Genomic DNA, 72,089 nt, shown 5'->3' with positions numbered 1-72,089 from the left:
AATCCAACTTTTAATTTTTCTCTCAAAAATTTTTTTTTCTCAGCTTGAAGACACATTTTGTCCACTTTTTCTCATATTTTATTTGTATTTAGTCACCAAATCCTAATGTGTCTATCTATAAAATATTTTTCAAACCTGTTCAGACATTTACATTTTAATCAAATCATCTTAAAATTTACTAAAGATCCTTTTTCGAAATTTGTGTATCTCTAATTGTCTTTGCGCTCTTTGAAATTGGGAACTTTCTTTTATTTTGATTTTATTTATTAATTTTTATTGGAGTATAGTTGATTTATAATGTGTTTGTTGCTGCTGTACAACAAAGTGAATCAGTTATACATATACATATATCCACTCTTTTTTAGATTCTGTTCCCATATAGGTCATTACAGAATATTGAGTAGAGTTCCCTGTGCTATACAGTAGGTTCTTATTTGTTACTTATTTTATATATAGTAGTGTGTATATGTCAATACCAATCTCCCAATTTATTCCTTTCCCCCTTTCCCCCTTGGTAACCATAAGTTTGTTTTCTACATCTGTGACTCTATTTTTGTTTTGTAAATAGGTTCCTTTGTACCATTTTTTTAGATTCCACATATAAGTGATATCATATGATATTTGTCTTTCTCTTTATGACCTACTTCACTCAGTATGATAATCTCTAGGTCCATCCATGTCAGTGCAAGTGACATTATTTCCTTCTTCTTTATGGCTGAGTAATATTCCATTGTATATATATATATATATATATATATATATATATATATATATATATATATATATATACCACATCTTCTTTATCCATTCTTCTGTTGATGGACATTTAGGTTGCTTTCATGTCCCAACTATTGTAAGTAGTGATGCAATAAACACCGAAGTACATGTATCTTTTTGAATTATGGCTTTCTCCAGATATATGCCCAAGAGTGGGATTGCTGGATCATATGGTAGTTTTTTTAAGGAATCTCCATACTGTTCTCCAAAGGGACTGTACCAATTTACATTCCTACCAACAGTGTAGGAGGGTTCCATTTTCTCCACACCTTCTCCAGTATTTATTGTTTGTAGATTTTTTGATGATGGCCATTCTGACTAATGTGAGGTGAAACCTCATTGTAGTTTTGATTTGCATTTCTCTGATAATTAGTGATGTTGAGGATCTTTTCATGTGCCTCTTGGCCATCTGTATGTATTCTTTGGAGAAATGTCTATTTAAATCTTCTGCCCATTTTTTGATTGAGTTGCTGTTTCTGATTGTTCTTTGTGATGCAACTTCCAGTGAATGTCTTCGCATCTAGTAGATGTTTAGGGAAATTTTTGTTTAATGAATTATAGTTCTGACCCTTACCATCAAAAGTGGGATTGTTGAGATATCTCTCTAACATGCTGTCCAATCATGTGTTTTACTAGAATTGTCTTAAGCTCCACCACACATTCTACTGGCTCATTTTTCACACCAGAGATTGAGCCACAGACAGATTTTTTTTTTTCTGTACACGGGCCTCTCACTGTTGTGGCCTTTTCTGTTGTGGAGCACAGGCTCCAGACGCGCAGGCTCAGCGGCCATGGCTCACGGGCCCAGCTGCTCTGCGGCATGTGGGATCCTCCTGGACCAGGGCACGAACCCGTGTCCACTGCATTGGCAGCCGGACTCTCAACCACTGTGCCACCAGGGAAGCCCCCACAGACAGCTTTTAAAAGGCACAACCTAACAAAATTTCTCATCAGTTAAAGGCACTTGTCTCATATTCTTCACTAGTGCTTCTCTGAGTCATTGTGTGGGATGTCACTAAGAACTAACTTCATGGCACTCATCCAAGTGCATCTTAGAAGCATGGCACTCATCCAAGTGCATCTTAGAAGTCATGGCTCAGTGATCACACAATGATGAAAAAGGTGAATGTATGTTCCCACCTTCTGTTGCTCAGATAGGAAGTACTACAACAAATTATGCATATTACTTCGTAAGATTTTGGTGGAATCTGGCTCAGTGACCCTTTGTGGTGATCAAATTTGGGAGTATAAACTTGCATCATTTTTCCTTCTTCCTTGTCTTTCTCTCTCCAGACTTCACTTATGCTCCATGGGATCACGTCACAAAATGAACTAGGGGATTTATGCAGTCTCTTGTTAGAGGGTTTCCTTTCTGAGGGGAATATAAACTAAGACATGTGAGCTCTACTTGTATACACATGGTCCATTGTATTTGTACTGCCGGATCACACTTCAGAAAATGCAACATTCACTAGGTCTTTTTTCAGCCTAGAAAATGGTTGGGCTCTCCTCCTCCATCAGAATTTATACCATGCCTTCATGTGTACACAGGTATTAAAACAAATTTTAATATGTATGACTAGTTATGTCAAGCTTGCAAATGTTATTTAAGTACTTTTAAATTAAGGTTAGATTTTCTCTCTAAGGTGATAATTTCCTTAAATGCAAGAAAACTAATTCATTGATTAAAAAATATCTTCCTCTTAGTGCTTAGCAAAGTGCTGTCATATATTAGACACCAAATAGTTCTTGATGTGCTGAATTAAATGTCAACCTTTGGAAGACTCCTACGAATTTCTAAATCATACTGAAAACCTGTTGTTTTGTGAAAAACAGCCTTGAAAAAAGATAATAACATTATAAATGACATCTCATAACTCCAGGACATTTTAAGCTCTTTCATTTGAACTTACATTTATTCTCATAGGTACATAATAATTAGAAGCATCACGTCAAATATAGGAGATTGCAATAGAAATGTCATTGTTTTTGGAGCCATATGATGTGCATTTACATTTTGTTTGTGATTTGCTGAATCATCTCTTTTAAATCCTCATTTCTCCATTCCTGTAATGGGGAATTAAAAACTGTCTTTTCTACTAGACAGAGTTCTATTAATTTCAAAGGCAAAAATGTTTGTAAAATAATTCTGTGATCTGTAAATATGTAAATTGTACATAAAAGATTTCCTCAAGATTTATGTTTGAGAATTTGTTTACTATTAGTTAACAATTAATCTTTAAGATGCCTGACCATCTCTAGGTATTGCACAAAAAAAGAAAGAAACACAATTTTTAAAATTATCTTTTCTCTATTTAAAAATCAAAAGGTCCACTATCAAAACTTTTGAATTTAACACATGGACACTGCAGGAAACAAAATAACTTCAACTTATTTTTAATATAAATATTTTAATTCAAGAATGTATTCCCATAATAACTGAAAAATAGAAAAATAAATAACAAATTAAAAAAATTATATTTGGATATGATGCTGCCAGAATTAGTTGGATATAGTTTACAAACCATACAGAGCCTGTGAGCACAAATAATTGTAATATTTGTAAAGAGGAAAAAATAAATTCAACAAAAAATTGTACATGGATATTTTTATATTAATTTTTAAACTGTCTTAATTTCTCTTTGGGAGCACGTAGTATACAAATATGTAATAATAATAATAGCAGTATGACAATAATTAGTTGTTTGCTGTTGGATTTTTATGGAGTTTAATTTAACATTATATATTTTCTTGCCTTAAATTCATTGTGTTAGTTGTCATTATTGTTTTTCCTTTTTATAACTCATAGCTCTATTTTTATAACTCATAGCTCTATTTTTAAATACCAATGAAAGGAGAAATGAACCTTTTCCAACAGAATAAACTAAGTTCTGAGATTTCATGTTAACCACAAACTCATTTGATACTTTGTACATTTTTGATATTTCTTCAATGGGGACCTGGGACATGAGTGAGTCAGTGGACAAAAGAAATATTGAACAAGCCTGAGCTGCCTGCCTGACCATAGGGAGATAACTGCAGTTAATGAATATGTTTAATCATGAGACAGAAGGTAATGAAATCTACTAAAGAATAAACAAAACAATAAGCTTTTTCTCAATTGAATCTTCTAAAATATTGATTTATTCAGTCCTTCTTTCAGTCAGACTCAAATATAAGACAATAAAAAAAATCCATCATGTCTCATGAAATGGAAATGTCCAAATCACTAAAGTACTTGAAGAAAATGCTCCAAAAATAGATAGAAAGGAAAACTGTGCAACTAAAAGTATCAGGGTGTTTGCAAACAAGGCTATCTTCACATTCCAGGCACCGTAGTTCAGTAAAGTTTGAAATAAACTTATACACATTTTAAAAAGTTAAAAAGTGAAGAGTATAAATGTCCTCAAACATGGAAACATGATAAAATGTGAAAATTCTGGATATATGCATGTGCATAAATCTTCACAGCAAGAAATGCCATCTTTTACATTGTAAAATTTGCTAAAAAGCCAATTACAACAATGTGGCAGAGAAGTTAGTTTTAGATTCTCTGTCAGTTGGAAATATGATGTCTTAAAAGGAAATTGTTAAGTAGAATGGGCTGAAACACAGAATTTTTCAGTCAAAGGAAAATAGAAAAACCTAAAATCCTTAAAAAATATGAACTTTTTATTCCCATCTTTACTACTGAAACACCTCAGTGTTTTAAATTATGTTACAAAAAGGTGATACAAAACAGATTTCTTCTTTTTGTATATCACAGATTCTGTGATGAGAATATGACCTGGTTATTCAACAATCCATATTCAAAATATTTTTTTTTAACTACAACTGTTCAACAAATATATAGTGTGTGCCTATGATATTCTTAGTACTGGCTTGGTCCCTAGTTGTCATATGAGCAAAACAGAAATGATCACTGTGCTAACAGTACTTATAGTCCAATGGAGAGATAGTCATTAATTGAACACTCAGACAAAAAATTTAATACAGGAAAGTACCACGGGAGGATTTAATACAGGAAAGAATCAGGACTATCTGACGCCAAAGCCTAGGCCTGTAACTGGTATGTCTTTGAATCCTGGAACTATACTCCAGGGTCTGAATTTCAATTCGATTAAGATTTCTGAACTGATTCACTCACTTAAAGGAAGTGCCTTGATTAGAAACAAGTCTTTTTTTTTTTTTCATTCTGATATACTAACTTCTTATTACTAGGCTTTATAGGCTCCTATATATCTATTTAAGATAAGATTAGATGATATTTTGTTATTTTGTTTTTAATACCTAGGTGTATGGACAATGATCAAAACATATTCTCTTAACAAAGAAGGTATTTCATCAGATATCTTGACATTTCAAGGAATAAATACAGAAAGAAAATGAATTGGATGATTTATAGAATGCTTACAGTTGTACTGGTCTATAAGAATTTGTGTATATATATAAATAAATAAATATGTACATATATATATTTTTACAAAGTATAGCAGCGGTCCCCAACCTTTTTGGCACCAGAGACTGATTTCATGGAAAACAATTTTTCCATGGACTGGGGAGGTGGGGGGATGGTTCAGGTGGTAATGCAAGTGATAGGGAGTGAGGGGGAGCAGCAGATGCAGCTTTGTTCGCTAACAGGTCACAAGACCTGTAAGGTTGGGGGCCCCTGAAGTATAGCTTCGTTTTTTTTTAAGGAAAATATCCCAGAGATACGTATTTATTAGGCACTATAATTTTTTAAATCTTCATTTTTACTCTAGTATATTTTTGTGATTGAATAAAATATTAAAGTAGAGGGATTTCGAAATTTGTCCTGAGTCCAAAACAATCTTGAGTAAATATTTTATAAAACATGGACTCTACTAGAGAAGAACTCAGCATTGACAGTGACATGTACAAAATAGTTTAACATCAGAAAATACACATTTGGAAGTTTGAAAAATTAAAATACAGATATATCATTAAGTAAAGTCCATGGAATGTGCATAGTACATTTTGTTTCCTTCCTTGAATGATTAGTCTCTGTATTTCTGTGAATGGTTTTTGTTTCTGTTTCATTTTAGTTTAAATAAATTGAATTTTAAAAACCTACGGTTAAGCAAAAATGGCCTCTGGGCTAAATTAAACCCCAAGTGACAAGGTTCTTACCAGGTTCTCAGCCCATGTGTGGCCCAGGGAAAAGAGTACAGTTACAAATAGTGTGATATCTTCATTAATATTAAAATATATTTTTTTTAAATTTTCAGATTCAGATTTAAGGAATATTCAGTTAATACTTACTATGCTCCAGGCACCAGATGAGGCCCTCCCATATATATTTCATGTGCATATGATAGGGAAGGAAAAAGTATTAATTTCTGTAGAAAAACATTTAATATACAGCATTATGTGTTTATTACAACTTTGAAAACTACTGAGCTTTCAGCAGAATATATGTTGTTTGTTTCTTTGAATCTCAGTCTTATTTAAGCCTTCAGAAGATTATGTAAATGTCTAACAATTCTGATCAGAAGTTTAGACATTCTCCTCTTCTAAGAAGAGAGGTAATGATGTTTGAAAAGCTTGGTATTAACAATAAAAAGACACTATATTCTGAAAAAAGGGACAGCACCTCTCCTTTCATCTCTTTCAAGAAACAAACAAACAAGCAAACTATTGAACATGACTGCAATCAAATTGAGTTCATAAAACATTTCAGCAATCCAAAACAATTTGCTCTTCCTGAGTTTTGCCCCTTATAATAGGTAGGAGTGAAGGAGAACATTTTTGAACCAAACATAAAATATGTATTTAATTCACTGAGTTTTTTTACTTAAATGCAGATATTGTATAAACCACTACTGCTTAACACATAAGAAATAATTTATGATGAACTTTCAGTTCATCATTTTTTTTCTTTATGGCAAAAAGTGTTTATATTGGAATGAATAAAGGGCATACTTAACTACATTGAAATACATAAAGGATAGGGCATAATGCATGAATTTAAGCACACACATACATGCACACACACACACACAGCCATGCTTCCTGAATTAAAAAATCATTATCAGTGAAACTGCTGTATTTGTATCTATACATTATGTCCATTATATATAAGTATTTATTAGTTTTCAATAAAACAATCTCCCATCTGCATTTGTCTCTCCTTTTGCATTGATGCATCAGATATTCATATTTACTTAGTTTAGTAATGCCTCAATAAAAAGCAAATATATATTTATCTTTGTATATCTTTATCATATGTGTTAATAGAAAAAAAAACACAACACTGCATTATTTAGTTGTCACGGCTTCTGATTTTTGCTTATTTTAAAACCATGTTACCTCTGGTATCATGACACCAAATCATCTTTTTCTTCAAAGACCCATTACCTTACACATCTTCTGCCCTAAATTGTTTATCAGAATGGCATTGTCATGTCTTGAGTATATCCTTAGCAAATTTGGTTAAATTCTATATCATTCTCATTAAGCTCACTCTTCAAAAATTTCTGACATATTAGAAAGATGACCAATAAGAAAAGGAAATAAATAAGTAATTTATTGAACTATGTAAGATTTTTTTAAATGGATGAAGAATAATGATGACATGTTCATTTGAGAGAGAGTATAGTTTAGAGGATCAGAAAGTGGGTTATAGAAACAGACTGCTTAGTTTCAAAGACTGAATGTTTTACTTAATAGCTACATAAGTCACTGCACCTTAGTTTTCTCCCTGTAAAATTGTTATCATATCCCATTTCATATAGGTTTGTGGGGATTCAATGAATTTGTATACCTAAAGCACTTAGTAAAGCACCTGGTACATTGTAAGAACTCAAATACTACTGAAAGTTTTCATTACTTTTTTCCCAGCTTTATTAAGATGTAATTGACAGATAAAATGGTATATATTTTAGATGTACAACGTGATGATTTGATACATTATGAAATCATTATCATAATACAGTTAATTAACACATCTGTCACCTCAGATATTTACCATTTTTCAGTAGACTTAAGATCTACTCTCAGCATCTTTCAAGTATAAAATATTATTAATTATAGTCACCATGCTGTTTAATTGATTCCCCAGAACTTATTCATCTTATAACTAAAAAGTGGTACTCTTTGACCAAAATCTCCCCATTTCCCCCACTCTTAGCTCCTGGCAATCACCTTCTACTCTGTTTCTACGAGACAGACATTTTTAGATTCCACATATAAGTGAGATCATAAAGTATGTGTCTTCCTGTGTCTGGCTTATTTCACTTAGTAAAATTCCCTCAAGGTTCATCCATACTGTTGCAAATGGCACGATTCATCTTTTTATGTTTGAATTATATATGTATATGTGTATGTATGTAGATATGTGTATATATATGCATATATATATGTATACATAGGTATACTTATACATATATATGTATATGTATGTATATATATATATATATATATATATATCATCCATAGGTGAAAACTTAGTTTATTTCCATATTTTTGCTATTGCAAATAATGTTGCAATGAACATGGGGATGCATATATCTTTTCAAGATTGTATTTTAGATTTCTTAGGAAAAATATCCAGAAGTAAGATTGTTGGATCATATGGCAACTGAATTTTTAATATTTTGAGAAACCTCCAAACTGGCTGCACCAGTTTACATTCCTATCACACAAGGGTTCCCTTTTATTCACACCCTCACCAACACTTGTAATTTTTGCCTTTTTGATAATAGAAATGTTAACAAATATGAGGTAATACTTCATTGCAGTTTTGACTCATTTTCCTGATGATTAATGATGTAGAACATCTTTTCATGTAACTGTAAGTCATCTGTATGACTTCTTTGGGAAATTCATATCTTCTGCCTATATTAACCCAATCCCTTATCAGATATGGGATTTGAAAATATTTTCTCCTAGTCTGTAGGTTGTCTTTTCATTTTGTTAATGGTTTTCTTTGCTATGCAGAAGCTTTCTAGTTTAATGTGGTCCCACTTGTTTATTTTTACTTTTATTGTCAAGTCCAAAAATCATTGCTAAGATCAATATCAAGGAGATTTGCTCCTGTGTTTTCTCCTAGGACCTTTATGATTTCAGAGCTCAGATTCAAGTCTTTAATTCATTTTAAGTTAATATTTTTTGGTGATATAACGTCGTGATCCAGTTTCATGCTTTTCCAGGTGTCTGTCCAATTTTCCCAAAACCATTTATTAAAGGGACTATCGTTTCCTTGTTGTATAATCTTGACTCTTTTGTCATAAATTTATTGACCATAGATGTGTGGGTTTATTTCTGGGTTATTTTTTATGCTCCATTGTTCTATGTGTCTTTTTAAATTATTATAGCTTTGTTATAGAGTTTGAGATCAGGGAGCATAATACCTTGAACTTTGTTCTTCTTTCTCAAGATTGCTTTGGCTATGCAGTGTCTTTGTGGATCCATACAAATTTTAGGATTGTTTGTTCTATTTATGTGAAAAATAGAATTGGAATTTTGATAGTGATTGCACTGAATCTGTATGTTGTTTTTTTTTCAGTTTGATGTAGCATATTTTTCTTACAGAGAATTGTACCATAGTAGTTCATAATTAATTTTTTATTGTTTGAAGAAACAAAGTTAAATATACTTAGTTCTTACTCCCAGTAATAAACAGTTGGAGAATAAATAGATTAAAAAACAAACACATATGCTTATATTTTTAAGTTCTATGATAAGGATATATTCAGGATGATGATAAGAAAGATCAGAGTAGGAGACCTAACCCAGGCTTAGGAGTTAGAACCTGGGTCTGCTAACAGTTCCCAAAAGGCTATCCTTGAAGAGATTTCTTACTTGTATCCTTTCATCCCACCTTAGTCATTTTTTTTTTCTTTTATGCAGGACCCATAATATCAATACTTCTATGTAAATCTGAATGCTCTTTTAACCATTTTTTTCACATTCAGATTATAAAATTCCATGAAACAAAATATGTTTTGGGGGTTTATATTTGTCTGTTGTTTTTATAACTTTTGTGTCAAGAGCAAATAATATAGATGTTGGCAAGTGTTAAAGTCTCAGCAAGTGGATGGTGAATGAAAGAGATAATTACATGAGATAAGTGCTAATGGTCAGTAGAAATTATCAGGGCAAAAAGTGAGATATAAATATTCATATATTCAGTGAATGTGTGAAGACATGGAGGTATGAGAAGAAAATAATGTGAATGACAAAAAATATCTCATTGTAACTAAGGTATAGGGATGAAGTGGGAAGGAGTATGTAAAGACAAGATCAAAGACAGGTGAAGCAGTCAGGTATTAAATTGAGTCCATGTATTTGCCCATATTCAGGATTACAAGGAATGGAACTGTGCAATATAATTATTAGAGGATATTCTCATTATTAGAGCAATAGCAAATGCTCACAGAATCAAGGGGAAACTGAAGAATCAAACTTGGAAAACAGACAGAAACTAAAACTGCTATTTAAGGCCAAAATGAAGGAAGAATAACCTATTCATTTTAAATAGAAGAGTTTGAGAAGGATAGGTGTTAGCTCTTCTCTAAATGTTTGATATAATTCTCCTGTGAAGCCATCTGGTCCTGGGCTTTTGGTTGTTGGAAGATTTTTAATCACAGTTCCAATTTCAGTGTTTGTGATTGGTCTGTTCATATTTTCTATTTCTTCCTGATTCAGTCTTGGCAGGTTGTGCATTTCTAAGAATTTGTCCATTTCTTCCACGTTGTCCATTTTATTGGCATAGAGTTGCTTGTAGTAATCTCTCATGATCTTTTGTATTTCTGCAGTGTCAGTTGTTACTTCTCCTTTTACATTTCTAATTCTATTAAGTAGAAAAATTCTATTTAGTGTACTGTCAATGCTGTAGGACATATAGAACACACTACCATTGATAGACAGTGCTGCCTATTTCTCGGGGGATTTAAACAATTATTTAACCCCCTGTTCCTTGCTTTAAATTTAAAGTCACAGGTGTGACTGGTTATTTAATAGAGTCTAGTTCTCATAACTGGGTACTAGTGACCAGATGTTGAAGAAAGAAAATAACCCTACTTTAACTGTTGTAGTGGTAGATAGAGCATTTTAACTCATCAATATTTCAAACAAATGTAGATTCTTCACAAAATCATGGTAACTAGAGAGTCAAATTTGTAGAAAAATTAATTAAAGACTTTCTAAGGAGTTCATACTTTATACCAAAAAAAAGTCACTGGAGTATTTTAAGTGTGAGAGTAATGTGATTATGTTTATGATCTAAAATGACTATATGAATATACCATGGATAATATACTGGAGGGAAGCAAAAAAGGGAACTGTAAAAACAAATAAATTAAGAGACTCTTGCAGTAATCCAAGTAAGAAAAGACATGAAATAAATTAAGACTGAGGTGAAAGTAGTAGACATGAGAAAATATGTTATTGACATGGAATAAACAGAATGTTAGAGATTAGGGCAATGGATAGGATTTCAAGATTTCAAGTATGGCTTCCAGATTTCTGATTTGAGAAGAAACATAAGGTTGGTTTAACATCCAAAACCCAATTAATATAATACGCTATAATAGTTACTACCACACTAAATCGTGAAAGGCTGAATTTTTCCTGCTCAGATGAGGAATTAGATTAGGATGCCCATTCTCAACACTTATAGTAAATGTTAGACTAGATGCTCTAGTCAGTGGAGGCCAGAATATAGAATGGAGCAAAGACAGTCTCTTCAATAAGTGGTGCTGGGAAAACAAGACAGCTACATGTAAAAGAATGAAATTAGAACACTCCCTAACATTATACACAAAAATAAACTCAAAATGGAATAAAGACCCAAATGTAAGGCCAGACACTATACAATTATTAGAGAAAAACATAGGCAGAACACTCTTTGACATAAATCGCAGCAAGATCTTTTTTGACCCACCTTCTAGAGTAATAAGAATAAAAACAAAAATTAAAAAACAGGATCTAATTAAATTTAAAAGCTTTTGCACAGCACAGGAAAACATAAATAAGATGAAAAGACAATCCTCAGAATGGGAGAAAATATTTGCAAATGAAGCAACTGACAAAGAATTAATCTCCAAGATATACAAGCAGCTCATATGGCTCAATATCAAAAAAACAAACAACCCAATAAAAAAATGGACATTTTTTTAAATAGACATTTCTCCAAAGAAGACATACAGATGGCCAACAAACACATGAAAAAATGCACATCACTAATTATTAGAGAAATGTAAATCAAAGCTACAATGAGATATCACCTCACACCAGCCAGTATGGCCATCATCCCAAAATCTACAAATAATAAATGCTGGAGTGAGTGTGGAGAAAAGGGAACCCTACTACACTGTTGGTGAGAATGTAAATTGGTGCAGCCAACTATGGAGAACAGTATAGGGGTTCCTTAAAAAAACTAAAAATAGAACTACCATGTGAACCAGCAATCCCACTACTGGGCATATACTCAGAGAAAATAATTCAAAAAGACACACGCACCCCAGTGGTCATTGCAACACTACTTACAATAGCCAGGTCATGGAAGCAACCTAAGTGCCCATCAACAGATGAATGGATAAAGAAGATGTGATACATATATACAATGGAATATTACTCAGTCATAAAAAGGAATGAAAATGCATCATTTGTAGAGATGTGGATGGACCTAGAGACTGTCAGAAATAGAAAAACAAATACAAGTAGTATTCTTGAAGCCTCCTTATTTTGTCTTTAGCCTGATATAGACAAAGTGGGGAAGAGAGAGGCAGAGTACTCACATTTGGGACCACAGCTCAAGATTCTTTTAAAGGCTTTTGTTTGAGTAATGTTTGGGATTATCAGACTGTGTACAATCACCTTTTAATGAGGATTATGGGAGGTGCCTGTAACCAACGTATTGTACCTTTTATTGCATCTCTATAAAAGGAGATGTTTAAGATCTCATTTCATTTTTTTTCAGGTTTAGTCTACAATTGACAATAGTAGGACAAGAAAAATAATCTCTCCATACAATATCTTACATATGTATTCGAATGGTGATGTGTAAGAATATTATTTATTTATTTATTTATTTTTTTGTGGTACGCAGACCTCTCACTGTTGTGGCCTCTCCCATTGCAGAGCGCAGGCTCCAGATGCACGGGCCCAGTGGCCATGGCTCACGGGTCCAGCTGCTCTGTGGCATGTGGGATCCTCCCGGACCGGGGCATGAAGCCGTGTCCCCTGCATTGGCAGGCAGACTCTCAACCACTGCGCCACAAGGGAAGCCCTGTAAGATTATTTTTAAGTGATACAGATGAGTATTTTTAAATTTGTAATGTTGCTATATCCATTTTAATGCAAATTATAGTAAATATAACTGGCATAGAAAACTCATGATTTCAAAGACACTATAGCTTAGAATGAACCTAACTTTTAAAAGAATAGTTGACTTAATTTCAATTTTTAAAAAATGCTAATAAAATGTTAACAGAGGTAGTAATTAAATGTTACAAAAATTATAATGTTGGCATATGAAAAAATGAAGGCCAATATCCCACAAGTCTCTTTTAAAGTAAATCCAAAAACAAGACTTTATCTTTTCCACTGGGGAAATAAGCCACTTGAGATACCACATTTTTAATCAGACAAACCATAAACATATTATCTGTTAATCGAGACTGTAAATGCATCCTCATTTTTTAATGAGAATAGAGTAACAGTTTATGGTAATTCATATGATTTAATATCTCAAGATTAACCACAAATTTTCTCTTGCAAATCAATTATAACAGAGATAAAGTATAAAATGTTATTTTTATGTTACAGTTTTTCAATTAAAACTATTCAATAATTTTTATAGGTTATGACCAGTAACTCAAAAATTAGTAATGTGGTATCATCTTAATTTTTACAAAGATTCAAGTACACTTATAATTGTTTCTTAAACAGGCATTTGTGGGTTATCTCTGATATGCAAATCATAACTCTTGACACTCTGAAAATACAAACATAAATGACACAGGGCTTTTGCCATCAAAGGTGTTTATAATCTTACAGGAAAAGAGACAAGATTAATAAAATAGTATAAATGAAAGAAATGTCAGATTACAGTGGACTTATTGAAACTAAAGTGGACAAATGGAACACTAATACTATTATAAGTTTTGTATTTATATTCCATTCCAAGAAAGTGATTGACATGTGATACAGCTGTCTTTTGTGTAAACACACGTAGTGTAAAATAATCTAAAAGGCCATGGTGAAAATAAACTGAGTTGAGCTTGAGAATGGCTTAAAATGAAGGTATGTAGCTTAGAATGACACAGAGGATTATGAGATCACTGGCTTCAGGAATTCACACAGATGTCACACAGAAAGAAAATATCAGATTGTTCTTTCTGTATCAGAACCAGTGGGTGTGTATGAGAAGTTCATGAGCATTTTTAATAATACTAGATCTGTCCTGAAACATAATATTCTGTTTTGGGAAAGTAATGAATTCTTTATCAAAAGTAGATTCAAATGGAAAACAAATGACCACAGAAGCATGGGCACAATGTTGCTGGGATGATATAAGCATTAGATAAGAGTGTGGTCTTAATGGCCTCTAAAACTCTATTCATATTTTTGGTATTATGATATTCCATTAGTACAGCAGATAAAATAAAGTAAAATATTTGCATAAAGAGTTCTTGTATGTATTTTTCTCTGGAATGTAGATTTGTATTAATATCACAGCTTAATGGTATCAAAATAAGCACTTTTGAATGCAAATAATCAAGATTTAAGTGCTTTAGACAAAATAACATAGAATGGATGTGGAGGTTTAATTTTATAGAGAAATATATATCTATGTATATACACATATATATGCGTGTATATATGTGTATTATGTGTATGAATATATACACTCATGCATACATATTCCTCAGGATCAGGAAAATAATGTCTTGTGAAGCAATCTCTGGGCTATTTGGACACACATGTAGATATGAATATTCATGACAATTTAGTCATAACCCTTGATAAATCTAAGTCTGAGTTCAAAAAAATTTTTTAAATTCCATGAAGAATATAAAGTTGTAGTAAAATGTGTGACTTTTTTGTTGAAAGATCATAAAGAAAAATTATGTTAAAAGCCATTTTGCGAGCTTTATAAACCAGAGGAAGGAAACCTTTCTGCCAAAGGCATCTGACCTCAATGAATCTTAAATGTAATTTTAAAATAAATTTACTGCAGCCCAAAGAGAACAAGATGCATGCCAGAAAACAAACTCTGTGATGTATGGTGAGTAAGGAATAAAGATGCCAGATTATTCTGAAGTATTAAAATAAGAATTTTATGTGAACAACTCTCATGAGAAAGTAAAATTAGATTAATACTTTGGGAATAAATAGAAGTGGATCAAGGATACTGGTTTAGCCTTTGGATTAGGACTACAGTGAAGACAGAGACATGTTCGTAATGTCATAAATTAACTCCCTAAACTCTGATTTGTTAAAAAGTGTTAGAAGACAATGATTAAAATTAATTTTGTACATAAGTACAATGGACTTAACCTTTTGTGGAAAGATGTTAGAGAAATAAAAGGAATTTAAACAAAAATTTTACCTTTGTGTCAAATAAATCTTACTGAGTTAAAGACTAAGGGATTTGTTCATATGATTTTAATTAATTTCCCCTCTTTTTGTTATACAATTTAAATCTATTTGGAAATCTACTTAAGTTATTACCATACACAGAGTAGACACTTAACAAATATTTATTATAAAAATAATTGGATGAGTGAATTAATGAATCATTAAATAACAACCTTTTTTTTTAAATGGGAGATATTGATGTCCTGTATTTTGACTTATATCCTTGGAAATATCTCAAGTTGTTATTTTATTTTTATTTAATTTTAATTTTATTTAATTTTATTTATTCTATTTTGAATTAGTATAGTTCACATTAGTAAAATTTAGAATAGAGTCATAAACCAGTGAAATCTTTTGAAACTATAATTTATTACTATCATTTATACACTTTACATAAAAGCATAAAGAATAGTCTTTCAAATATATTTACTAAAATATTCCACAGTAATGTATTTCTGTAATAAATATTATTGAACATTTCATTTACTGCAAGATGCTGTAGCATGAACTATAGAGGTTATGAGAGATCAAGACAAACTTCCAGCCTTTACATAGGGTATAAAGATTTTATAACACAAAAAATGTTATGAATAAGGCAATATGTTTTTAAGTCCCTATTATGTATATTGTGCAAAAGTGTCTACCTGTGTTTTGAAAATTCTGACAGCTTGATGTCTGTGCGACAGTCCCCTGACTGATCTCCCATTGCTTTCTGCCCATCTAGAATTTTCCAGTGCTTGTTATCACTACATTCTATTCTAAACAGGTAATCTAGCACCCTCTTTTTTTTTTTTTTTTTTACTAAATGACTCATTTATCTTCATGGAAACTTGGCTTTGTCCTCAAAACTACTTTACATACTTTTCTCCTCCAGATGCTGCTAGAAATTAGGTATTATTTTTATTCCAAACTATTATTGCTTCATCTTTCTAAAACAGAATAAAGAAAAGGTAAAGAAGGATGGAAATGCGGTAAAGAGAAACTGAGACATAGAGACAAAACAACTAGTGAATTAATTCTATTATCATTTGTGATGACTTCTAAATCTCCCAGATAATTCATCTTGTCGCCTAGGAGAATTTGTCTCTAATATACTCAACTTCTTTTCATCCACACACATCCAAGCCCACAAACATGGCCTTCTTATCACCAGTACAGAACAATACCACCATTGTTATTCCACTATAGGAAAAAAACAACTTATAGCTGCCATAAATCCAACCATTATAATCATTTCTTCAAATGCTCTGCTGGAGGGAATATATAACCTCGGGCAACTGAAGCCAATATAAGTCTTCTTGATAGTCTTTACTTTTTTCTATTTTAAAATATTTTAAGACTTACAAATAGAAGTGAAGAATGACAATGAGCATCCATAATACTAATAACTAAATTAAAAATTAACATATAACCAAAATCTTTGGATGCTCTTGTGTGGTCTTTCCCTAAGAAACCTCAACACTTACCCTCTGCCAGAGTAAACATTATCTAGAACAGAGTTTTATTGTTTTCATGGATTTATGAGTATTTTAATTCAATTTATATATATCCTAAGCATTATGCATGTTTCTAAATGCCATCTAAATATTGTAATGTATATAGTTTTGAAATTACTTGCCATTCATTTTATTTATACTGATCTTTTCTCCAGCTTTATTAAGGTATAATTAACAAAAATTGTTTGTATTTAAGGTGTACAATGTGATAATTTGATATGCAGATACATTGTGAAATGACTGCTGCAGTCAAGCTAATTATCACATCCAACATCTCACATAGTCACCTTATTTTTCCCGTGATGTGAACTCTTAAAGTCTACTCTCAGCAACATTCATGTATACCATACATTATTATTAACTACAGTCACCATGCTGTACATTATATTTCCATAATTTATTCATCTTATAATTGAAAGTTTATATTCTTTGACTAATATCTCTCCACTTCCCCCACTCGCAGCCCCTGGCAAACAACATTCTACTTTGCTTCACTGAGCTTGAATTTTCTATATTCTACATATAAGTGATACCATACAGTATTTGTCTTTCTGTGTATGGCTTATCTCACTTAGCATAATGTCCTCTTGGTTTGTCCATAGTGTCACAAATGGCAGCATTTCTTTTTATACTGGTTAAATAATATCCCATTTTATGTATAAAAAGTGTAATACATAAGCATATAATTATAATTATATATATAATAAAACCTACTATAAATATTATATTATACTTAATTTATATATAAAAACATTATCTTCATTCATCCATTGACACTAAGGTGGCTTCCATGTCTTGACTATTGTGAATAATGCTGCAATGAACATGGGGGTGCATATATCTCTTCAATATACTGATTTTATTCCCTTGAAATACATACTCAGAAGTGGGACTGCTGGATTAAATGGTAGTTTTGTTTTTAAAATGTTTTGAGGAATCTCCATATTGTTTTCTACAGTGGCTAAACCAATTTATATACCTATCGACAACACAAAAGGATTTCCTTTCCTTGATACCCTCACCAACACTTGTTATATATGTATATCTAGTTGTTTTGTTTATTAGTGCTTATGGTATTGCATTTATAAATATTTTACATCTTATTGATTAAATTCCTTGTTGACATACTTTTATGTTATTTCTATTTTTGATACAAACACGTTTTAATGTATCATCGTGTATATATGTAAGAGATTATTTAAAACATATCCCAAGGAATAGAATGGCTGTTGCATTTAATATGAGCATGTTCAACTTTATTAAATATAGCCAACTTTTCCTCAGAAAAATGTTTATGAAATATACAACATTTGTTTTGTTTTAGTGCTATATTCTCAACTCCTGAAGCAGTGCCTGACACATGGTAGGGATTAAATCAACACTTGCTGAATGAATAAATTAACATTGATCATAAATGGTGATTGTCAGATCTACCCTGACCACTTCCTGAGACTAGGGCAGGAGTATACATAAAGACTCACATTCCATATGTCTAAATATTTAAAAGTTATAATTAAGTTATTGAATCGTTAAATAAAACAAGTTCTAAACTTCTATCTTGACAAATATATTTTTCAGTTGGCCTGAGTGGCCAGATGGTCCTTAGGAACATGGATCTCTAGAAAAACACATCTCTTCCCCCTAACTCCAGGCCAGTGTCTTGTCCTAATTCCTTTACCAACTTGAGTTGTATATTGCAACTCTCTCACACATACATGGACACCCTAGCCTAGGGTGAGCTTTCTTAACAGTCTCTGAAACACCTGCCATTTAATCACTTTCAGCGAGAATAACGGATGAACAAATCAGGGTGTGATTTTCCCTTGTGATGTCAGACCTAGGAAGGTGGTTAGCAGAGGACCTGGAAGTGGTCTGAGAACTTTTTGGTTGGGAAGTCAACAGTCCCAGTTTCCAGGAGGCTTTTTTATCAGAGGACAGCGTGGGTTTCCGGTGGGCACATCCTTGCTTTTTTTTCTTCTGAGAAAGGCTTTGGCAAGAGGAGGGACAGAGGAGGTGCCCTCTTAGGCACTTTTTAAACATCTGTTGTGTTCAACCAGTTTTAAAAACATTTTTCGAAACTGTTTTATTTTGAAAGTAACAAAATTATTTGCTTAAAAAGTGAGTTGCAGGGCTTCCCTGGTGGCGCAGTGATTGAGAGTCCGCCTGCCGATGCAGGGGACACGGGCTCGTGCCCTGGTCCGGGAGGGTACCACAGGCCGCGGAGCGGCTGGGTCCGTGAGCCATGAATGCTGAGCCTGCGCGTCCGGAGCCTGTGTTCCGCAACAGGAGAGGCCATAAGAGTGAGAGGCCCGCGTACCGGAAAAAAAAAAAAATGAGTTGCAAAGCAAAAATGTTACAGATCACAAGCAGAAGTTCTTAAAAATTATAAGATCCTACATACAAGAAATTACATTTCAATAAATATAATCAGAACAATGTAACAGAAAACTGTAAATGCTGTTCATTGATAGAGCACGAGCACACATAGACAGTTAACACATAGTTAACACAGTTAACAGGGAGTCACTATTATACTTGAAACATTTTGTCATTCTGCAATTATAATTAAACAGTAATTATCACTGAGACAATGATTCCCCATATTAAGTGGATAGACACGCTTTGAACAAACACTATGTCAATATTTAAAGTAGTTTAGTGTAACAATGAGCTTGTTTCTTGCTCATTATCTAATCTTAGATTGATGATAATGGTATTCACAAGGGATAATGGATATCTAAATTGTTTCTATGTTTTGTTTCAATAACATTCAATGAGGAAATATTCTCACACATGTATGTTGAGATTGGAAGAAGAGATTTAATATAATCTATTCACAATGAAGAAAATAATGGTATATTTAAAAAAAATTAATCATTTGTCAGTAGCCAATTCCAACTACTTCTTTTGTAATTTATATTTAAATGTATACCTTTCAATGAAAAAAAATGGATCTTGGGTCCATACATTTTGTATGTTTTTTTTTAATACGTAGAAAATTTAAATTCAAAATTTTAATAAATTTTATTATTAATGGAAAATACAATTTTAAACATTGTATCAAATTTGTAAAGTTTTCATTGATAACTTTCATAGATCATCACCTTCTTTGATAATGATTGTTAAAAATTATGAGGCACATGGTAATAATCTAGAGAAATTCTACTTTTCTAACTTGTGTTTTTATCTTTGGATCTTATCTCTCATTAAAAAACATGTGTCCCTTACTCTCATGGAGGTATTAGAATTATTGAAAAATACAAAGTACAGGCAATGCAGCAAATATGGGTGTCTAGCTCATGTCATTGAAACATTAAGAACAGTCTGGTTACTTACTTTTTGTAAACACAATTGCATAACATTTTGCAGTTCAAAATTCTCAGCATAAGTTATCTACTAAATAACTACTGTGACACTCCATGTACAAGTATGGATGATTAGCTTTCACATAATAAAGGAAAAATCGCAGTGTGTTAGCTGTAAATAGTTCACAAGTTTTATTGTGTTACTAAACAGTGTTTTGTTGCTTTGTGTTTTTTGTTTTTTTTTTTGAGGAGGGTGCAGAATCAGTGAGCAACATTTTCTCCATGAAAAAAAGCAGTGTATTGATTTGTATACAGGCTGCTGCACCATTAGTAAATATTTCTACAGAAAACCTAAACTCCAAAGAGATTTTACACACAAAGAGACTACAGTTGATAACTTTAAAATATTAAACATTGTAGAATGGTCCTACTATGATTGGTTAATTAGCAGCTGACAGATGCTCCTCACTATATTATTTCAACAAAACCTAATTTTATACTATATTTTATACTCAGGATGCCACAACAATGCCAAATTGCTATAAATTTTTTAAACACTTGTTCTCAATGTTTAGATTACTAAATTGCAAAAGACATAGGGTAGTCCTAGCCTTTACATTTATGAATCTTGATATGTATTTTCATTTTTTAATGATAAATAACTTTCATATGCTAAATGTCACCTTTTCATGTGTGCCTTTTGATGTCCTTTAATATACAGATCTTCCTCAATGTATAATGGTGTTATGAATGTGTATTGCTTTCACATCACTATAAAGTCAAAAATTTATAAGTCAAACCATCATATGTTGGGGACTGCCTGTATGTGAACAATGTAAATTTTTGTATAGTGCTGACTAGTTGCATTGGTCATCATTAAAATTGAAAAAAAGAATGTGTAACTCTTAAGAGTTTCCATGGAAAGGATACCTGTGCATTATTGAGTAGCAATGAAAAATACTTTGCTTATTTATTTATTTTTTTCAGTGAGTTGATCTGCCATATTGCTGGCTGGTTTTTGAATACATTAAGACATAGTACCACTGGAAACTTTCTTTTTGCCACCTTTCTCCCAATAATACCATGAAAACATTTCTGATACAGTCTTAGACTAATGTTGGCAATTTAATTATATAGATATTAATATAAAGATTTAATATCAGCATTGGAAGTAATACTTTTAAGAAACCACAAACTGCTAGTATTTTATGTAAAATATTAAACATCTGACGAGTGTTTTAAAAACAGATTTATTGAGATAAAATTCAAACACCTTATAATTACTTTTAAAATGTATAGTAAAAAAATTTTAGTATATTCAAAGTTGTGTAACGTTCACATTATAATTTTTGAAAATTGCTATCACTCCAACAGAAGTCCTATTTCCTTTATCAGGCTTATTAATATTCTTTCTCCATCCACTGTGACAAAAGTTAAAATTAATCTACTTTACGTCTTCATGGATGTACCTATTCTGGGCCTTTCATATAAATTGAATCATAAAATATATGGTATATTATGACTGGCTTATTTTGCTTAGCATATTTTCAAGGCATCCATGTTTAGCATTCATAATTTTTATGACTATATCAATAACTATATCATATTCTCTTTACCCAGTCATTAGTTGAGGGACATTTGGTTTGTTTCATCTTTTTGCTATTGTGAATAATCTTACTATGAACATTTGTGTACAAGTGTTTGCATAGACATTTGGTATTATTTCTCATGAGTATATACCTAGCAGTAGATTTCTGAGGTTTTATATATGTCAAATTTATGTTTAATATTTTAAGGAATGTTTTCTAAAATGTCTATACCATTTTATGTCTCTATTAGCAATTGCATGAACGTCCCAAATTGTCCATGTCACCACAAACACCAATTATCATCTTTATTTGTAGCCATACTAGTGGATGTGTTGGGGTGTCTCATTGTAGTTTTGATTTGCATTATTCTAATCAGTACTGGAGTTGAGAATATTTTCATGAATTTATTAGCCATTCATATATTTTCTCTGGAGAAATATCTATTTGTATCATTTGCCCATTTTTTAATTGGGCTCTTTGTATACTATTCAATTGTCAGAGTTCTTTATATATTGTAGATATAAGTTCCTTATCAGATATATTATTTGCAAATGTTTTCTTTCTTTCTTTTGGTTGTCTTTTCAGTAAATGGTATTCTTCATAACAGACATTTAATTTTGATGAAGTCCACTTTGTCTCTTTTATATTTTGTTGCCATGCTTTTAGTGTCATAAATATAACAATCCTTAGTCTATCCAATGTCATAAAGATTTACCCCTATTTTTCCTTCTACCAGTTTTTGCTCTTACATTTAGGCCTATAATCCATTTTGTGTTAATTTTCTATATGGTACAAGATAGAAATCCAAATCATTATTTTACTTGTGGATACTATTTGTCCCAACACTATTTATTGAATAGTCTCATTTAACTGATTTGTCACCCTTGTCCAAAACAATTTAATCACTTTTTTCTGGATCTCAAGTCTGTTCCATTTATCTACATATCTATCCTTATGCCAGAGAGATTCTATAGAGGTACAGATCTGATCATATTATGTTAAAAAAATCTTCAATGGAGTCAAAATGTAAAAATCCAAACTTGTGCTTAATTTAAAGAATGATTTAGCCTGATAGTAATTCTAAGATTATGTTGGCAAAAGTAAGTAATAAAAAACGATATTTGTAACATTATAGTAATAATATTAAACATAGAAACTAAGATATTTTAACTATTTATTAAATTCTCATCATTGAGTGTTACACAGTTAATGGCTGAATGATTCCTCACAACAACTTGATGAGCTAATTGATATTTATCATTATGCTCATTTATAGATAAGGAGAATAAACACAAAGCAGTTAAGATCCTAGGTCAATTTATGCTCAATTTGTCTGATATAAAAACCTTTTTTTAAAAAAGTGCTGAGTTATAATAACAAAAATTGCAGTGAAAAGTTGCAGTTTGCATTACCCCATTTGGTTCTCAAAATCATTGTAAAATAATGTGTAACTGCGGCTCAGAAAATCTAAGTGACATGTTCAAGGTCTATAGAAAATGCTAAATAAGTTAGTGATATGGAAAATTAATTTTTGGAAGCAAAATGGGATTTAGTATTTTGGAGGGGAGCATATGATATTGAGATTAAGAGCATAGGATTTGCTATAAGAAAGGCTGTATCACCTTGGATAAAATACTCAATCCCCCTTTTCTAATATGTAAAATGAATGTAAAAATATGACCTGGTACTGCTGTTGTGGGAGATTCAATGAGATAATATATGCTAAAATTCAGCACAGTTGCTGACATAACATAGACTAATCAGATGATAAATTTTAATAATGGTTAAATAATACGTTAAGATGGGGTGATAGTAAAGTATTAGTATTACCATGTATTTAACTCATTCAACAAACACATATTGAGTGCCTCTTACTTGTTTGCAATAATGCCCAAACTGGGAAGATAAAACGAAAAAACTTTACTTATCCTTTGCAGATTTCATAGTAAAACAAACAAAACACAAGAATATTCATAACCACAATACTTTGTGTTATAAGTTAATATATAAACAAGAGCTGTGACTGACATGACAAATTATGAAGAAGATAAGGTTGATTTCAAATAAAATGATGGCATCCAAGATACGTCCAAGGTACAAAGAGTTTATCATGCTTTACATGAGAAACTATACATTCTAAGTTGAATAGTGAATGAAGGGTCACATATAATCAGGGCATAATTGTAGAATGGCTAAAGTGAAGGAATCAAAACAGGAAATGTCAGCATAAACTTGGAAGCCAATCATATATGTTCTTAAATACTTTTCTTAGGAGCTAAAAGTTGAGCTGTTGGCAAAGGAGAAACAGCAAAATCATGCAGTAAGTAAATGTATATTTCACAAAGATAAATTTTGTGGAAATGTGAATGAACTAAAGTTAAGAGACACTGGTGAAAGGGAAATCAACTAAATGTTTATTTAAATAGTTCAGAAAATAGAAGATGAGAATAGGAATTGTGATAGTAACAATGAATTTATAAAGAGATAGTAAATCTGACAGATACTGAGGATTTATCCTTAACTGGATTTAATGTTTTATTGGATTTGGTGGCTGACCATAGTGAACATTTGGCTATCATCAGGGTTTCTTGTTCAGAAAGCAAAATGACTGATGATGCCATTTGATTGCATTTTAAGGGGTATTTATTTGGAGGCAAACAGCTTAATGAGTTGCTTTACCTATGTGGAGATAATCACTAAAGATGTCCAATGAGCATTTGGAGATGCAATAATGAAACTTAGAAGGAGCACTGGAGTTGCAAATACAAATTTGACAGATGTTAATGTTGTAGTTGTAGCATGGAAATGAATAATACTGTTTAGGCATGATGCTTAGGAAGTCATGACAGAATCTAACATGGAAGCTACAAGAAATTTATCAACGCTTTGTTCTTATCTTCCCAGTTATTCCTATAATGTATAACTTGTGATAGAGGATTGATCTTAGCTTACACAATTGGACTCAACTATCCTAAAGAATAGAAAAATTTTCACTCTCTTTTATTCTGTCCAATACTTTGCAAGGTATTTTCCTTACTATTCATGTTTATATATATATATATATATATATATATATATATATATATATATATATATATATATACTGAAGTATAAACTATACTAGTCATAACAGTACAGTATAAGTACCATCATTGGTTTCCCAGATTGATCTCTGGTGGCCTTGGCTTGCAGTGGCTTGAAGAAGGGTTTCAGTTCCCAGCCAGAGAATGAAGTTGTGTCTCAGCGGTGACAGCACCAAATCCTAGCCACTAGACCAGTGGTCAGTGATAAGGCCTTGGCCCTACAGCTTTGCAGGAAAAGAATTCCCACAAAGACAGAAAATAGTGAAACAAAAAAAGTATTCATTAGGGAAAGAAGTACAGTACGTGTGGATAGACACATGGACAGGCTCAGAGAGAGAGCTGCGCCCTCATGGCAGTTTGAATCACTTTTATGGGGCATTTCTTCCAGGTTTCTTTTGGCCAATCATTTTGATTTGCCTGCTTCAAAGTCCTTATTTGGTATACCTCAGGATTTTCCCATGCGTACATGTGCATCTCTTAGCTAAGATGTATTCTACCAAAGAGGCCTATGGGTAGTGAGCATCAGTTGGCATCAGTTAGCATCACTCCCCTTTAGACCTCCAAGGAGCCTTTCTGCACATGTGGAGTCTGGGAGGTCTCCTGACTTTGAGAAAGAGGAGTATGTGGTCTCTTATCTTCTCTCTGGGAAGGGCTCAGTCTCCTCACTCAGTTGTCCTGTTATTCCCGTCTCAGAGTACAGGTCCGCATGGAATGAACTCCCACCATTTGCCCTGGGAGCCCATCTATCTCTTGCCTCAAGATGAATATTTTAAAATGCCCACATTCCAAGCATTTGTATTTCCTAATCCAGTAAAAAAAATACACTCTCTCTCTCTCTCTCTCTCTCTCTCTCTCTCTCTCTCTCTCTCTCTCTCTCTCACACACACACACACACACACATTCACACAAACACTTCTGGGACAGCCATCAAATTGGCAATTAAATTTTGCCAAGTAAGAGCACTAAAGGAAAAAAAGGAAGCATGACATAAACTAAAAACCTGACATGAAATTTAATTATCATTTTGCAAAAGATATTTTAATATTCCAAAAAGAAAAAAGGTATAATCTCAAGATTAGAAGAGTTCTTCTCAGGAAAGGGCAATTAGAAATCACAAATCAACAAATCCTTTGTCCTTGCTTTACTCATCTTATAGTTTTATCTCCTTTCCAAGGGTAAGATTTTAGTGTTTTTCTGTGAGGAAGACTCCATAGTGCTTTTGCCTTTTTCTCCTTGATGATAGCTTCTCCAAAACTAAAAATGTATTTATGTGTAAATATCCAATCTAGATAAAACTAATGAGTTCACCATTGTTTCAAGTTTTTGTTGCTGTTATTGTTGTTTGCATTTCTTAGGACATGTATTATGGCCTTTAATCTGATGAAATAATTTTACTGGCATTTCTTCATAGTCACAGTCATTTTGCATATTTTAACCTCTTGTTTGTGTATAATTATTTCTCTAAATAATAAATTTCTTGAAGAGGTATGTATGATTCACTTTGTATTCTCTTGAGTGCCCACAACAATACATCTAAATTGAAGGAGAATAATTTATTTCTCAGAAAAACAAACTGAGGGTAGTCATTGCTTGCAAACATATTCTAAAAGAAATATTAAAGGAAATTCTTCAGGCATAAGGAATATGATATAGGTCAAAATCTCACATCTTAATAAAGAAATAAAATGTTGGAAATGGAGGAAAAATAAAAACATTTTTATTTTATTCTAATTGCTTTTAAAAATAACTAGCTCTTTAAATATAGTAGTTGTGTGTTTATATCATATGAAAAATGAAATTTATGGCAACAATAGCACAATAAGTTGGAGAGAGAAATAGGTAATATACCATTATAAGGTCCTTACCCAACATACGTGGCATTAAAATGCCATTTAAAGGTAGATAACAATTATATTAAAATGTATATATTACAAGTACTTTAAACATTAAATAATAAGAAAAACAAGCAACCTAACTTGAAAACAAAAGCAAAATATTTTAGCAGAAATTTTATAAAAGAATGTATGGAGAGGGCAAATAAACATGTGAACATTATCAACAGCATTTAGTCATTAGGGAAATGCAAATTAAAACTGTTTTGAGCAATTCTGCATTGCTAGTAGAAATGTAAATTGGTGTTATTTTACTAGTGAAGAACAGTTTGACAGTTTCTTAAAAAGTTAAATATAAATTTACCATGTGAGAAGAACTTCCATAATGATGGAGTAAGGACCTCCCAATATAGACACCTCCATAATGAAATGAGAAATTTGGTCCAAAGAGTTAAAATGAAATATTTTTTCAGAACTTTGGCAATTAACCAAAGACTTGCATTAATCCATGAAGCATTTATTTAAGAAAATGTTAGAATCTTGGGGTGAACAGTGAGGTTTTTGGCATTTTATCCTTTCTCCATCTCAAGAAGTCCTATGCCTACCTCCACGGTAACTTTGAAACCTGGTAGTTAGAAATGTAGTCTCTCTGGAAATAAGCAGCCTAGTATCCAGTGGAGGAAACAGAATGAGTTTGGAACTCCCCACAAGAGAGAAAAACTCTAGAGAATAATTAATATTTGACTTGCCTGGCAGCTTCCTGGAAAATCGCTATTCTCAGGGTTTTTCTTTTTCACCCTGACTCAGAACTTGCTCAGTGAGCAAAGTCCTCTCCCCAAAGGCTTTTGTTTAAAAATCTCAATGGCAATTGTCTAACATTGTAGCTCTCTGGGGCTGTGATACCAGTTGGAAAAAATAAGAGGGAGAAAGAAAAACATCTAAAAGAGATGCACAGGAAAACCTGAGAGGGCTCCAAATTTTCATTTCTTTTTGAGCTTGAGGTCCCTGGACAAGCAGTAAGTGAAGGTCAAAAGAGTGTTATGTAAGCTACTTGTTCATTTAAGGCACGTCTCTCAAAACACACAGAGCACTAGAGCAAAGGGTCCAAGACTTATTGCTTCAGGACGTTTAAGAAATCTCTGTTCATTAGATGGCCAGTATGCTAACCATGCAGAGACTTCACTGACCATAAACAATAAAGAAAACAGACATTACAGAAGTAGCTCAGGGAATTCATTAAACAAACAATCAACAACAACAATATACAAAGACCAACACCAAACTGGAAACAACCCAAATGTTTATCAACTGGTGAAGAGATCTACAAAAAGTAATATAGCCATACAATGGAATACTATTAGCAATAAAAAGGAATGAAGTATTGATGGCATACCATAATATGGATGAAACTCAAAAATATTACATTAACTGAAAGAAGCCAGACAAAGAAGATCACATGTTGTATGATTCCATTTAATGAAATGCCCATAATAGGAAAATCTAGAAATACAGAAAGTAGATTATCATTTGTTTAGGGAAGGAGGTGGTAACAGGGAATGACTGGAAAAGTGCACAGGGGATTTTGGGGGTGGTTATAGAAATGCTCTAAAATTGGTGATGGTTGTATAACTTTGTAAACTTAATAAAATTCACCCTTGTGTATATGTAATGTACTGTGTAGTCTGTAAATTATATCTCAATATAATTCTCAACAACAAAACAAACATACATATGCACACACATATTGAGATACCATTACAACTATTAGAACAGCTAAATTTAAAAAGAGAATTATAACCAAGCATTGGTGAATATATGGAGAAACTGGGACTCTCACACACTTCTGGAGAAATGTAAATATTACAACCTCTTTAGAAAATAAATTTGTTTTTAAGTTAAACATACAGTGATTATATGATCCAGTCATTTAAGTCCTAGCTATTTATCCAAAAGAAACAATATCATATGTCCATACAACAACTCTTATGTGAATATTGATAGAAGCTTTATTTGTAATTGCTCCAAAAGGGAAACAGCCAAATGATCATCAATGCAAAAATGGATAAACATTTGAAGGTATGTTTATACAATTGAATACTATTCAACAATAAAAAAGAATGAGCTAATGATACATGTTCAACATAAATGAATCTCAAAATAATTATACTGAGTGAAAGAAGCTAGACAAAAACCAGTACATACTTGTAATTACATTTCTATAAAATTCAAACCAATCTATACTGACAAAATACAGCTTGATTGTTGCCTGAGAAATGTAGGAGTGATGGGGAAAAGTAAAAGATAGGAATACAAATGGGCACAAAGAAACCTGGAGTAATTAACATATTTACCATTGTCTGTAATGGTGATTACACGACGGTATACATTAGTCAAAACTTCTTAAAGAAAGAAACACTTACATTCCCAAAAGTTCCAACGAATTATTAAAAGTACCTCCAAAAATGTCTCCAGAATCCTTCAAAAATAATGTTTCTTTCTCCATTTATTTTGGGCGACTGTTCATTAAACAGTAATTTATATTTTAAGCCTGATCTTCAAAGTTGTATTATTTTCGACTACTACAGCTGTTCTTTCATCTGTTAATTGCCCTAGTTCTTTACCTTAATGAGAATTCAGTACCCATTTATCCAATGTATTTAATTAGCACTTTATAATTTTAAGTTTTTTCAGATATAGTGTGGTATTTGATCCTCACAGGTTTTTAATTATAAAGAACATTAACATACTTAGATTCTATTTTTGATCAGTAGATAAAATTTCCAAATTAACTGTTATTAGTGTTTTATAAACTCAACTTATTCACATTATTATTGTTTTTTCAGTCTTTTTTTCATTTTATTATTCTATGATTTTATTCTCCATTAAAGATTTGAAAATAGTGCCTAATGTACTTAGTATTCTTACTGCTTTCCTGGCTATTGCTAAGAACTTTATGTTTATTGATATTATAATATCTAGCATTTATGATGCTATTCTAAAATAGGCATCATATCCCCCTTTTATAAATGAGGAAATTGAGGCTCACTATAGATGAATAATGTTCTTCAGTTGATATGCAGTGTACATATTAAATTTGGCTTGATGTGAAGGTCAATGCTTCGAAATTCTAAGGTATTATTATGTCATTTTAACTCTCTCATGCAGTGTTATACTGTATTTCTACTCTCCAAAGCATTCTCTTTCTTGTCAGAGTGCGAACTATTTTTTTTAACTTTTTATTTTCTATTGGACTGCAGTTGATTAACAATGTTGTGTTAGTTTCAGGTGTACAGTAAAGTGATTCAATTATACATATACATGTATTTATTCTTTTTCATATTCTTTAGGTTGTTACATAATATTGAGCAGATTTCGCTGTGCTATACAGTACATCCTTGTTGGTTATCCAGTTTAAACATAGCAGTGTGTATATGTCAGTTCCAAACTGCCTAACCCTCCCCACCACCCTTCCCACCTGGTAACCATATGTTCATTCTTTAAGTCTGTGAGTCTATTTCTGCTTTGTAAATAAGTTAACTTGTATCCTGTTTTTTGTTAGATTCTGCATATACATGATATCATATGATATTTTTCTTTCTCTGTCTGACTTACTTCACAGTATGACAATCTCTGGGTCCATCCATGTTGCTACAAATGGCATTATTTCATTCTTTTTTATGAACTTTTTAAATAGGTTTCCTTCTACTAAGATTTCTTTTCATTTTTTTTAACCATAATCTTTGCCAGATGATCTCCAAAGTATTTTCCTATTTCACATTCAGTCACTATCAATAAGTTCTCCTTACCTCCTCACCTAAACCCCCTTTTCAATGGCTTCCTCTACCAGATTTTTCTTTCATACTTCTGAAAATTATACTGCTTATTCTAATGTGTTCAGTATGTAAGAGTTTGATTTTTTCTGAAAGTCTCTAAGCTTCTGAATGATCTAGTGACCTATTTAACTTTACATATTATTGGATTGGCTCTTTACCTGCTGCTTTCTGCTTTTCCTTTTAAATTATCAACTTTTATGGTTTACTCTGCCTTTTACTTCAATTTATCAATACCATGCTTTCCTTAATTAATGATGAAAATACTAAAATGAAACATATACAATAACTGTTATGAGCCAGTCACTGTCTTAAGAGCTTTATTTTATTTAATTCAAAACTACAGTGAGCCTACAAAATAGGTAGTACAACCAGCCCCAACTTTATAAATAAGAAAAATATAGGAAATTATGCATATTGCCCCCAAATTACCCTACCAGTAAATGGTGATGTTGGGGTTTGAGTCCAAGCTGTCTGCCTCCAGATTTTATGCTACTAATATCTTTGTTATACTCCTACTTATTAATTGAAAAATGCATTTCTTACTATGTGTTTTCAATTTTTTTTTATTTTCAAAAAATTATCAGAGCATTTTGTCTATTTTTGTCATAGGGAGGCAGAATTTTAAAGACTGTTCTCAATTTTTTCTGAGTTCTAAAAAAAAGTGATATTAAAATGTAACCCATCCACACAGACTGAAAACTGTTCCCATCATATACACAAACACATTGATTTATAAGGAAATATCCAAATCTCTTTCCCTTATGTTATTTTCCTTTTGACTGTGTCCTTGTAATTTCTAAAAATTTTACCAGATTAATCCTTCTTTTTTTCTTTTATTTACTGGAAACACACATGTATAGAATTCCAGAATACTAATGCCAGAAAATACATATCCTGCTTACCCTAATGGTGATTTCCCAAGCCCTTGTCTGTAAACCATCTTCCAAAATTTAAAATTTTCTAGTTTAGCAAGCTGTGTGCAAAAGTATCTCACATTTTTTTCTTCCGTTTTTTATTCTTAATACTCTTTTTTCGTCTCCACTGTTATAGCTTTGTAGTTTGTTTTGATAACTCTTGTCTATTAAAATGACATTCCTTTTTAATGTTATTTTTCTTCTATTATATTGTACATTAAAAACAATGACCAAGTTCTTCCAAAAAAATTTTTTTCAGATAATTCTCAGACATCTATATAGTTCAACATTGAGTCCTGTCAGATAAATGCTTCTTTTCACTGACAATCACACTGTCACTTCAATTATTAAACATTCAAAAGATTTTATTAAAAGAACAGAGAGAACAACAAAAAGATAGATACATAGGAATTACAAAGTATCAAAATATCCAGTTCACACCATGCAGATTCAGCCTGAGACTTGTAGATGCCTTCCTGCAGTCTCCCCAAACTGATTGCATTACAGATTTTTATTAGCTGGGATACATTTTTCCTGGAAAGGCATGCATAAGTACACAGTCTCCTTGTCTGACTAACTTAACTAGTTCCTAAACTATCTCCAAGAGGTAATAATAGTTAACATTCATATTTCAGCTTATACTTCCCAGGCAAGTTAACATTTCAATGTCAGGAACAAGCCCATTCTCCAGGCCAGCAGACACATTTCATCTTTTTCTCAAATTTGGACCTGTGAGATACACAACTCTTCAAGGTAATCATCACTCTAAATGAGTTATACTTTAAAAATTTAGAAGTGGGTGTACTCTTGAGTGACATACAATGTAATATTTATTTCTAACACAAAATGTTTTATTTTTGAATTATAAATGAAATTCATCTATAAAGTTATAAGGGGTAACAATGAGGTTATGTTCTAATAATTTTATTTCAAGTCAAATTAACATCCATGTTAATTTAGGTGTTAACATGTATAATATGGCTTACAACCACTCAAAAGAATGAGCTCAAGAATAAGGAACTCATGGTTTAGACAAATTTATAAATATATTGCTGTACACCTGAAACTAACACATTGTTAATCAAATATAATATAAAATAAAAAGTTAAAAAAATAAATATACATGAGTAAATATAGAGTTAAAGCTAAATAGAATGATGATCTTTTGCTCCCATCTTTTTAATAACTCTCCTCTGCAAGCATGCTTCTTGTTTTGATTGACTAGAATGTCAAGTCAATGATCTTGGGAATTATTTAGAATTCTTAATCTGTTACTGTTTTTACTAGAAAACTCTTAGTGTTTAATATTGTGTGATGTGAAATAGAAAATATTTATCACTTAAATAAATGATCTTTTTTAATATCTTTATTGAGTATAATTGCTTTACAATGTGTTGTGTTTCTGCTGTAGAACAAAGTGAAACAGTTATATGTATACATATATCCCCATATCCTCTCCCTCTTGAGCCTCCCTCCCACCCTCCCTTTCCCTCCCCTCTAGGTGATCACAAAGTATCGAGCTATTCTCCCTGTGCTATGTAGCCCCTTCCCACTAGCCATCAATTTTACATTTGGTAGTGTATATATGTCAATGCCACTCTCTCACTTTCTCCCAGCTTCCCCTTCCCCCCTCTGTGTCCTCAAGTCCATTCTCTATGTCTTCATCTTTATTCCTGCCCTGACACTAGGTTCATCAGTACCTTTTCTTAAGATTCCACATATGTGCGTTAGCAAATGGTATTCATTTTTCTCTTTCTGACTTACTTTACTCAGTATGACAGACTCTAGATCCATCCACCCCATTACAAATAACTCAATTTCATTTCTTTTTATGGTTGAGTAATATTCCATTCTATATATGTGCCACATCTTCTTTATCCATTCAAGTGTCAATGGACATTTAGGTTGCTTCCATGTCCTGGCTATTGTAAATTGTTCTGCAATGAACATTGTGGTACATGACTCTTTTTGAATTATGGTTTTCTCAGGGTATATGCCCAGTAGTGGGATTGCTGGGTCGTATGGTAGTTCTATATTTAGTTTTTTCTAAGGAACCTCTGTACTGTTCTCCATAGTGTCTATATCAATTTACATTCTCACCAACAGTGCAAGAGGGTTCCCTTTCCTCCACACCCTCTCCAGCATTTATTGTTTGCAGATTTTTTGATGATGGCCATTCTGATTAGTGTGAAGTGATACCTCATTGTGGTTTTGATTTGCATTTCTCTAATGAGTAGTGGTGTTGAGCATCTTTTCATGTGTTTGTTGGCAATCTGTATGTCTTTGGAGAAATGTCTATTTAGGTCTTCCACCCATTTTTGGATTGGTTTGTTTGCTTTTTTTGATATAGAGCTGCATGAGCTGTTTGTATATTTTGGAGATAAATCCTTTGTCAGTTTCTTCATTTACAATTTTTTTTCTCCCATTAACAGGGTTGTCTTTTTATCTTGTTTACAGTTTCCTTTGTAATGCAAAATCTTTTAAGTTTCATTAGGTCCCATTTGTTTATTTTTGTCTTTATTTCCATTTCTCTAGGAGGTGGGTCAGAAAGGATCTTGCTGTGATTTATGTCATAGAGTGTTCTACCTATGTTTTCCTCTAAGAATTTATAATGTCTGACCTTACATTTAGGTCTTTAATCCATTTTGAGTTCATTTTTGTGTATGGTGTTTGGAAGTGTTCTGATTTCATTGTTTTACATGTAGCTGTCCAGTTTTCCCAGCACCACTTATTGAAGAGGCTATCTTTTCTCCATTGTATATCCATGCCTCCTTTGTCATACATTAGTTGACCATAGTGCATGGGTTTATCTCTGGGCTTTCTATCCTGTTCCACTGATCTATATTTCTGTGTTTGTGCCAGTTCCATACTGTCTTGATTACTGTAGCTTTGTAGTATAGTCTGAAGTCAGGGAACCTGATTCCTCCACCTCCATTTTTCTTTCTCAAGATTGCTATGGGCGGCTGGAGCAGGACCTGGGAGGCAGCGGCGGGGATACACCAGAAATACATCTACATGTGGAACAACTCCAACAAAACACCTACTGAACGCTGGCAGAAGACCTCAGACCTCCCATAAGGCAAGAAACCCCCCACGTACCTGGGTAGGGCAAAAGAAAAAAGAATAAACAGAGACAAAAGGATAGGGACAGGACCTGCACCAGTGGGAGGGAACTGTGAAGGAGGAAAGGTTTCCACACACTAGGAAGCCCCTTCGTGGGCAGAGACTGCGGGTGGCGGAGGGGGAAAGCTTCGTAGCCATGGAGGAGAGCACAGCAACAAGGGTGCAGGGGGCAAAGCGGAGAGACTCCCACACAGAGGATCAGTGCCGACAGGCACTCACCAGCCTGGGAGACTTGTCTGCTCACCCGATGGGGTGGGCGGGTCTGGGAGCTGAGTCTCGGGCTTCAGTCGGAGCGCAGGGAGAGGACTGGGGTTGGTGGCGTGAACACAGCCTGCAGGGGGTTAGTGAGCCACGGCTGGCCAGGAGGGAGTCTGGGGAAAAGTCTGGACCTGCCGAAGAGGCAAGAGACTTTTTCTTCCCTCTTTGTTTCCTGGTGCGCGAGGAGAGGGGATTAAGAGTGCTGCTTAAAGGAGCTCCAGAGACGGGATCGAGCCACGGCTAAAAGCGCAGATGCCAGAGACTGGCATTAGATGCTAAGGCTGCTGCTGCCGCCACCAAGAAGACTGTGTGCGAGCACAGGTCACTCTCCACACCCTGCTTCCGGGAAGGCTGTGCAGCCCGCCACTGCCAGGGTCCCGGGATTCAGGGACAACTTCCCCGGGAGAACGCATGGCGTGCCTCAGGCTGGTGCAACCTCACGCCGGTCTCTACCACTGCAGGCTCACCCCGCACCCCGTGCCGCTCGCTCCCCCCGGCCTCAGTGAGCCAGAGCCCCCGAATCAGCGGCTTCTTTAACCCCCTCCTGTCTGAGTGAAGAACAGACGCCCTCCGGCGACCTACAAGCAGAGGTGGGGCCAAATCCAAAGGTGAGAAACTGGGAGCTGTGAGAACAAAGAAGAGAAAGGGAAATCTCTCCCAGCAGCCTCAGAAGCAGTGGATTAAAGCTCCACAATCAACTTGATGTACCCTGCATCTGTGGAATACCTGAATAGACAACGAATCTTCCCAAATTAAGGAGGTGGATTTTGAGAGCAAGATTTATGATTTTTTCCCCTTTTCCTCTTTTTGTGAGTGTGTATGTGTATGCTTCTGTGTGAGATTTTGTCTGTATAGCTTTGTTTCCACCATTTGTCCTAGGGTTCTATTCGTCCAATTTTTAATTTTTTTTCTCTCTTAATAATTATTTTTTTTATTTTAATAACTGTATATTTTATCTTACTTTATTTTATTTGGCTTTATCTTCATTCTTTCTTTTTTCCTTCCTTCCCTCCTTCCTTCCTTCCTTCCTTCCTTCCTCCCTCCCTCCCTCCCTCCTTTCTTTCTTTCTTTCTTTCTTTCTTTCTTTCTTTCTTTCTTTCTTTTCTTTCCACTTCAATGAATTCTTCCTTTCTACTTTTTCTCCTTTTTATTCTGAGCCATGTGGATGAAAGGCTCTTGGTGCTGCAGCCAGGAGTCAGTGCTGTGCCTCTTAGGTGGGTGAACCAACTTCAGGACACTGATCCACAAGAGACCTCCCAGCTCCACATAATATCAAATGGCGAAAACCTCCCAGAGATCTCCATCTCAACAACAGCACCCAGCTTCACTCAACGACCAGCAAGCTACAGTGCTGGACATCCTATGCCAAATAACTAGCAAGACAGGAACACAAACCCACCCATTAGCAGAGAGGCTGCCTAAAATCATAATAAGTCGACAGACACCCCAAAACACACCACCAGACGTGGATCTGCCCACCAGAAAGACAAGATCCGACCTCATCCACCAGAACACAAGCAATAGTCTCCTCCACCAGGAAGGCTACACAACCCACTGAACCAACCTCCGCCACTGGGGACAGACACCAAAAACATCAGGAACTACGAACCTGCAGCCTGCAAAAAGGAGACCCCAAACACAGTAAGATAAGAAAATGAGAAGACAGAAAAACACAGAGCAGATGAAGGAGCAAGATAAAAACCCACCAGACCTAACAAATGAAGAGGAAATACGCAGTCTACCTGAAAATGAATTCAGAATAATGATAGTAAAGATGATCCAAAATCTTGAAAATAGAATAGACAAAATGCAAGAAACATTTAAAAAGGACCTAGAAGAACTAAAGATGAAACAAACAATGATGAACAACACAATAAATGAAATGAAAAATACTCTAGAAGGGATCAATAGCAGAATAACTGAGACAGAAGATTGGATAAGTGACCAGGAAGATAAAATAGTGGAAATAACTACTGCAGAGAAGAATAATGAAAGAAGAATGAAAAGAACTGAGGACAGTCTCAGAGTCCTCTGGGACAACATTAAACGCACCAACATTCGAATTATAGGGGTTCCAGAAGAAGAGAAAAAGAAAGGGAAAGAGAAAATATTTGAAGAGATTATAGTTGAAAACTTCCCTAATATGGGAAAGGAAATAGATAATCAAGCCCAGGAAGCACAGAGTGTCCCAAACAGGATAAATCCAAGGAGAAATATGCCAAGACACATATTAATCAAACTGTAAAAAATTAAATACAAAGAAAACATATTAAAAGCAACAAGGGAAAAACAACAAATAACACAAAAGGGAATCCCCATAAGGTTAACAGCTGAACTTTCAGCAGAATCTCTGCAAGCCAGAAGGGACTGGCAGGACATATTTAAAGTGATGAAGGAGAAAAACCTGCAACCAAGATTACTCTACCCAGCAAGGATCTCATTCAGATTTGATGGAGAAATTAAAACCTTTACAGACAAGCAAAAGCTGAGAGAGTTCAGCATCACCAAACCAGCTCCACAACAATTGCTAAAGGAACTTCTCTAGGCAGGAAACACAAGAGAAAGAAAAGACCTACGATAACGAACCCAAAACAATTAAGAAAATGGGAATAGGAACATACATATCGATAATTACCTTAAATGTAAATGGATTAAATGCTCACACCAAAAGACACAGATTGACTGAATGGATACACAAACAAGACCCATATATTTGCTGTCTACAAGAGACCCACTTCAGACCTAGAGACACATACAGACTGAAAGTAAGGGGATGGAAAAAGATATTTCATGCAAATGGAAACCAAAAGAAAGCTGGAGTAGCAATTCTCATATCAGACAAAATAGACTTTAAAATAAGGACTATTAGAAGAGACAAAGAAGGACACTACATAATGATCAAGGGATCCATCCAAGAAGAAGATATAACAATTGTAAATATTTATGCACCCAACATAGGAGCACCTCAATACATAAGGCAAATCCTAACAGCCATAAAAGGGGAAATCAACAGTAACACATTCATAGTAGGGGACTTTAACACCCCACTTTCACCCATGGATAGATCATCCAAAATGAAAATAAATAAGGAAACACAAGCTTTAAATGATACATTAAACAAGATGAACTTAATTGATATTTATAGGACACTTCATCCAAAAACAACAGAATACACATTTTTCTCAAGTGCTCACGGAACATTCTCCAGGATAGATCATCTCTTGGGTCACAAATCAAGCCTTGGTAAATTTAAGAAAATTGAAATTGTATCAAGTATCTTTTCTGACCACAATGCCATGAGACTAGATATCAATTACAGGAAAAGATCTGTAAAAAATACAAACACATGGAGGCTAAACAATACACTACTTAATAATGAAGTGATCACTGAAGAAATCAAAGAGGAAATTAAAAAACACCTAGAAACAAATGACAATGGAGACACAACAACACAAAACCTATGGGATGCAGCAAAAGCAGTGCTAAGGGAGAAGTTTATAGCAATACAAGCCCACCTTAAGAAGCAGGAAATATCTCGAATAAACAACCTAACCTTGCACCTAAACCAATAGAGAAAGAAGAACAAAAAATACCCAAAGTTAGCAGAAGGACAGAAATCATAAAAATTAGATCAGAAATAAATGAAAAATAAATGAAGGAAATGATAGCAAAGATAATAAACCTAAAAGCTGGCTCTTTGAGAAAATAAACAAAATTGATAAACCACTAGCCAGACTCATCAAGAAAAAAAGGGAGAAGACTCAAATCAATAGAATAAGAAATGAAAAAGGAGAAGTAACAACTGACACTGCAGAAATACAAAAGATCATGAGAGGTTACTACAAGCAACTCTAAGCCAATAAAATGGACAACCTGGAAGAAATGGACAAATTCTTAGAAATGCACAACCTGCCAAGATTGAGTCAGGAAGAAATAGAGAATATGAACAGACCAATCACAAGCACTGAAATTGAAATTGTGATTAAAAATATTCCAACAAACAAAAGCCCAGGACCAGAGGGCTTCACAGGCGAATTCTATCAAACATTTAGAGAAGAGCTAACACCTATCCTTCTCAAACCCTCCAAAATATAGCAGAGGGAGGAACACTCCCAAACTCATTCTACAAGGCCACCATCACCTTGATACCAAAACCAGAGAAGGATGTCACAAAGAAAGAAAACTACAGGCCAATATCACTGATGAACATAGATGCAAAAATGTTCAACAAAATACTAGCAAGCAGAATCCAACAGCACATTAAAAGGATCATACACCATGATCAAGTGGAGTTTATTCCAGGAATGCAAGGATTCTTCAATATACGCAAATCTATCAATGTGATAAACCATATTAACAAATTGAAGGAGAGAAACCATATGATCATTTCAATAGATGCAGAGAAAGCTTTTGACAAAATTCAACACCCATTTATGATAAAAACCCTGAAGAAAGTAAGCATAGAGGGAACTTTCCTCAACTTAATAAAGGCCATATATGAGAAACCGACAGCCAACATCATATTCAATGGTGAAAAACTGAAAGCATTTCCACTAAGATCAGGAACAAGACAAGGTTGCCCACTCCCACCACTCTTATTCAACATAGTTTTAGAAGTTTTAGCCACAGCAATCAGAGAAGAAAAGGAAATAAAAGGAATCCAAACTGGAAAAGAAGAAGGAAAGCTGTCACTGTTTGCAGATGACACAATACTATACACAGAGAATCCTAAAGATGCTACCAGAAAACTACTAGAGCTAATCAATGTATTTGGTAAAGTAGCAGAATACAAAATTAATGCACAGAAATCTCTGATATTCCTATACACTAATGATGAAAAATCTGAAAGTGAAATTAAGAAAACACTCCCATTTACCACTGCAAAAAAATAATAAAATATCTAGGAATCACTAGAAAAATGCAAATGAAAACTACAATGAGATATCATCTCACACCAGTCTGAATGCCCATTATCAAAAAATCTAGAAACAATAAATGCTGGAGAGGGTGTGGAGAAAAGAGAACCTTCTTGCATTGTTGGTGGGAATGTAAATTGATACAGCCACTGTGGAGAACAGTATGGAGGTTCCTTGAAAAACTACAAATAGAACTACCATATGACCCAGCAATCCCACTACTGGGCATATACCCTGAGAAAACCATAATTCAAAAAGAGTCATGTACCAAAATGTTCATTGCAGCTCTATTTACAATAGTCCGGATGGAAATAACCTAAGTGTCCATCATCGGATGAATGGATAAAGAAGATGTGGCACATATATACAATGGAATATTACTCAGCCAGGAAAATAAATGAAATTGAGCTATTTGCAATGAGGTGGATAGACCTAGAGTCTGTCATACAGAGTGAAGTAAGTCAGAAAGAGAGAGACAAATACCATATGCTAACACATATATATGGAATTTAAGAAAAAAAAATATCATGAAGAACTTAGGGGTAAGACAGGAATAAAGACACAGACCTACTAGAGAATGGACTTGAGGATATGGGGAGGGGGAAGGGTAAGCTGTGACAAAGCGAGAGAGAGGCATGGATATATATACACTACCAAACTTAAGGTAGATAGCTAGTGGGAAGCAGCCGCATAGCACAGGGAGATCAGCTCGGTGCTTTGTGACCACCTGGAGGGGTGGGATAGGGAGGGTGGGAGGGAGGGAGATGCAAGAGGGAAGAGATATGGAACATATGTGTATGTGTAACTGATTCATTTTGTTGTAAAGCAGAAACTAACACACCATTGTAAAGCAATTATACTCCAATAAAAACAAAACAAAACAACAACAAAAATAAAATAAAAAGATTGCTTTGGCTATTTGCAGTGTTTTGTGTTTTCATGCAAATTGTAAATTTTTTTGTTCTAGTTCTATGAAAAATGTCATTGGTAATTTGATAGGGATTGCATTGAATCTGTATTGCTTTGGGTAGTATAGTTATTTTCACAATGTTGATTCTTCTAATCCAAGCACATGGTATATCTTTCCACCTGTTTGTATCATCTTTGATTTCTTTCATCAGTGTCTTATAGTTTTCTGTATATAGGTCTTTTGCTTCCTTAGGTAGGTGTATTCCTAAGTATTTTATTCTTTTTGCTTCAGTGATAAATGGGAGTGTTTCCTTAATTTCTTTTTCTGATTTTTTTTGTTTTTAGTGTATAAAAATGCAAGAGATTTCTGTGCATTAATTTTTTATCCTGTTACTTTATGAAATTCATTGATTAGTTCTAGTACAGTGAAATAACTGTTTCTTTTTTAGTAGTGGTATTTTAAATTTGTTAAATGCCAATTCCTTTTTATTAATTAGATATGAGAGAGTCATAAATGCTTTTGTTTTAAAGTTTTTGTATGTTTTTGTGATAGAATATTGAAAAAAATGGCTGCAGTAATGTGTCTTATCTCTGTATACAGGCCAGTTTGCAATGTGACTTTTGAGCCCCTTCCATCAAGAGGAAGAGTTTAATTCTCCGTCACTTGAATCTAGGCTTAGCCATGTGATTTGCTTTGGCCAATGGAACATTAAAGAATAGGGGGTAAACAAAGACCAGGAAAGTGCTTGTGCTTTCAACTTGCCCTCTCTTGTGGTAGATATCCTATGACACCATATAAACAAGCTTAGGATAGCTTCCTAAAGGATGAGACCATATGGATAGAGGTCCCAGCTATCTTTACTAACATGACTTCTTACTCACTCCAGCTAGGGCCACAGATCTGTGAATGATATCATCCTAGATCTTCTACCACTAGCCAAGACAGACCAGAGAACCATACAAGCACACTATAGAATTATGACGAAAAAAAAAATTTTTTTTTTTTTGCTTTAAGCCACTCAGCTTTGAAGTGGTTTATTACACAGCAAAAGTTAATTGATAGAGATGTTTATACTTTGTAATTTTTTTAAATTAAATCTTCATTTTTATTAGAATTTTGTTTTGTTTCCCTGTGCTAGAAATTTTTGTGTAATTACTTTATTATACTCTAGTAACTCATTTTCAATTTTTTTATCTCCTCTCTCCAAATATCACTTTGATTCTTCATGGATATTCCCTTTTAAAGTATAAGCTACCTTTAGTGGATGGATCTATGTAAGTTTTCCTTTCACCAAACATGCCCATCTTTGAATAGCAAATATATAATATTTATTTAAGGAGCAATCTGTCATGTTTGGATCTTTTCATTGGGATTAGTTTTGTTTATTACAGCATTAAATGCTTTCTATATTTTAACAATTTATTGTTAACTACATTTCTAATTATCCTAATCCCTTTTGGGTGATGTTGATTCTTTTTGTGACAGGAAATTATGAGAGCAGTCAATAAAATATGCTGCCACTTCTATTACCAAATTGAGTCAAATTATTATAAAAGACCTCTTAGGGAGGATGAGCTTGATTCTCTTCCAGTCTGAAGGCTGCTTCTCATGCAATAGCGGCCAACTGGCAGAGTACATGAAGCAAAACGCATTTGCCCAAACTCTTATTTTTCCTGATATGGCAGGATTCTTGCTAACACTGGGCTTGACAGGTAAAGAATTGTGGACTAAGTAAGGCTGAGATGTAGTTGAGAAGAGGGCTCAGAGGAGCCTGACTAAAGTTTGGTCAAGCAAGGAGTCCTTGTTATTATGTCAGTAAAATTAAGAGAGACACTGTAACTGGGAAATTGGCAGTGGTACCTATAAATGTCTGTTTTTGGTGGACACTAAGCTCTATTTTATTGAACTATAATTGGGTCTTTTGCTCATCTCAAGTTTAAGAAGGCAAGAATGTGAACCCTCTGCTGCCTCTTAACTTTCCTTTTAATTTGGTCTATTTTCTCTTAATGTTTATCCTAAATTTACTGACATAACAAGTTTTATTTCTACAAGTTAAATTTGATACATTTTCCTCCTCCAGTGTAGATGCTTTCTCTTCTGATCAATATTACCTAATATGTGTCTGGAAATTTTTGTAAATTTATCCAATTAAGATCTTTATGTTTGTATTAACTACATATTGATGTATAACAAATTACCTCAAAGCTTGTCAATTTAAAACAGCAAATATTTATTATCTCACAGTTTCTGGGTGTTAGGATTTCGGACATGGTTTAGCTGGATGTCTCCTGGTCAGTCTTTCATAAGGGTCTAATCAAGATGTCAATGGAGTTAGTTCTCTCTCTTATGAGGGAAAACCAATTTCCAAGATCACTAACACGATTGTCAACAGTCATCAGACCTCAGCTGACTGTTAGCAAGAGACCTCTCTCTGTTCCTTGCCATATGGTTCTCACCGTGGGATATTCACAAACTGGCAGGTTTTTTCCCTATTGAAAGGAATCTAAGAGAGAGAAAATGATATAGGGCATGCAAGACAAAGCCATACTTTCTTTTTATCTATCCTCCAAAGTGACATCTTATTACTTTACCATATTCACTTCATTAGAAACACATCACTAGTTTCAGACCACAAACAAAGGAAAGGTATTAAAATATCTATACTATTAATCTATTATTATGTAACCAATTACCCTGAAATTTACAGCAGACATGTATGGTGTCACAGCTACTGTGCATAGGAACCCAGGCACAGCTTATTTGCATTTCTCTGCCTGAAATCCTCTCACAAGGTTGCAATCAAGATGTTCGCAGTGTCTGTATTTTCATCTGAAGGACTGACTGGGAGAGAATTATGGTCCAAGATGACTCACATGGTTGTCAGTAGGCTTCAGTCCTTTTTTGGTCCATTGGATGGAGGGTTTTTAGTGTCTAAATTGCTGTTAGGCAGAGTCCTTCCCTCAGCTCCTTGCCATGTTCACCTCTCCATCAGTCAACTCACAAATGGTAGCTTACATCCTTAGAGCAGTCATAAGAAAGAGCAAGATGAATTTTACCTTCTATTTTTTTAATACTCTAATCCCAGAAGAGATACCCCATCACTTTTACCATGTTTTATTTGTGAGAAGTGAGTCAATAGGCCCAGCTCACATTCAAAGTGAGGAGATTACACAAGGGCATGGATACAGGAATGAGGGATCCTAGGAGCTATTTTAGAAGCTGCCTGACCCAGTGCTATTATCTGATTTATACGAACCTTTTTATTTAAAGTATTACTTAGTTATAATATTTGCTGCAAACATCTCCCATAATTTTAGTTGTCATTTTAATTAGTTTGACATATACACATATTAACTGTATGTTATCTTATGAAGTTTAACTTTTTCTCTGCAATGACTTCCATTGTCTTTAAACTTGCCAAGTCACCTGAAAAATATGGTGAAATTTTACTTAGATTCTGTCCCTCTGTTTTTTCTTTTCTCATTTCTGTCTCTTTATACTTATTTTCCTTTTCCTTTGTAATAGCTGAATAATATCAATTTGGAGGGACTTGCCTGAAATTTTTAGCCAGTCAACCCAATTTCTGCTATTTTTTAATGAAAGAAATTTTCCTTTACCTCATAATTTATGCATCTTTCTTTGTTGTAACTCAATATCTTACATATCAGATTCTATTTATTTTTACTTCTCATGTTTTAAACTGTGATATCTGCTGTTGAGTAACATACTTCTCATGTTAGAACTGTTATTATTAAATTGGCTTACCTCACTGCTTCTAGCATGTTGATTTATTTCCTTTCCTATGATACTGCAATCCCCTTTTAACCTTCTTCCTGTCCTTCCTCCCTTTAACTCAACATCAGTCTCCCTTTTTTCTATACACATCCTTCTTTCCTTTTTGGTTCTTGAGATTTTGTAAGTCCTATGTTACCCTCCTCTCCTGTATTCCAAATTTTCTATTAATTTGGATTGTTTTAGACTTAGAGTTATACTGTTCTCATTATCTTTGTATTTTCCCCATCTCTATTCATTTCCTTAGGTAATTATTAACTATTTTCTATAGCCCTTAGATGAATATGTATTCTCTATGTCAAGTATTTCTTTGTTCCACAAAGGACATGTTTACCATAATGTATATTATAGAACAGATTGTCAATCCCTAGCAACTATATATAATTTAATTTTCCTGGTAGCTAATGAGGTAGCATTTATATCTCTCTCTCTATCTACCTATCTATCTATCTATCTATCTAGATATAGATATATATTTTCAGACTCTTCTATGTTTAAGGGTATAAGACAAGTGTCCTAGAACTATATTTCATTTATTTTGTAAATAGTAAAATGAGTGGCCTCTTTTCACTGCATACTTTAATGGCAGAGGTATATGTTTCCCTGAGAGAAGTTTAATGGAATGTCCTATTACCCCTTATAGATACTCTTATGTATAATAAGAGAATATTTGAAACTTCTTAGGACGATTTTATAAGGATAGAGTAAGGAACAGATCTTGAAGGGAGAGGAGAGAAAACCAGCACGTAATTGGAAGTAGTACGGTTGCACTGTGTTATCCCTCCTCCATGGTCTCCAAATAGTTAAGTTTTATAAACTTTTAATATTCTTGTTGTGAGAGTTTTCATTAGGAGAGCCAGAGGAGTAGCCAATTTCACTTGGAGTAAATGTGGTAAGAAATAAAATAAAAGGCTAAAAAAAACTGTAACTTCAGATGCAAAAAAATAAAAACAGGTGAAAATAAGCCAGTGAGAATTAACATGTTATGGGGTTATCTAATGATCTAATGAATGGTAGAATCATACTTTGATCTCTGAGAAACAATGTGACTACAATATTATATCTGATAAAACATATAAAGTACATATCTTATATTTAAGTTGTATATTATAAAATTCTAATAGTAATTACATTTACCTAGACATGTCATTCTTGATCCAATTCAATCAATGAATAAAACCAGTAATTAAAACCTACTTATTAATTATCACAACTGTTTATTTCCAAATGAGGTAATTAATAAAGATATAATTACAAAGTTAAAAGTATAAAAAATAAGTTTTTTCTAATGGCTCAAGCAAGCAGTTAGTAATTTAAGTTCACATATTCTCTAGGAATGTGCCCCAGTATTTCTGATAAGCAAATAAAATTAGGTGAGAATTGTCAGAAACATGTCTGTAGAATCATAAATTTGAATTAAAAAAACCTTGCAGATTCTTTTAATTAATTGCACAAAATATCAGAAGCCTTGTTAATTTTCTCACAAAAACCAAATAAAAAAGTTTTAAACTATTTCTATCTATTTTGAGTGTTAGAATTGTCTTTTGAGTGTTAGAAGTGTCAGAGGACAATTTTAGCTATTACTTTCCCTCATCAGTGCACTGGTTATTCTCACACAGTAGCAAGAATCCCAGGCATGACTGAGAGAATTAGAAGTTATAAATCACAGCAGTTTTGAAATGGTTCTGTCACTTGTTTCAAAACAATGATAAATTTGAAAGTAGTTGCTACATATGTTCTTATTATATAAAATGTCTATTTTTCAGTAAAAATAAATAGACATCAATATGTACTAAATATGATCTTCCTAACAACCAAAATGATATTCCTCAATTGTATTTCTAAATATTATTAAGCAATATTGTTCTTGATTAAGAATCTTAATTAATGAAGTAATGACTTGAATTTGAGGCTCATTCTAGTCTGAAATTTTTTCTTTCCTTCTTAGTAATAGATAATATCATTTATTCAAAAGTTGTCTCACAAATTTCTATGATCATTTATGCTGTGAATATCTACAACATCCTTGCCTTCATCCAGGAACCAAATTAATTCAATTTTCTATAATTCCTAATGCCTCTGATTGTGTCAGAATGGATCCATAGAAGCACATGGTAGAACAGAGGGAGGCAAAACCAGGGTTTATCAGATAATCAGCTCATCAGATAAACTGGACTTTAATGTTTTCTCCCACAAGTATCATATTTCTGATATTCAGTGAATTCCAAGAGACCTAATTAGCTTATTAGGGCATAGCAGTAGAAAATTTATTAAATATTGTTTTTTTTTTAACATCTTTACTGGAGTATAATTGCTTTACAATGGTGTGTTAGTTTCTGCTTTACAACAAAATGAATCAGTTATATATATATATACATATGTTCCCATATCTCTTCCCTCTTGCATCTCCCTCCCTCCCACCCTCCCTATCCCACCCCTCCAGGTGGTCACAAAGCACCGAGCTGATCTCCCTGTGCTACGCGGCTGTTTCCCACTAGCTATCTACCTTACATTTGGTAGTGTATATATATCCATGCCTCTCTCTCGCTTTGTCACAGCTTACCCTTCCCCCTCCCCATATCCTCGAGTCCATTCTCTAGTAGGTCTGTGTCTTTATTCCTGTCTTACTCCTAGGTTCTTCATGACATTTTTTTTCTTAAATTCCATATATATGTGTTAGCATATGGTATTTGTCTCTCTCTTTCTGACTTACTTCACTCTGTATGACAGACTCTAGGTCTATCCACCTCATTACAAATAGCTCAATTTCATTTCTTTTTATGACTGAGTAATATTCCATTGTATATATATGCCACATCTTTATCCATTCATCCGATGATGGACACTTAGGGTGTTTCCATCTGGGCTATTGTAAATAGAGCTGCAATGAACATTTTGGTACATGACTCTTTTTGAATTATGGTTTTCTCAGGGTATATGCCCAGTAGTGGGATTGCTGGGTCATATAGTAGTTCTATTTGTAGTTTTTCAAGGAACCTCCATACTGTTCTCCACAGTGGCTGTATCAATTTACATTCCCACCAACAATGCAAGAAGGTTCTCTTTTCTCCACACCCTCTCCAGCATTTATTGTTTCTAGATTTTTTGATAATGGGCATTCAGACTGGTGTGAGATGATATCTCATTGTAGTTTTGATTTGCATTTCTTTAATGATTAGTGATGTTGAGCATTCTTTCATGTGTTTGTTGGCAGTCTGTATATCTTCTTTGGAGAAATGTCTATAGATGCAGAGAAAGCTTTTGACAAAATTCAACACCCATTTATGATAAAAACCCTGCAGAAAGTAGGCATAGAGGGAACTTTCCTCAACATAATAAAGGTCATATATGACAAACCCGCAGCCAACATCATCCTCGATGGTGAAAAACTGAAAGCAATTCCACTAAGATCAGGAACAAGACAAGGTTGCCCACTCTTACTCAACATAGTTTTAGAAGTTTTAGCCACAGCAATCAGAGAAGAAAAGGAAATAAAGGAATCCAAATCAGAAAAGAAGAAGTAAAGATGTCACTGTTTGCACATGACGTGATACTATACATAGAGAATCCTAAACATGCTACCAGAAAACTACTAGAGCTAATCAATGAATTTGGTAAAGTAGCATGATACAAAATTAATGCACAGAAATCTCTGGCATTCCTATACACTAATGATGAAAAATCTGAAAGTGAAATTAAGAAAACACTTCCATATACCACTGCAACAAAAAGAATAAAATATCTAGGAACAAACCTACCTAATGAATATTGTTATTCAGTGGATATCAAGGTCCTGGGACTCATCCCAGGCATATTTGAAGCATCAGGATAGGAAATCTCATTTTAGAAACTCATGAGAGTATGCCAATTTATATTCTGCCAGACTGGAATGATTTTTTCAGAAAATAAATTATCCAATATTTTGCAAGTGTTTAGCATCTGTAGCTGACTAATAACAGGAAAGATAAGCTAATAACTTTACTCCAATTTTGAAAGAAAAATATATCTTGAATCCATTCACTTATTTCCATTTTCACTACTATTACTCAACTGTTAATAGACTAGGTCTCTTGCTGTAAACCACCCTGAAACTAGAAAAAAAGTGCATGAAATAACTGTATTTAGATATATTGGACTAAAAGAAATGGAGAGTTGAGTTCCTCAAGCAAAGGAAAACAAATAATTTAGCCTCATTGATTATTCTGGATTTCTGCCTAAAACCACTTTTTCTAAATGCATTGCAGAGAAGGGTAGCTCAAAGAGAGCATGATGGTCTTGCTGAGATAAAGAATCTAAGGGACTTACCTGGTGGTCCAGCAGTAAAGAATCTGCCTTGCAATGCAAGGGATGTGGGTTCGATCCCTGGTCAGGGAACAAAGACCCCACATGCCACAGAGAAACTAAGCCCACATGACTCAACTAGAGAGCCTGCAAACAACAAACTACGGAGCCCATGCACTCTGGAGCCCATAAACCACAACTACAGAGCCCATGAGCCCTGGAGCCTATGTGTCACAACCAGAGAAGAGAAAACTCACACACCATAACTTGAGAGAAGCCTGCATGCCACAACAATAGATCCTGCGTGCCACAACGAAAGATGCTGCATGCCCCAGTGAAGATCCATCATGCCATAATGAAGACCGGACACAGCCAAATAAATAAAATAAAAATAATGTTCAAAAATTATTTTTAAAAATTAAAAAAAAAAGAATCTAATATTGGAGTTTGAAATACTGGGATAGCTCAAATTTGGAGGCAAGATAATGAGGGTAGGAGAACATGCAGAGAAGGTGCTGTAAATAGAAGTCACCTTGATTTTTGGCCAAATACTAAGCTGCACATAAACAGAGCTACAAATATAAAAGACTAGACGAAGAACAGCTACTGGGGAAAGAACGCCTACCAGAAAAAAAAAATCAAAAACTATCACAAAACTTCAAAGTGAAAAATTACACAAGGAGATGTAGACTAACTAGTTCCAAATTGCCAGAGTAAAGACACCTCCTTAACACTTTGTGTATTCCATCGAGAACTCATATAGCCCTAAGATTTTAAGTAGCATTTATCAAGATACTCTATACTTATTAAAAAATTAAAAGAAACCTCAAAAGTATCAAGCTGAAACAAAAGCAAATTAGCCATATGCTCAGAAGCTCAGTGCTCTATTAAGACAGAGGGCAAAATCCATACACTAAACAAATGTAACCTCTGTAATATGCAGCATATAATCACAAATTACCAGACATATGGTGGATTAGAATAATGTTATTCATAGTCAGGATAAAAATAAGGCAAAAGAAAATACTTGACATTTTAAAAGTAAAGAAATTAGGAAATTAGAAGACAGATTATTTAAAGTAATAAACATGACAAAGATTGGAAGGCAAGTATAAATATAATTAGAGAACAAATAGGAAATATAGAGAAATGAATTTACTAAAAGAAAACATTGAAATTCTAGAATTGAAGAATATATTTTTATTATTTATTTATTGATTTTTACTGAATGGACTTGGAAACATGTTAGAAACTAGATAAACTAGATAAGATCATTGAACATATAGATAGGGTTTAAAAAAAAAACAACAACTCTCCAAACAGCAGCATCAAGATCAAAATTATGAGTAAAATGAATGAATCTCAGGGACCTGTTTGATAATAACAAGTTGTCTGATATATATGTTATTGGAACACCAGAAGAATAGGAGAAAAAAAAGATTGGGGAAGAAAATATTTGTAAAAAAATGTGAAAATTGGTCAAATAGTGATATAGAACCCATATACCCATGAATCTCAATGATCACTAATCCAGATAAGCACAACAAAAAAACACAAGATGGATCAAAATTGATGACAAAAGGAAAACCTGAAAGCAACCAGAAAAAACAAAAACACACGCAGAGTATATAAGGGAGCAAATAAGAACACTGTAAGTCTTCTTTTGAAATAATGGTATTTGTACATTGGACAAAAGGAAATAAAGGACTAGGCTAATTATGCAACCAGAAGACAATGGGACATCTTTAAAGTCCTGAAAAAATCATGTTAACACAGAGTTTTATATCTGGCAAAAAACATCCTTCAAAAATGTAGATGAAATAAAGATATTTTTTGAAAACCAAAAGGTAGAAAGCCCAGAGATAAACCCACACACATATGGTCACCTTATCTTTGATAAAATAGGCAAGAATATACAGTGGAGAAAAGACATCCTCTTCAATAAGTGGTGCTGGGAAAACCAGACAGGTACATGTAAAAGAATGCAATTAGAACACTCCCTAACACCATACACAAAAATAAACTCAAAATGAATTAAAGACCTAAATGTAAGGTCAGATACTATCAAACTCTTAGAGGAAAACAGGCAGAACACTCTATGACATAAATCACAGAAAGATCCTTTTTGACCCACCTCCTAGAGAAATGGAAATAAAAACAAAAATAAAAAAATGAGACCTAATGAAACTTAAAATCTTTTGCACAGCAAAGGAAACCATAAACAAGACCAGAAGACAACCCTCAGAATGGGAGAAAATATTTGCAAACGAAGCAACTGACAAAAGATTAATTTCCAAAATATAAAAGCAGCTCATGCAGCTCAGTATCAAAAAGACAAAAACCCAATCCAAAAATGGACAGAAGACCTAAATAGACATTTCTCCAAAGAAGATATACAGATTGCCAACAAACACATGAAAGAATGCTCAACATCATTAATCATTACAGAAATGCAAATCAAAACTACAATGAGATATCATGTCACACCAGTCAGAATGGCCATCATCCAAAAATCTAGAAACAATAAATTCTGGAGAGGGTGTGGAGAAAAGGGAACCCTCTTGCACTGTTGGTGGGAATGTAAATTGATACAGCCACTATGGAGAACAGTAAGGAGGTTCCTTAAAGAGCTAAAAATAGAACTACCATACGACCCAGCAATCCCACTACTGGGCATCTACCCTGAGAAAACCATAATTCAAAAAGAGGGTTTCCCTGGTGGCGCAGTGCTTGAGAGTCCGCCTGCCGATGCAGGGGTCTTGGGTTCGTGCCCTGGTCCGGGACGATCCCACATGCCGTGGAATGGCTGGGCCCATGGGCCATGGCCACTGGGCCTGCGCATCTGGAGCCTGTGCTCCACGGGGGGAGAGGCCACAGCAGTGAGAGGCCCATGTACCACAAAAGAAAAAAAAAAAAAGAATCACATACCAAAATGTTCATTGCAGCTCTATTTGCAATAGCCAGGACATGGAAGCAACCTAAGTGTCCATCGATAGATGAATGGATAAAGATGTGGCACATATATACAATGGAATATTACTCAGCCATAAAAAGAAATGAAACTGAGTGACTTGTAGTGAGGTGGATGGACCTAGAGTCTGTCATACAGAGTGAAGTAAGTCACAAAGAGAAAAACAAATGCCATATGCTAACACGTATATATGGAATCTAAAAAAAAAAAAAAAGAAAGAAAAGAAAATGGTCAGAAGAACCTAGGGGCAAGATGGGAATAAAGACACAGACCTACCAGAGAATGGACTTGGGGATATGGGGAGGGGGTATGGTAAGCTGGGACAAAGTGAGAGAGTGTTATGGACATATATACACTACTAAACATAAAATAGATAGCTAGTGGGAAGCAGCCGCTTAGCACAGGGAGATCAGCTTGGTGCTTTGTGACCACCTAGAGGGTTGGGATAGGGAGGGTTAGAGGGAGGGACACACAAGATGGAAGAGATATGAGAACATATGTATATGTATAACTGATGCACTTTGTTATAAAGCAGAAACTAACACACCATTGTAAAGCAATTATACTTCAATGAACATGTTAAAAAAAAGTTGACATTGTTCATATCCTTCAGGACTATAATACACGAAAAAATAAATAAGTCTTTCAGGCAAAAGGGAAATATTAACAGTAGGGAATTTGGATCTATACAAAGAAAGGAAAATTGTTGAAATAGAAATAAGTGAGTAAATACAACACAATTTTTCTCATGTTAATTTCTTTAAAATATGATTGGCAGTGTAAATCAAACAATAAATAGGTAGTATAGGACATTTACATATGTAGGATTAAAATGTATGAAAACAATAGCACACAGGATGTGAAGGGGAAATAAACATCAGCTGCTACAACATATTTATATGACAACAGATAAAATAATTATTTAAAGGCAGAATATAAAATGTTAAAAGTATGCTCTAAAACTTAGAGCAATCAATAAATAAGAACAGAGATAAAACCAACAAAAAGATAAAGCTACTAGGTCAATAAGAGATAAAAATGGAATACTAAAGAGTATTCAATTAATCTACAAAGAAAACAAAGAATGAAAAATGAAATAAGAACAGATAAAACAAATAGGAGAAAAATGGAGAGATAGAAGACAAACACAATATATTACTAAATTAGATCAATTATCAATAGATAAAACATTCCAACAATATTGCAGAGGTTCTCCCCCATTAGTGAAAGTACTGATCCCCATATGGGACTCCACAGCCTGCGTCAGAAAGATGAGCCTCCAGATCATTTGGCTTTGAAGGTTAGCAGGACTTAATTTTGGGAGCCCCATAAAATTGGGGAAAATAGCAATTTCACTCTTAAAGGGTGCACACAAATTCTCACACGCACTGGCTCTCAGGGCAAAAGGAGTAATTTGCTAGAAGCATGGACCAGACCTATCTGCTGGTCTTGGAGAGTTTCCTGAAGAGGTTAAGAAGGGTTGGGAGGTGGACTGTGGCTCATCCTTGTGACATAGACACTGGTGGCAGCTGTCTTGGGAAACATCTACTGCATGAACACTGCTACTGGAGGCTGCCATCTTGGCTCATTAGTGCCTTTAAGACTTGGCCCTACCCAAAATCCTGCAGGTGCCAGTGCTGGGATGCTTCAGGCCCAACAATTAACTGGGCAGGGACACAACTCCATGCATTAGCAGACAGGCTGTGTAAAGGCTTCCTGAGCCCATAGCCACCTATAATCATGCCTCTAGACATGGCACTCCTCACCAGAGGGCCAAACCCCATTCCACCCATCAGTGGGAAGGCACTAGCCCTTCCTTCCAGGAAGTCTGCACTACCCTCTAAACCAGCTTCACCCACTAGGGGGAAGACACATGAGGCAAAAAGCACAAAAACAAACAAAGAAAATTACATCCTGCAGCCTACAGACCCTGGCCAACCACAGCAGTCCAGACCCTACCCTGGGACTAGCTGAGCCCTGGCCCTGTCCACTAGCAGGCCAATGAAAACTTCAGGACACCCTGGATCCCATATGTAACTGTGCCAGGAACTGCCCCCTCCACCAAAGATCAGAAACAAGCTCTGCAATGGCTGGGCCCTGCAGTCTTACTCAGGGAATGAACCCTGCCAACTAGTAGTCCAGCACTAACTCCAGGACCTGGCTTTACCTTCCTGGAATTGTAGGGACCCTGACTCCACCCACCAATGAGCCAGCACTAGCCCTGGGTTCACTTACAATTCTGCAGCCAGCTGCCTGTTCACCAATCTCTGTTAAACAGCAGCCAGCAGCATCTGAACATGGTAAGTCCTGGCAACCTACCAGGCTAGGAGCCAACCAAGCATACCAGACCACCCACATAGTCAGCCTGCCACAACAGAAGGAGCCAAGCAGCTCTCTTATGGGGAGCCATTAGAACATACAGCTTGGATGACTAGAGGGGAGTGCACAGTAGGGACACATAGGATGAGTCCTACAGAGAGCCACTTCTCCAAGGTCAAAAAACATAATTAACCTACCCCATACACAAAAATACAAATAGCAACTTAGACAAAATGAGGTGACAGAGGAATATGTTCCACATGAAGGAACAAGATAAAATCCCAGAGGAAAAACTAAGTGAAGTGGAGATAAGCTACTCAAGAACGAGTTCAGAGTAATGACCATAAATAAAATCAAAGAAATCAGGAAAACATGCCTGATTAATATGCTACTAAACAACAAATGAATCACTGAAGAAATCAAAGAGGAAATCAAAAAATACCTAGAGACAAATGAAAATGAAAATATGATAATCCAAACGTATGGGATGAGCAAAAGATCAGAGCAAACAAAACCCAAAGATGGTAGAAGGAAAGAACTCATAAAGATCAGAGCAAAAATAAATGAAATAGAGACTAAAAAACAATAGAAAATATCAGTGAAACCAAAAGTTGGTTCTTTGAAAAGATAAAGAAAATTGATAAACCTTTAGCCAGACTCATGAAGAAAAAAAGAAAGAGGACACATATCACTAAAATCAGAAATGAAAAAAGAGAAGTTACAACTGACACCACAGAAATACACAGGATCATAAGAAACTACTATGAACAACTTGACTCCAATAAAATGTACAACCTAGAAGAAATGGACAAATTCTTAGAATGGTACAATCTCCCAAGACTGAACTAGGAAGAAATAGAAAATATGAACAGACCAATTACCAGTACTGAATTTGAATTAGAAATTTTAAAACTCCCAATAAGCAAAAGTCCAGAACCAGGTTGCTACACTGGTGAACTGTACCAAACATTTAGAGAAGAGTTAAAACCTATCCTTCTCAAACTATTCCAAAAATATTCAGAGGAAGGAACACTTCCAAACTGATTCTATGCAGTCAGAATCACCCTGATATCAAAATCAGACAAAGATATCACAAAAACAGGAAAATTACAGTCCTGCAATAACACTGATGAACATAGATGCAAAAATCCTCACCAAAATACCTCAGATTGTACTAAACTGAATCCAACAATACATTAAAAGGATAACACACCACAATCAAGTGGGATTTATACCAGGGATAAAGTCCTAGCCACAGCAAAATGTGTTTGTTTTATTTCGGGTATATAACCAGTAGTGGAATTGCCGGGTCATAAGGTAGTTATATTTTGAGCTATCAAGAAAACTCCATACTGTATTCCACAGTGGCTGTGCCAATTTACATTCCCACCAACAAAGTACACGGGTTCCATTTTCTACAAAACCTGGCCAACAGTTTTTATTTGTTTTCTTTCTGATGTACATTCTAAAAGGTGTGAGGTGATATCTCATTTGGTTTTTACTTTTCAGTATGTTAACGTGGTGTATCACATTGATTGAGTTGCAGATACTGAAAAATCCTTGCACCCCTGGGATAAATCCCACTTGATCATGGTGTATGATCCTTTTAATGTGTTGTTGGATTTGGTTTGCTACTCTTTTGTCTTTATATTTGTCTATGTTTTCTTTAATATCTTTCATAATTACTGTATAGCTTTCACTGTACAAGTCTTTTACTGCCTTGGTTAGGTTCTTCCTATTTTTTAAATTCTTTTGACACTATTGCAAATTGTCTGATTTCCTTTCATATATTTCCTTATTAGTGTATAAAAATTGAAAGATTTTTGTATATTGATTTTGTATACTGAAACTTTATCGAATTCATTAAGTAGTTCTAACAGTTTTTTATGGACAATTAAGTGTGTTTCCCTATATAAAACCTTGTACAGAAGATTATCACCAATCAGGTTAGAGTTTTTATAGGCCTCTCAGACCTTTCTGCTAATCCAAACTACTGTTTTTGTTCTTAGCAAAATCCAGGCAACTGGGGTAGGCCAGAACCTGTCTTTAATCCTAAACAGATGGGACAAAAGCCAACCCCTCAGGTATCTCCCAGATAAATCAACACATTAGATGTACAGTTCAACATTTTCCCTTCTCAGAGAGCATCTGTCAGCTGGGATTTACAGGCTGCTCACTCTGCAAGGAGTTGGGGTAAGGAGCTGTGGTGAGTGCTTGCATGCTTGTTGGTTCAGACTTCTTTGTTCATTGTAGCCCCCAGGGTACTATTGTATACAGATCTCTGTTAGTTCTCTGAGACCTGTCCCTTGGGTAACACCTGGAAAAGTTGAGGTCTTAGCTGTGAGGCCCAACCCTTTAGCCACTCAGGGAAAAGCTGGGAGCTAGGGGTTCTCTTCTGATTATATGACTCTGTGTTAGGGCTGGGATTTTGGCAAAAAAAGTGTCTTCACTTCTCCTACTGGTTTCCATGTGGCTGATTTTACACTTGTACAAGGTGCAGTAGTCTCCCAATTAGTTTCTGTGTTTCTCATAAAGGGAATTTATCTGTGAGTTGTTATCAAATCGATGTCTCCATGGGGAGAGGAGGGTCCAAGTCTTCCTATTCAGTCATCTTGCTGTCCTGGATGTATTATTTAATCTCTGTAAAACTTGGTATCACTGTGGCAAAGTGGCAATGGTGATAATACAAATGTGCTTATCACAGAAGGTTGCTGTGGAGATTAAAAGAGCATTAAAACTATTTAAGGTATTTGGCACAATGTCTGACAGATAGTAGGTATTCAATGCCTATGAAGTCTTATTAGATATGAGTATTGATACTAATATTGCTTAAATGTCACTAAACTGTGATATATTCTGAATCCTTACGGTAGACACTTTGCAGAGATTAATGATTTCTATTTATGTTGAGTCAGTTCCCTTGCATTTCTTCTGGGAATTAGTCTGCTACGTAAATGATTAATCTCACACTTAGTCCATTTTGTAGCTTTTCTATGAGGAAATTCCGGGAGAGGAAGTGTTTGTTTAGGATTCCTGTTGAACACCGAAATTTCCTACATGAGAAGGAATACCTCTTCCACGAGTGTACTATGTGAGGAGACAAAAGGCAGTTTAACTAATGTTGAACCTTAATTCGGAGCATACTAAGGAGAGGGTTATAGATTAGAGGTCACCTTAAGGTAAATGAGATATTAAACACCCATAAACTGCAAGAAGCTAGTTAGAACAAATTGTTTGACATGGAATCTAGAAAAATGCTCAAATTTTATGTACCAAAATAGGAAACATATTTCAGTGCAAGGAGTTGTTCACTGTTGCTATGATGTACAAGAATTAATTCACAGCTAATTAGAGGCAGAGGCAGCCAGGAAAGATCAGACATGGGACACACAGAAAAGCAAAAAAAAAAAAAAAAAAGGATTTTTTTTTTAAACTCATGGATTCAATGGGAATTGAAGCCAATACAATTAAATTTCTTTCAAATGCATTCGAATACAGCAGACAATCATTACTTTACAAAATATGGGTCTTTAGATGTGCTAAAGAATGCAATAAAATGTATAGAAAATGAGAAAAGTAATGAATAGAACAGCATACCATGGCAACAATAGACATTTATATTCAGATCCACTAGGGATTAAATTTAGTTTCTTGCCTTATTTGACACTTATGTGAAAGTCTTTTTTATGTTGAGACATATTAATACCTCACACCCTATCAAATATTCTCAATAGTGAAAAAAATCCAACTCCATTAATATCATCATCCATTCATATCTACATTTTGATGGCAAAAATAAAATTGCTGTTATTGATACAACCTTTAATTTCTGTGGTGAATAATTTTACTCAAAAAGCTTTATAGTTTCTAAGCTGATTATTGAATTTCCCCACATATTAAAGTGAGATTTTTATTAGAGACAGAGGAAGAGAGTGAAGAAATTAAGAAGAGAGGTGCTTAGAGTTAAAGTGTGGTGGGGAACTTCCCTTGTGGTGCAGTGGTTAAGAATCCACCTGCTAACGTAGAGGACACGGGTTAGATCTCTGGTCCAGGAATATCTCACATGCGTGGAGCAACTAAGCCCATGGGCCACATACTGAGCCTGCACTCTAGAGCCCACGAGCCACAACTACAGAGCCCCTATGCCACAACTACTGAAGTCTGTGCACCTAAAGCCTGTGTTCCACAACAAGAGAAGCCACCGCAATGAGAAGCCCACACACTGCAACAGAGAGTAGCCCCCACTCACCACAACTAGAGAAAGCCTGCATGCAGCAACAAAGACCCAGGGCAGCCAAAAATAAATAAATTAATTAATTAAAAAAAAATAAAGTGCTGGTGGAACTTTATATATAATCGACTCTGTCACCCTCATTTTCTTATTAATACAAAACATATGCATAGAATACTTACTATGTAGCAGGTGAATCATGCTAGGTGATTCAGACCAAGTAAAGAAGATACTTTACTTGTTTTCTGTTATTAATATTCTACAGCACAGGGAGCTCAGTTCAGTGCTCTGTGATGACTTAGATGGGTGGGATGGGGAGTGGTGAGAGGGAGGTCCAAGAGGGAGGGGATATGTGTATACATATAGCTGATTCACTTCGTTGTACAGCAGAAACTACCACAACATTGTAAAGCAATTATACTCCAGCAAAAAAAAAGAACATATGTGAAAATAAAAATATTGGTATGATGTGAGAGAATGTGTTGCCACAGAATTCTATGTGGATTCAAAAGAAATGAAGATAATATTAGTTTTAGGGTTCTGGAAAAGACTTAAGAGGATCTGAAAAGGAGCTTCAGGAATTAGGTAGAATGTGGAAAACTAATGGGTGCATTAGGGTTCTCCAGAAAAGCAGAATCAATATGATGCATACACACACACACACACACACACACACACACACAGAGATTTTAAGGAATTGGCTCACATGATTGCAGAGGTTTGTAAGTCCAAATTATTCAGGGTAGGCCAGCAGGCATTCTCCTGGCAAAATTTCTTTTTTCTTGCCAGGTCAATCTTTTTCCTATTTAGGCCTTCAACTGAATGGAGGGCAGATAATCTGCTTTACCCAAAGTCTACTGATTTAAAAGTTAATCTCGGGCTTCCCTGGGGGCGCAGTGGTTGAGAGTCTTCCTGCCGATGCAGGGGACACGGGTTCATGCCCCGGTCCGGGAAGATCCCACATGCCGCGGAGCGGCTGCGCCCGTGAGCCATGGCCACTGAGCCTGCACGTCCGGAGTCTGTGCTCTGCAATGGGAGAGGCCACAACGGTGAGAGGCCCGCGTACCGCAAAAAAAAAAAAAAAAAAAAAAAAAAAAAGTTAATTTCATCTGAAAAATATCTTCACAGCAGCATCTAGACAAGTGTTTGACCAAAGAAGTGGGTACCGTGGCCTAGCCAACTTGACACACAAAATCAACTATCACATGTTTAAATAGAAAGAGGGTATTTCAGATGGATAGGTCATTACAAAAAATACAGAGATGACAGTGTAAGAAGATTGTTCTGGGAAAAGAAAGAAGGAAAGAATGTTTCATTGCATCATAGTGGATTGTGCTATTAATCTGATAAACTGTTTAAAATTGTGACTCTTCTACTTACTAGGTATCTGGGTTTAGACAAGTTAGTATTTGTAAACCTTAGTTTTCCAGGTATTTAAATTAGTAGTAGATCAATCCCTACTTCATTAATGTGATTTGAGGATGAAATTCAGTTTGGAAAGTTTCTAGCACCCTGCTTGGTACATCAGGCACATAGTAAGTGCTCAAGAACTGAGAGACAGCATTGTAGTTAAAAGTTCAGAGTCTTGAGCAAGGCTCAGCTCTAATCCTGGATGCACCATTTTTTAGCTGAGTAATCTTGCGCAAATTGCTTAATCTCTCTGCACATATTTCTTCCTTGAAAATACGTGATAATAAAACATCCAGAACACAGCTGGTATAAAGCAAGGGCTATAGAAGTGTTAACTATTAGTATTTATAGGGTGGCAGGATAATACAATATATTGGATTAATTCATGGTGGCTTTTGTCATCAATATTAGTACTAAATTTGCCATGCTCTTAGAATTAATAGGAGACAAAAGTATGAAAAGATGACAATTCTTTGTAGTCTGAGTTCTGAGCTCACTGAATCTAAGGAATTATCAGTGGACTGTATATCTCAGGGCCTGAAACAAAAGTTGGCAGAAAGTATTCCCTCATTCAGGCCTCTGTGTGAGAGTTTCTGCCCACTTAAACAAAGGTGCATTTGCCACAGAGATAGAAGATAAAAGGAGGCTTGAAGGACACAGGTTCAACCACACTTAGATGGGGAGGGCGTTTGGGGGATTTCTATGAGTGAAGTACATGGCATCTCAGAGATTACTGTTGTATGCATCAGAGAAATAACTCCTGATATCTTTCTTGGCAACATCAGCAGAGGATTTTGTGTTGAAATTGTTCAGTGGCAAGGAAGGAAGAGTGAACATCTCTGATGCTACTGACTGTAGCTGTGCTACATTGAGTGTAGATGACCAACATATGGTAGCAGTACCAGCTAACAGAAGGAATAATGGTAATAATGAAATCTTCAGGAACTAAGTAGTAGAGCCATGTCCCATTTTCTTAGTATCAATTAAGCCCCAGGACCCTTTCTAACCATTTTGAGGTGATGCTTATAGTGGTGGTTCACAGACCACACTTCAAATAGGAATTTACTAGATTCTCATTTGGTGTTTAGAATAATCTTTTAACATCTAGATATTTTCTCTTAAATTTCTTTAATTTTTACACTTGTTCCTGGAAAAGAATATAGACCAAATGGTCTCTTTAACTGTACTTCTAAGCATGCATTTCTAAGAAGCACTCTGTACTACTATGTAATTATTTATTCATCATTCACTCAATTACCACATATTAACTAATAATTAAATATTAATTATTAATCTCCTATTATGTGCCAGACACTATTTTAAGTCCTGGAGATACAGTGATGACAGGGAAGAGGAGTGACATCATCTGATCTAAGCACTAAAAATATAACTTCTCAACAAACACAGAAAAAGATGCTTGACATCATTAGTCATCAGGAGAATGCAAATCAAGACCACAATGAGATGCTACTTCACACTCACTGGAATGACTAGAATCAAAAATTAAAATAAGTTTTGGTAAGGATGTGGAAAAATTAGAATATTCATACACTGCTTGTAGGAAGGTAAATTGGTGCAAATGCTTTGGAAACCAGTATGGCAGTTGCTCAAATGATTAAACATAGAGTTACCATATGATATTGTAAGTAATTCCAGTTCTTGGTATATACTCAAGAGAAATGAAAACATATATATGAATGCGCATATATATGAAACTTGTATATGAATGCTCATATCAACATTATTCATAATAGTCAAAAGGTAGAAACAAGCCAAATGTCTATCAGTGGACAAATGGGTAAACAATACATGGTTTATGTATACAATGGAATATGATTCAGCTATAAAAAGGAACAAAGTACTGATACTTGCTAAAACCTGAATCTATATTCATTATGCCAATTAAAAGAAACCAGTCTTAAAAGACCACATACTACATGACTCATATGAATATCCAGATCAGGGAAATCTATATATAGCGAAAGTAGGTTAGAGGTTGCTTAAGAATGTGGTAGGGAAAGGGAGAATATAGAAGTGATAGCTGAAAGGCATGCAGTTTCTTTTTGAGATGATGAAAAAGTTCCAAATTTGTGGCGATGGTTGCACATATACATGAATATGCTAAAAAAAAAAGTTGAAATATACACTTTAAATGGATGAATAGTATGAGAATCATACCACAATAAAGTTGTTTTTTTTTTTTAAGTATTGCTTTGGCTCTTGCACAGCACATGACTAGGAGAGGGAAATCATGGGAGCTGGTAAGCCCCATATGAGGTAAATTCAGTAGTCCAGAGAAAGTCAAGGAAATCATCGACCAAGTGATTGCAATGGAAATAGAAAAAGATAAATTCATTCCAGATTTATTTTGGAGATTAAACAGCAAAACTTGTTAAAAGATTTGTTATTGATGGTGAAAAGAGTGAGATCGAGGATGATTCATACATGTGTGGCCTTAGCAATTGGATAATTTAGAATGTGATTTGCTAACAAGAGACTTTCTGAAAATGAAGGTGAGGTGAGACAGGGTGGGGTCAAATATTCTGAGGAGAAATCTAGATTTCTGTTTAATAATAACTAATCAGTTGAGTATATGAATCTGAAGCTCAAATGAGAGATTAAGGCTGGGGATATAAATGTCATTTATTTATTGGTTATTCATATTAATAACTGCTTTATTCTGCACATTCATGGAGCCAAGGCAACTTGCTAGCTAGGTATTGATGGAGAAAACCAAGGAAAACCAGCCACATTCTTGCCTTTATGGAATTTACAATGAAGGACTCATGATCCTCTTTATTCACCAAAATATTAGATTGGATAAATGTGTGAATGCATTAATTTTCACCTCTATTAAGTGTAATGTAATAAAGGGTTTGCTATTTAGTCATACTTTGTTTCAAGTTAGCTTGGTTAGAGACCACTATATAAAATCTGTCATGGATCTTCCATACATAAAGAACCTAGCTTTGTGTGACATAAAGAATAGGCTCTATGTCTATTCTCTAGAGCTATAAACAGGAGTGATTGTGCAGAAGATCTCTCATGGCTCCTCAAATCACCTAGAGTTAAAAATAAATAACAATGTACAGATATACTTCTGTATCCACAGATTCAAGTTACCAATTAAATCATCTATTTCTTATAAATCCCCTCCCCAAGTGATTCTAATGATATTTAGGGCTGGAAACCACTGGCTTAAGGAAAATGAAATGTTGTTGTCAAAAGCAGTTTAGATAACTGGAATGGGAAATTGAAAATTGAAAAAAGTGTCTGCAGCAGAATTACTCTAATTTTACTTGGGATCTAATGCATTCTCCAAACTGCAAAACAGGGAATATGAGATTTCACTCTCTCAGAAATTTAAGGTGCTTGTTTTAGATGTCCCTCCCAGAGAGGGGGGGAACAAGGAGGTAAAACAACATAAGAAATGAGCTTACGCTATTTTGAGCCTGCTTATTTTTTATGGAGCAGAATGTTAGAAATGATTTGTGTATGCCCTAAGGAAAGATTGTTTGTCTGAAGTCATTTTGTTGTTTTCCTTTTAGTTCTAGTCCAAGTCTCCATCCAATAGGAGATAATGGCAGTCCTTTTTAGGTCAGTGACATGACCTAAAGGCAAAGAAGGTAGGGAAGAAATGTCAGATGGCAATAGTGTCCGTGGCATGGATGGATGTCAATATGGAGATGGTGAGGGTGACAGTGATGGCAATGAAGAAGGTAAACAAAAGTGTCATCTGTTTGTCACTGACCCCAGTGATGAGGCCTTGACTGCCGTAGCCTCTCTAACAGAGGATAGAATCTCCTGAGCACTTTCTGGATTTGGTGAGGGGACAACTCAGAACAATACCCTTTGTTGGTAATACAAAAAGGCAGGAGCATCAACATTTGATCTAATTCTGAAGGACTATAGGATAATATTTGAATTTTTAAATCCATACCAGCCAGTAAAGGACAAATTAAGTCTGGGGATCAGACATAATTTGGGGTTGATTGAAGCATGGGAACAAGTTTAATATCTCTAAGGGTTTTATTTTTTCAATTAATATGATTTGTGAATATGCATGTTAGAGAATAATTATAAAAATAAAGTTAGGAACAATAAAAACAAAGAGCAACTACTATATTTGTCCATATTTGAAGGTCTCACCCATATCAAATAATAAACTCTCACTTTAAAAGAGATAATTCTATCCTGTGTTTATAAATGTGTTTGTTGGGCTTCCCTGGTGGCTCAGTGGTTGAGAGTCCACCTGCCGATGCAGGGGACACGGGTTCGTGCCCCGGTCTGGGAAGATCCCACATGCTGTGGAGCGGCTGGGCCCATGAGCCACGGCCGCTGAGCCTGCGCGTCCGGAGCCTGTGCTCCACAACGGGAGAGGCCACAACAGTGAGAGGCCCACGTACTGCCAAAAAAATAAATAAATAAATGTGTTTGAAAGGTACACAAAGCAGGTCATTGCAAATATTAAAAAAAAAAAAATTAATACGACTAGGTATTAAAATACATGAAAATTTATTAATTCAGATCCTATTAATTGTATTTTGCTCCTGTTTATTTAACACATTTTTTAAAACTTTAATTGGTTGCTTAGTTCATTTACTATTACTATTTTAAAAAGTGACATGAGTGGTTTTTCTTCTGCATGCTGATTTGCAAAGGCATTTATCCCATAGGTTGTGATATATAATGTTTTCAAGATTGTTCTTTCTTAGGAAATCTGAAATTTTACTTAGGAGTTAACAGTGTTTAATTTCCAAATGGATCTTATTTTGTTCATTTGTTTGTTTATTAGTTTGTTTGCTATCTGATTTTGTTATTAGATATTTTATTACACTATTATCAGAGAATTCTGTACTATTTCTACTTTTTGAAATTTATTGATATTTTCTTTGTGGTCTAAGGCATGAAATTTTTTTTAATACATCATCAGCTCTCAGAAAGAAGTTGACTTCTGTATTTTTAGGACATGGATTTCCAAGGGTATCCAGTAAAACTGTCCTATGAATTGTGGTATTTATGTTTTTTTTTACTTGGGACTTTTGCCTGATTCTGTTGGTATAAGTATTATTAACAACATTTATACAATTTGGAGTCTGTGTTTTCTTTGTTTATTTCACTAAACATGTGTGTTTGTTTTCTTTCAGGTTCTCCTTATTTCCATGAGAAGTGGGAAGACTCAAACCTAATATTGATATGCTTATTAAAACCTAGTCAGATCTTGCTAATTGGAAATTGCTAGAAATGTGAGCAGTGGACAAACAAGCTTAGCTTTGACTAATCTACTAAACAACAACAAAAATAATTTCAAATTTCTCAAAACCACTAAGGTAGAATTTTTTCCTATTTAATGGGATTGATATATTGAAGTCCATCTATATTCCTAAATTAATAATATATGAGTTTATTTTTAAATTATATCCTGTAACATAAGTGTTTCAGTAGATTAAATTGCCTTTCTACAAATTATACTGAACTAATGAGTATCTTATCTTCATTTATCATGTGATGCCTTGGAAAGCATCAGGGCAACATAGTTCTCAACACAATAAATTGAATCCAAATCTTGATGATCAAATAATTTTTGAGTTGACATAAAATTTTTCAGGGAAATCTTTTAAACCACATGGAACAAATTTCCCTCTCTGCCTTGATTATATAAATAAATAGTAGCATCAAAATTCTGAGGATATTCAAAGAATTCTGTTGAATTATAATATGATGCAGAAAACCAATAAAACACTTGATCATTTTTCCTCTACCCATATAATTATAATTATTGCCATCATTACGAATACCAGTTTATGAGAAAAAATACTTTAGGACTTTTGACTCAACAATTCTTTTTGTTCAGCTAAACAATTAAGGACATCTCTAAGTCGGTTGATTCAAGCAGGCCCCATTCTATCAGCGACTTTCCAGCAGTTGCTATTTCTTTGACCCTTGGCTGAGCCAGCCATTGCCAGTGGCATAAGCACTTTGCTGCAGTCAATGAAGTTGATAAATGAAGTACCTTTATGTAAGCAGGAACTATTAATAAAAGTGCTCTTAATGGGTGGTCTGACTGCTTGTACCATGCAAGTTCATACACTGACATACAGGAAGAGATAAAGGACATACATCATTGTTCCTTATAGATCAGCATGGCAGTCTCACTTTGGGGACAAATACTATAGCTAAATTTTGTAGTTTATTGTCATGGTCAAAATGTTTGCTCTTTTTCTAATACATGCAATAGATCATTAAAAAAACAACAAAAGGAAATGTACTTAGCTGTGTCTATATGAGGCAATAATAACATGAGATTTGTTGCAAACAATTGTTTCTTAGTTTGATTTTGTCAACAGAGAAAAAGAAAAGGATTTATGTAGTGCAGGCCTAACTTGATGATTAAGCAGCCAAAACTGACCATCATTAAAACAATAAAGACATTTACATAGTGGAGATTATTACACAAGGTACTTTGACTTATAGATCAACACTGAGGTATAAGTTCTTAATTTTAATAATAAATAGATTTTTTCTTCTTGATAATTTTTGTGGGTTTGTCCTATTTAAAAACACTTTGCAAGATCATGAAAATAGCCACTTCTGTTGCCTTCTAAATTTTTAAATTTTCAAATTTTGATTTATAATCCAATCTGTATTAAATTGCTTTGTGGGGGAAGGCGGAAGATGGCGGAAGAGTAAGACGCGGAGATCACCTTCCTCCCCACAGATACACCAGAAATACATCTACACATGGAACAACTCCTACAGAACACCTACTGAAGGCTGGCAGAAGACCTCAGACCTCCCAAAAGGCAAGAAACTCCCCACGTACCTGGGTAGGGCAAAAGAAAAAACAGAGACAACAGAATAGGGACGGCACCTGCACCAGTGGGAGGGAGCTGTGAAGGAGGAAAAGTTTCCACACACTAGGAAGCCCCTTCGCGGGCGGAGACTGCGGGAGGCGGAGGGGGGAGCTTCGAAGCTGCGGAGGAGTGCACAGCAACGGGTGCGGAGGGCAAAGCGGGGAGATTCCCGCACAGAGGATCGGTGCCGACCGGCACTCACCAGCCCGAGAGGCTTGTCTGCTCACCCGCCGGGGCGGGCGGGGCTGCGAGCTGAGGCCGGAGCGCGGGGAGAGGACTGGGGTTGGCGGCTTGAACATAGCCTGAAGGGGTTAGTGCACCACAGCTAGCCAGGAGGGAGTCTGGGGAAAAGCCTGCACCTGCCGAAGAGGCAGGAGACTTTTCCTTCCCCCTTTGTTTCCTGGGGCGTGAGGAGAGGGGTTTAAGAACGCTGCTTAAAGGAACTCCAGAGACGGTCGCGAGCCGCGGCTAAAAGCGCGAACCCCAGAGACGGGCGCGAGGCGCGGCTGAAAGCGCGGAACCCAGAGACGGGCGCGAGCCGCGGCTGAAAGCGCGGAATCCAGAGACGCGCGCGAGCCGCGGCTGAAAGCGCGGAATCCAGAGACGGGCGCGAGCCGCAGCTGAAAGCGCGGAATCCAGAGACGGGCGCAAGCCGCGGCTAAAAGCGCGGACCCCAGAGGCGGGCGGGAGACGTTAAGGCTGCTGCTGCCGCCACCGAGGGGCCTGTGTGCGAGCACAGGTCACTCTCCACACCCCTCTTCCGCGGAGCCTGTGCAGCCCGCCACTGCCAGGTTCCCGGGATCCAGGGACAACTTCCCCGGGAGAGCGCACAGCGCGCCTCAGGCTGGTGCAAAGTCACGCCGGCCTTTGCCACCGCAGGCCCGCCCCGCACTCTGTGCCCCTCCGTCCCCGCCGGCCTGAGTGCGCCAGAGCCCCCAATCAGCGGCTCTTTTAACCCCATCCTGTCTGAGCAAAAAACAGACGCCCTCCAGCGATCTACACGCAGTGGCAGGGCCAAATCCAAAGCTTAGCCCTGGGAGCTGTGAGAACAAAGAAGAGAAAGGGAAATCTCTCCCAGCAGCCTCAGAAGCAACGGATTAAAGCTCCACAATCAACTTGATATACCCTGCATCTGTGGAATACCTGAATAGACAACCAATCATCCCAAATTAAGGAAGTGGACTTTAGGAGCAAGATCTACGATTTTTTCCCCTTTCCTCTTTTTGTGAATGTGTATGTGTATGCTTCTGTGTGAGATCTTGTCTGTATAGTCTTGCTTCCACCATTTGTCCTAGGGTTCTATCCGTCCATGTTTTTTTTAAATTTTTTTTCTTAATAATTAATTTTAATAACGTTATTATACTTTTCTTTCTTTCTTTCTTTCTTTCTTTCTTTCTTTCTTTCTTTCTTTCTTTCTTTCTTTCTTTCTTTCTTTCTTTCTTTCTTTCTTTCTTTCTTTCTTTCCGTCCTTCCTTCCCTCCTTTAGACAACGAATCATCCCAAATTGAGGAGGTGGTCTCTGACAGCAAGATTTAGGATTTTTCCCCATTTACCTCTTTTAGTGAGGGTGTATGTGTATGCTTCTATGTAAGATTTTGTCTGTATAGCTTTGCTTCCAACATTTGTCCTAAGGTTCTTTCCGTCCCTTTTTTTTTTTTTTTCTAAATAAGAATTTTTTAATTCAATAACTTTATTATACTTTATTTTATTTTTACTGTATCTTCTTTCTTTCTGTCTTTTTTCCTTCTTTCCCTCCTTCCTTCCTTCCTCCCTCCCTCCCTCCCTCCTTTCTTTCCTTCTTGCCTTCTTTCCTTCTTTGCTTCTTTCTTTCTTTCTTCCTTCCTTCCTACCCTCCTTTCCTTCTTTCTTTCCTCATACTTCTACTAATTCCCTCTACTTTTTCTCCCTTTTATCCTGAGCCGTGTGGATGAAAAGCTTTTGGTGCTCCAGCCAGGAGGCAGGGCTCTGCCTCTGAGTAGGAGAGCCAACTTCAGGACACTGATCAACAAGAGACCTCCCAGCTCCACATAATATCAAACGGCGAAAATCTCCCAGAGACCTCCATCTTAACACCAGCACCCAGCTTCACTCAACGACCAGCAAGCCACAGTGCTGGAAAACCTATGCCAAACAACTAGCAAAACAGGAACACAACCCCACCCATTAGCAGAGAGGCTGCCTAAAATCATAATAAGGCCACAGACACCCCCAAACACACCACCAGACGTGAACCTGCCCACTAGAGAGACAAGATCCAGCCTCATCCACCACAACACAGGCACTAGTCCCCTCCACCAGGAAGCCTACACAACCCACTGAACCAACCTTAGCCACTGGAGACAGACATCAAAAACAGGAGGAACTACGAACCTGCAGCCTACAAAAAGGAGACCCCAAACACAGTAAGATAAGCAAAATGAGAAGACAGAAAAACACACAGCAGATAAAGGAGCAAGATAAAAATGCACCAGACCTAACAAATGAAGAGGAAATAGGCAGTCTACCTGAAAGAGAATTCAGAATAATGATAGTAAGGTTGATCCGAAATCTTGGAGATAGAATGGACAATAGATTGGACAAAATGCAAGAATCAGTTAACAAGGACCTAGAAGAACTAAAGATGAAACAAGCAACGATGAACAACACAATAAATGAAATTAAAAGTACTCTAGATGGGATCAATAGCAGAATAACTGAGGCAGAAGAACGGATAAGTGACCTGGAAGATAAAATAGTGGAAATAACTACTGCAGAGCAGAATAAAGAAAAAAGAATGAAAAGAACTGAGGACAGTCTCAGAGACCTCTGGGACAACATTAAATGCACCAACATTCGAATTATAGGGGTTCCAGAAGAAGAAGAGAAAAAGAAAGGGACTGAGAAAATATTTGAAGAGATTATAGTTGAAAACTTCCCTAATATGGGAAAGGAAATAGTTAATCAAGTCCAGGAAGCACAGAGAGTCCCATACAGGATAAATCCAAGGAGAAATACGCCAAGACACATATTAATCAAACTGTCAAAAATTAAATACAAAGAAAGCATATTAAAAGCAGCAAGGGAAAAACAACAAATAACACACAAGGGAATCCCCATAAGGTTAACAGCTGATCTCTCAGCAGAAACCCTACAAGCCAGAAGGGAGTGGCAGGACATACTGAAAGTGATGAAGGAGAAAAACATGCAGCCAAGACTACTCTACCCAGCAAGGATCTCATTCAGATTTGATGGAGAAATTAAAACCTTTACAGACAAGCAAAAGCTGAGATAGTTCAGCACCACCAAACCAGCTTTACAACAAATGCTAAAGGATCTTCTCTAGGCAAGAAACACAAGAGAAGGAAAAGACCTATAATAATGAACCCAAAACAATTTAGAAAATGGGAATAGGAACATACATATCGATAATTACCTTAAATGTAAATGGACTAAATGCTCCCACCAAAAGACACAGATTAGCTGAATGGATACAAAAACAAGACCCTTATATATGCTGTCTACAAGAGACCCACTTCAGACCTAGAGACACATACAGACTGAAAGTAAGGGGATGGAAAAAGATATTCCATGCAAATGGAAGCCAAAAGAAAGCTGGAGTAGCAATTCTCATATCAGACAAAATAGACTTTAAAATAAGGACTATTAAAAGAGACAAAGAAGGACACTACATAATGATCAAGGGATCGATCCAAGAAGAAGATATAACAATTGTAAATATTTATGCACCCAACATAGGAGCACCTCAATACATAAGGCAAATACTAACAGCCATAAAAGGGGAAATCGACAGTAACACATTCATAGTAGGGGACTTAAACACCCCACTTTCACCCATGGACAGATCATCCAAAATGAAAATAAATAAGGAAACACAAGCTTTAAATGATACATTAAACAAGATGGACCTAATTGATATTTATAGGACACTCCATCCAAAAACAACAGAATACACATTTTTCTCAAGTGCTCATGGAACATTCTCCAGGATAGATCATCTCTTGGGTCACAAATCAAGCCTTGGTAAATTTAAGAAAATTGAAATTGTATCAAGTATCTTTTCTGACCACAACGCCATGAGACTAGATATCAATTACAGGAAAAGATCTGTAAAAAATACAAACACATGGAGGCTAAACAATACACTACTTAATAATGAAGAGATCACTGAAGAAATCAAAGAGGAAATCAAAAAATACCTAGAAACAAATGACAATGGAGACACAACGACCCAAAACCTGTGGGATGCAGCAAAAGCAGTTCTAAGGGGGAAGTTTATAGCAATACAAGCCCACCTTAAGAAGCAGGAAACATCTCGAATAAACAACCTAACCTTGCACCTAAAATAATCAGAGAAAGAAGAACAAAAAAACCCAAAATTAGCAGAAGGAAAGAAATAATAAAGATCAGATCAGAAATAAATAAAAAAGGAAATGAAGGAAACAATAGCAAAGAACAATAAAACTAAAAGCTGGTTCTTTGAGAAGATAAACAAAATAGATAAACCACTAGCCAGAACCATCAAGAAAAAGAGGGAGAAGACTCAAATCAATAGAATTAGAAATGAAAAAGGAGAGGTAACAACTGACACTGCAGAGATAAAACAGATCATGAGAGATTACTACAAGCAACTCTATGCCAATAAAATGGACAATCTGGAAGAAATGGACAAATTCTTAGAAATGCACAACCTGCCAAGACTGAATCAGGAAGAAATAGAAAATATGAACAGACCAATCACAAGCACTGAAATTGAAACTGTGATTAAAAATCTTCCAACAAAGAAAAGCCCAGGACCAGATGGCTTCACAGGCGAATTCTATCAAACATTTAGAGAAGAGCTAACACCTATCCTTCTCAAACTCTTCCAAAATATAGCAGAGGGAGGACCACTCCCAAACTCCTTCTACGAGGCCACCATCACCTTGATACCAAAACCAGACAAGGATGTCACAAAGAAAGAAAACTACAGGCCAATATCACTGATGAACATAGATGCAAAAATGCTCAACAAAATACTAGCAAACAGAATCCAACAGCACATTAAAAGGATCATACACCATGATCAATTGGGGTTTATTCCAGGAATGCAAGGATTCTTCAATATACGCAAATCTATCAATGTGATAAACCATATTAACAAATTGAAGGAGAAAAACCATATGATCATCTCAATAGATGCAGAGAAAGCTTTTGACAAAATTCAACACCCATTTATGATAAAAACCCTGCAGAAAGTAGGCATAGAGGGAACTTTCCTCAACATAATAAAGGCCATATATGACAAGCCCACAGCAAACATCATCCTCAATGGTGAAAAACTGAAAGCATTTCCACTAAGATCAGGAACAAGACAAGGTTGCCCACTCTCACCACTATTATTCAACATTGTTTTGGAAGTTTTAGCCACAGCAATCAGAGAAGAAAAGGAAATAAAAGGAATCCAAATTGGAAAAGAAGAAGTAAAGCTGTCACTGTTTGCAGATGACATGATCCTATACATAGAGAATCCTAAAGATGCTACCAGAAAACTACTAGAGCTAATCAATGAATTTGGTAAAGTGGCAGGATACAAAATTAATGCACAGAAA

This window comes from Lagenorhynchus albirostris, chromosome 9 (assembly GCF_949774975.1).
Source record: "Lagenorhynchus albirostris chromosome 9, mLagAlb1.1, whole genome shotgun sequence".
Lineage (NCBI taxonomy): Eukaryota > Metazoa > Chordata > Mammalia > Artiodactyla > Delphinidae > Lagenorhynchus > Lagenorhynchus albirostris.
This window is presented reverse-complemented; position numbering follows the sequence as displayed.